Here is a 70,546-nt window from a genome sequence, read left to right as displayed (position 1 = left end):
CAGATGTCAGTGTAGAGCTTATCCTGACTCTGCTTACATAGGGCCAGCTGAGGTTTGATTGGGGCGTGGCCCAGCTGCAACTGCTTCCCCAATCAGTCTAGTAGCTGCTTTCCCCTGCAACAGCCCTCTCCCAGGGCTGTCGTTAAACCCCTCAGGGCAGGAGCCACGCCGCTACACCCCTCTATTCAGCACTGGTAAGGCCACACCTGGAGTTTTGCATCCAGTTTCAGTGTCCCCACTACAGAAGGGATGTGGAAAAATTGGAGAGAGTCCAGTGGAGAGCAACAGAAATGATTAGCGGGCTGGGACACATGACTTATGAGGAGAGGCTGTGGGAACTGGGATTGTTTAGTCTGCAGAAGAGAAGAGTGTGGGGGTGGGGGGAATTTGATAGCAGCCTTCAACTACCTGAATAGGGGTTGCAAAGATGATGGAGCTAAGCTGGTCTAAGTGGTGGCAGACGACAGAACAAGAAGCAATGGTCTCAAGTTGCAGTGGGCGAGGTTTAGGTTGGATATTAGGAAACACTATTCCACTAGGACGGTGGTGAAGCAATGGAATGGGTTACTTAGGGAGGTGGTGGAATCTCCATCCTTAGAGGTTTTTAAGGTCAGGCTTGACAAAGCCCTGGCTGGGATGATTTAGTTGGTGTTGATCCTGCTTTGAGCAGGGGGTTGAACTAGATGACCTCCTGAGGTCTCTTCCAACTTTAATATTCTATGATTCTATGATTCTTGTGGTTCCAGAGCAGAGGTGGAAACATTAACGATTACAAACCCCTGAAGTCAGGTCAAGTCAGTATTTTTAACAATCTCTGGATTTTTAAGTCGGTTTGTGATTCTGGGCAGCCCGGCTCAGAATTTTTGACCATTTGAGGCTGATGGACTCGTCCACACCAGATGTCAACTAGCGAATAATTTCAAACCACCTGCCTCTCGGCTCCAGCCTGAATCAGTTCCTGGCCAGTTCATCCCCACTTGTTCTTGGGCCAATGCCATCCTCAGCTTCAAGACCTTTCCGGAGTCCTCCCCCATTCTCCCTCACGATGTGTCTAGAGCCCCCCATGTCCTCTCCCAGGCTGTGTTAGGCCAAACAAGCTCCTTCTGTCCCCTCCTCCAGGGTGGGTTCTCCGTCCCCCAGGCATCCTACCAGCCCTTCCCCACCCTGCTCCAGTCTGCATACCTCTGTCTGGCACATGGAGTGAGGTCCCTGCTGGAAGCTGGGGAAGGCAGCTCCCAAAAAGGGACGGGAGGAGCTCACCAAGGTCTCAGCCCTCATCTCACAGGCTGGGCAGGCAGAGGGCGGCATCCCATGTCCCCAGGAGGCTTGACCGCAGGAGTGTGTGGGAGCCCCAAAGCTAGAGACAGCGGCTGGGCTTGGCCCCCACCTGGCTGGCTCAGAAGCATGTGAGGCCCAGCCTTTGGGTGTGCATGGGACAACCTGGCACCTACCAGTGGGTCTGGGTCAGGTAGAACCAGGCCAGGGCTGCTGCCTGCAGAGACCCAGCCGGGGGTAGAAAATGGAGAGATCGAGCCCTGCAGAAAGCCCAGGGGAGCACATAGGGGCCTGGGGAGAGGGAATGTGGTGTCCAGCCAGGACCCTCAGACACTTCTCACACAGCTGAATAGGGACTGCTTGTGTCTCACCTTCAGCATGTGGAGAGAAGGCTGCCCATGGGGTGAGGCCTGGCCCACAGCTGGGGTAACAGGAAGCCTGATGAGGTATCCTCTGAAAACGTAGAATTTGCCCCCAGTGGCAGCCAGCAGGAGGGCACCCAGCAGCGGAGCAGATCCCCTACCTGGGTTGTGGGCAGCAGGGACATGCTTACGCCATCCAGCTGCTGCAGAGACTGTTCGTCCATCTGCTCTTGCTGGCACGAACTCCTCAGTGTAATAGCTGAGCTCTGTAATCTGGGGGCTTGAAGAAGATCTCAAGTCCGGGTGAAAATTCCTCTCCCCAGCTGCCGCCCTCTTCCCCCACTACTGTCACCTGCCGGGCTGGTGTCCTCTGGGATCCAGATCGGCTTCATGAAATATCATCTCCAGGTATCTTTAATTTTCTCCTGGCCTGTGACCCAGACAGGGGAGCCTCAGCCGCTCAGCTGTTAAACACTTCTGTCCCAGCTAGGTCAGGAAGGGGGAAAAATAAGTCACTGGGACCCAGCTGCTCCATATTCACCTGCCTTTGCTGGCAGTAGGGTTGGGGAATGGGGCACAGGGCCTTTCCCCTCTGGTGGGTGCAGGCCCTGATCTGGCCCCAGACTGGGCGGCTGGCTGGCTCAGGGAATTTATATAGAGGCAATATGATATTTCTCTCTTATTATCTATCCCTTTCTTAATGGTTCTCAACCTTCAGTTATCTGGGACCTGGTTGGCATCACTGCAGAGCTGCCCAAAGAAGTTGGGGGTGAGAGGTACCCGCTATGGGTCGAGGGAACATCTGCTCCTATAGGGCAGGGTCACTCAGCCACCATGACAAACACATCGACCCCTAGCATGTGAGATGCCTTGAAGATCCATCGCCATACACACGCCATCTGACCGTCATATAGACACACAGACAGGTGCGTATTTATCCATCCCAAAGACACCCATCTGTCTGTCTGTGTGTCTGTCTCTCTCTCTCACTTGCTCTATCTATCACAGACTATAACCTTATGTCCACTATTATAGTAATCTCTGTACGCAGCATACCTTGTGAGGTATCATCTGAAAACACATAATTTGCTGCTCGTTATTGTCCTAGTTAAATATGTGTGGTAACATTAAAATGAAGTTATAAGATTCCTCTCTCTCTCTTGCTCTATCTATCTATCTATCTATCTATCTATCTATCTATCTATCTATCTATCTATCTATCTATCTATCTAAAATATAACCCTGTGTCCACTATTGTAGTAATATCTGTACACAGCATGTCTTGTGAGGTATCATCTGAAAACACATAATTTGCTGTTCATTATTGTCCTAGTTAAATATGTGTGGTAACACTGAAGTGAAGTTATAAGATTCCTCTCTCTGGTGTTACTAAAACACATGGCCAAACTAGAGATAAACACAGGTGTAAACAAAGCTGATGGGCCTTCCGCTGCTAAGTGGCCGTTCTTTGGCAGGAAAGTGGCAGGGGCAAAAAAATCTACATCTTAGCAAAGAAACAGCCTGAAGTTCCTGTGCACAGAGACAGCCTGTCACCTTGTTCCCAGCTCCCTTCTCTCTGTCCCTCCATTGACTGCGTGAGAAGGGACAAATAAAGCAGCCATTCAACCAAAGGGGTCCTGGCCTAAGCAGTAATAGTATTGAGAGCACATGATGGTGAGACAATCTTTGCTTGAATTTAACCTAGTTTGTTAAGGAGCAATTAAATACCACTTTATGTAGTGGTTGCTGGAAACAATAAAAGCCACTGCCGAAGTCCTTGGGCTGCACAGCAAGGCCTGAGAAGCACTAAATAAGGGAGAATAAGAGAGGGTTTCCCAGTGACTGATTGCAAACACGACAGCTGGGGGATTAATTTTTTTCCATTGCATTTCTTTGCTTTTTTGGTTGGTTGGGTGGTTGGTTGGTTTTTGCAAACTCTTGCAATCTGATCACAAATCTCTGATGAATTGTTTCTAAAGGATCCTGCTTCTGGAGTCACATGATTTTCATTTCAACTTTACAAATAAATTTCTAGCCCTTGTGGTTGAAAATGGGACCTCTGCAGGCTCAGAAAAAACAACAACAACAACCTGATGACTAAGAAAAAGAACTCAGCATTTATTTGTTTATTAAATATTTTTTGGATCTGACTCATGAATTTTGAACAATTGGGTTTGGCATGGCTAAAATTCTCTGTTATTATTTATTAGGTGTATTATGGTAGCACCTGAGAGCCCCAGTCTTGGCCCAGGACCCCACTGTGCCAGGCACTGTATGTTATTTATTAGGTGTATTATGGTAGCACCTAGAAGCCCTGGTCCTGGCCTCAGAGCCCATTAGGCCAGGTGGGCTCACTTGGCGACAGGAAGCCAGGAAACATGCGAGAACACACGTGGCCTATTTGACACTGAAAAGATGGAGGAAAAGGAAATTCCACTGTGCAGAGCTCCTGATCTGAAAGGATTCTGTCATTGCGAGCGCTTGTAAGAAATGATCACTGATCTCCACAGGGAGAGACAAGAACGTTCTCCTAGGAGTCAACACAGCATGAGATAGGCAGAGTTGGCACCCAGAATAAGGGAAAAGGCCCCAAGCCCCCTTCCCTAACCTCACTGCCAGCAAAAACAGGTGCATACAGAGCAACTGGAGCCCAGTGACTGATTTCACCCCTGCCTGGGCTAGGGGCAGCTGGGGCAGCAGCGTTTAACTCCTGAATGGCTGGAACTCCCCTGCCTTGATGACAAGGCCCAGATGGGAATTCAAGATGCCTGGGGATGGTATTTCATGGATCCCAGACCATGGAGCTCAGCTACTACAGTGAGAAGGTCACACCAGCGAAAGCAGATGGCCAGACACTCTGTGCAGCAGCGGGATGGTGCAGTCGTGTCCCTGCTACCCAAAGCCCAGGTGGGGGATCTGCCCCGCTGCTGGCTGGCATTGGGGGCTAATTCTGCGTTTTCAGAGGATACCTCGCCAGGCATCCTGCGTACAAGGATTATTACAATAGACTGGGAGGTGCGGACACCGGGGTCCATTCTGTCATAGCGGGTCTGGGGACTGACAATGCTGAGTCATATCAACCATGCTTTGAAGTCCCCTCAGAAGTGGCTGTTGTCTCCTCGGACCCACTCGACCAACACTAAAGCCATTGAGCCATCTTCTACGGGGTACAAGAGGATGAGAGGCATGAAAGTGATGGGGCCAAAGTCAGCTGGGGTGTAAACACCATCGAGGTTAGTGCAGGGTTTTGACCCCTGTGCTGCCTTCGTCCCCTGAGGCTGAGATGAGTCAGCCTTAGCCACATTCACCGCTAGCTGGGCGAGACGCCAGGGCAGCGGAGATGCCCCATTGTGCTCACAGACTGGCAAGATGCAGAGCACAAGCTTGCTCCAAGTCAGCTCCAGGCACGCACGTCTCCATGTGCACTTAGCCCTGGGGTTCACGGTTCCAGATGTGCAGGGCCACAGAGTTGCATGTGTCCAGCTGTGCATGTCTCTTGTGCCGCAGGGTTCCCAAGGAGGATGGCTCCAGATGTGGCTATCTTCAGGGGTGCACAGCTGCAGATGTGCACAGCTCCCACATGCACCATGAACAACGGGCCCCACCGCAGAGACAGGAGGACCCAGGAATGCTCAACACTGTGGGTGGGGAGGACTCTGAGCCTAGAGCTGCTCCCTGGTAGGTCCCACTAGCTGGCCAGGCCTGACTAGCACCTCCAATTTCATGCCAGTAGCAGTTGAGGTCCTAATCAGGGGCCCGTTCCCCAGACGCTGCCCAGGTTGCTCCTTTGCCTGCTGCTGGGACCTTTTTCCTGCCACCTGGGGCTCGGGCTGGGGTGCACGGGGGCGGGGAGGGAATCACAGCCCTTGGGGAGCGAAGTCCAGGCAGAGCCCAGCCAAGTGGGGGTCTTGGGCAGAAGGTGAAGGCCGTGCATCCCAGCAGCTCTCTCCTCCTTTGCCCCGGGAGATGGGAACCTGGTACTCTCTGCGGGGTTCCTGGGCAGCAGGATCTCGCCCTCACAGCAGCTCACTGTGAGCGAGGGTCAGAGTGGGACATGGAACTGGGACCCCCAGGTCCCTCCCATCTCTCCGAGCAGAGGGGGGCAGGCTGGGGGGTCCTCACAGGTCCCACGAAGGGCTGGAGATGGAGGGGGCACGCTCCCCCCACACTGCCCTACTAGCCAACCTGACCCCCAGCCCTTTGCAGGGAGATCACAGGCAGGGCGCCCCCAATGCCAGCCAGCAGGAGGGCACCCAGCTGCAGGGCAGATGAGATCCCCCACCTATACTGCGTGGAGCGAGGACATGTCTACACCATCCCGCTGCTGTAGAGACTGTCTGTCTGCTCTCACCGGCGTGAGCTGCTGAGTGTAACAGCTGAGCTCTGTGGTCCGGGGGCTTGACGAGGATCTCAGGTGCGGGCGGAGGTGCCTCTCCCCGCCTGCCCCCCTCTTCCCCTGTTACTGTCACCTGCCGGCTGGTGTCTTCTGAGATCCAAACCCGACTCCATTAAATACCATCCCCAGGCATCTTTAATTCCCCCCTGGACCTTGCCACATAGACAGGGGAGCCCCAGCCACTCAGGGGTTAAATGCTGCCATCCCAGCTGCCCTGAGCCCAGGCAGGGGAAAAATCGGTCACTGGATTCCAGCCGCTCTGTATGCACCTGCCTTTGCTGGCAGTCAGCCTGGGGTAGGGGAAACGCGGCTTTTCCCTTCTGGAGGGTGCACACTCAAAGGAGTGTGTGTGTGTGGGGGGGGTTGTTGGTTGGCACACACCAGATCTACTCACCACTCGGGTCCAGGAGATGATGGTCATCACAGCCAAGGGCCACTACTTACCACCAGCTCCCTACAGGGAGAATCCGACTCTGAGGTTTCCAGCCCCTCAGGCAGGTCTATAAATACCCCAGGTCTGCATCAGGAGCACCCTCCCTAACCCTAGACAGACGCTGCTGCTGCTGCTGCTCTTGTTTCCTGTGGCAGTTCTCCTGCTGGTGAGTCTGGGAGAGCATCAGCCCACCAGGGAGCAGTTTGAACCTACTGAGCCAGGCTGGGGTGGGGAAACGGGGCCCCCAGCCAACATTTTCCTCCTTCTGCATCAAGATGAAACTGTGTGGGGGGAGGTAGAGACCCCCCCCTTCTGTTATCTCAAGGGTTGGAGCAGTTCTCTGGGAGGTGGGAGACCTGTTTTAACGCCCCACCAAAATGGGAAAGAGGGACTCCAGCCCACAACTGGTACCTCCCTAGGGAGTGCTAGACCCACTGAGCTAGGAGGAGGATCAGCCTCCCTTGTTGAGGCTGCTTCACTGTGTACAAATAATTAGCTTGTCACTGGGCCAGAGCGAGCGCGAAGGACTCTGCTGCCCAGTGGTTAGCGCACCCACCTGGGAAGGGTAGATCCAGGGTCCAGCCCTCTGCTCCAGTGACCGGTGACCTTATCCACAGTGGAACGGCTTCAGCAGGAGAGATTCAGCGAGACCGCCACAGGCAGTCCCCTGGCTCTGTAATTGGGTGGGGTAGCCCTGCTCTGAATAACTGGGAACTACTGTCTCTCAAACACACACCAGGGGACAGATGTGGAGTCAGGTCTCTTAACGTCCTGCCAGAAGGCATCAGACACCATGTGGATGGGCGCGGCACAGGAACAGACAAAGGTGTGGTGTGCTTTACAGAGGCATAGAGCTGATAGGCATGGAAGGGAGGGAAGAGTGGGCGAGGGGAGGCAGACACACTAATCCACAGAGCATCATTCAACTGAGTGCACACCTGCCTAGATCAGTGCAGAGCCCTGGGCCAGCAGCCGAGAATGGGGCAGGTAGGGGACGGGTGAGGGGCAGGCAGCTGGGTGGAGAGAGGGTCTGGAATGGGCGCTGTACTCCTCCCCCATGTCACCACAATTAGCCTCTGCCCTTCAGCCACATCACCCCCCTGCTCAGCACCCGCAAGGATGACTGGTGGGACTGGAGCCGCCCACAGATCCAAGTGCATCTGAAGAGTCACCATCAGGTCTGCACCAATGGGCTACATGCCAAGGACCAGGACCTGCTGCTGCAGATACCCAGGGGCAGCGGGGGGAGGGGGGGTAGTGGGGAAGCAGCATTCACAGCAGATGGGAGCCAGAACTGGCCTAGACCCCACTACGGTCAGGGGTGACTCCAGAATGACCCCCCCAGGGAGCTGAGAGCAGCATCACAGCAAAAGGATGAAAAGATTATGAACTGCTAGATTCTGTCCCCGATCAGGAAGGGGAGTGAGATCTAGTAGATAGAGCAGGTGAGGCTGGGAGCCAGAACTCCTGGGTACTTATAATCACTTAAAATCTATCTTTATAGTTAATAAATCTGTTTATTCTACCTGAAGCAGTGCAGTGAAGCCCAGTTTGGTTTGAAGTGTGTCTGAGACCCCCCGTGGGAAAACAAGCCTGGTACATATCAATTTCTTTGTTAAATTGACGAACTCATATTAGCTTGCAAAGTACTTCACTGAGGAAGGAAAAATCAAAGCCACAATTACAATAATTTTCAAGGTGGTGACACTGCTGAAAAGGATCCAGGAGTATTGGGGATCACAAACTGAATAGGTGTCAACCCCATGGTGCAGTTCCAAAAAAGGCTAATATCATTGTGGGATGTATTAACAAGTGTGCTGTATGTAAGACATAGAAGGTAATTATCCGGCTCTATTCAGCACTAGGGAGGTCTTAGCTGGAGCACTGTGTCCAGTTCTGGGTGCCACACTTTAGGAAAGATGTGGATAAATTGAGGCTATTTCAGAGATGAGTAACACAAATGATGAAAGGTTTAGAAAACCTGCCCTCTGAGGAAAAGTTAAAAACTGGCAGGTTTAGTTTTGAGAAAAGAAGACAGAGTGGGGAGCCTGAGAACAGTCTTCTAATATGCTAAGGGCTGTTATGAAGAGGACGGGGATCAATTGTTCTCCTTGTCCACTGAAGGTAGGACAAGAAGTAATAGGCTTAGTCTGCAGCCAGGGAGATTCAGGTTAGATATGGGGAAAAAGTAAAAGGAGTAAAGCTCTGGAACAGGCTTCCAAGGGAGATTGTGGAATCCCCATCAAAGGAGGTTTCTAAGAACAATCAGGTTGGATAAAACCCTGTCCAGTACGATCTAGTTTTACTTGATCCTTGATGACCTCAAAAAATTCCTTCCAGCCCCATGTGTCTATGGTTCTGTACTCCACTCCCCTCCTAGAGGTGGGGTTAGAACCCAGAGAAGAGCCATGTAAAACACGTCAGCCTGGGAGCCCATGATATCAGCTGGCCTGAGCGAAGCGAGCAGTGAATGGACGTGTGTTGCAGCCATTGCCATCCACAGTTAGGGTCATCGAGTTGGGTCGGACATATTCCTGGAGGGTTCCTCCCATCACATGATCTTTCATTAAAGATTAATCTGTTGTTCTTGGTATCTCCAGGACAATCCCGGAGTGTTGGCAGCCCTGTCCCCAATAAGACAAGGCAATTAGAGCCCACGTCTCAGCCTGCTGCAGTTAGGTACCAGCCCTGCCCGGTGACTCCGTCTAGCCTCCTGGCCTGGACTGGCTTGAAGGGAGAGAGCGCAGCGTGTGTGACTCCCTCTGAAGCAGCAGCCAGCAGGAACGTAGGGAGGCGCTGCTGTCCCAGATGACTGGCTGCAGAGACACCTAGGAGGACGTGCTGAGTTTCTGCTCCAGGACAGTTGGGCCAGAGGGCAGAGCTGAACCTGCCTATGGAGCCTGTCCTCTGCCACAGGCTGGCAGTCCTGGGCAGCACCGCATGGGGGAGAGGTATCTGCTTAGCCATGCTCACCGGCATCCTGCAGGGTCGGGGGTCTGAAGGCGATGGTACGTATTGCCCTGTGGTGATGCTGCATGCAGGGAATCCCCAGAAGATGGCGATGTTACATCCCATCTGATAAGTGCTTGTCCCTTTCTTTTGCAGGGAAAAAGAGCCACTTGATTATTTTTTTTAAAAAGCTCCCTGATTTTTAAGCCCATCTATCATGGGGTGTGGGGGAGGGGGTTATGTACAGCTGGGATGATGCACAGCCTGGGGCTTCGCACAGATGAGACTGCAGTATTAACTAAGTTTTCAATCCCATGCTCTGATCTTGCTGTGCCAGCGGGGGTGGCTCCAGGCCCCAGCAAGCCAAGCGCGTGCTTGAGGTGGCATGCCGTGAGGGGCTCTCTGTTGGTCGCCGGGAGGGCAGCAGGCGGCTCCGGTGGACCTCCCGCAGGCGTGCCTGTGGAAGGTCCGCTGGTCTCGCGGCTTCGGTGGTTCACAGTTCCACATGGGGAATTATTAGTTAAATTGGAAAAGATAGGGATCAATATGAAAATTGAAAGGTGGATAAGGAACTGGTTAAAGGGGAGACTCCAACAGGTTGTACTGAAGGGTGAACTGTCAGGCTGGAAGGAGGTTACTAGTGGAGTTCCTCAAGGATCGGTTTTGGGACCAATCTTATTTAACTGACCTTTTTATTACTGACCTTGGCACAAAAAGCGGGAATGTGCTAATAAAGTTTGCGGATGACACAAAGCTGGGGGGGTATTGCTAACACAGAGAAGGACCGGGATACCATACAGGAAGATCTGGATGACCTTGTAAACTGGAGTAATAATAATAGGATGAAATTTAATAGTGAAAAGTGCAAGGTCATGCATTTAGGGATTAATAATAAGAATTTTAGATATGCATTGGGGACACATCAGTTGGAAGCAACATAGGAGAAGGACCTTGGAGTATTGATTGATCACAGGATGACTATGAGCCACCAATGTGATATGGCCGTTAAAAAAGCTAATGAAGTTTTAGGATGCATCAGGTGAGGTATTTCCAGCAAAGATAAGGAGGTGTTAGTACCGTTATATAAGGCACAGGTGAGACCTCATCTGGAATACTGTGTGCAGTTCTGGTCTCCCATGTTTAAGAAGGAGGAATTCAAACTGGAACAGGTTCAGAGATGGGCTACTAGGATGATCCGAGGAATGGAAAACCTGCCTTATGAAAGGAGACTGAAGGAGCTTGGCTTGTTTAGCCTAGCCAAAAGAAGGCTGAGGGCGGATATACTTGCTCTTTATAAATATATCAGAGGGATTAATATTAGGGAGGGAGAGGAATTATTTAAGCTTAGTACCAATGTAGACACAAGAACAAATGAGTATAAACTGGACACTAGGAAGCTTAGACTTGAAATTAGACGAAGGTTTCTAACCATTAGAGGAGTGAAGTTCTGGAACAGCCTTCCAAGGGGAGTGGTGGGGGCAAAAGACATATCTGGCTTTAAGACTAAGCTTGATAAGTTTATGGAAGGGATGGTATGATGGGATTGCTTAATTTTGGCAACTGATCTTTGATTATCAGCAGATAAGTATGCCCAGTGGTCTGTGATGGGATGTTAGATGGGATGGGATCTGAGTTACTGCAGAGAATTCTTTCCTGAGTGCTGGCTGATGAGTCTTGCCCACATGCTCAGGGTTTAGCTGATCGCCATATTTGGTGTTGGGAAAGAATTTTCCTTCAGGGCAGATTGGCAGAGGCCTTGGAGGTTTTTCACCTTCCTCTGCAGCGTGGGGCCTGGGTCACTTGCTGGTGGATTCTCTGCAGCTTGAGGTCTTCAAACCACAATTTGAAGACTTCAGTAACTCAGACATAGGTTAGGGGTTTGTTATAGAAGTGGATGGGAAGGGTTCTGTGGCCTGCTTTGTGCAGGAGGTAAGACTAGATGATCATATTGGTCCCTTCTGACCCTAAAGTCTATGAGTCTATTTAACCTGTAAGTGACAGGATCTCCCCTGCCCGGATGTTAAGGCCCAGATGGGAACTAGACACCCAGGAATGTATTTCATGGAGCCGTGTCTGGATCCCAGACCATGGAGCCCAGCTACTACAGTGAGAAGCTCGTGATGGTGAGAGCAGATGACTGGATGCTCTGTGCAGCAGTGGGATGGTGTAGACGTGTCCCCGCTGCCCGCAGCCCAGGTGGGGGATCCTGCCCTGCTACTGTGTGCCCTCCTGCTGGCTGGCATTGGGGGCTAATTCTGCGTTTTCAGAGGATACCTCGCCAGGCGTCCTGCATACAAGGATTATTACAATAGTGTGGGGGGTGCGGACACCGGGGTCTGTTCTGTCACAGCGGGTCTGGGGACTGACAATGCTGGTTCATATCAACCATGCTTTGAAGTCCCCCTAGAAGTGGCTGTTGTCTGATTGCACCCATTCGACCAACACTAAAGCCACTGAGTCATCTTCTACCAGGTATTAGAGGATGAGAGGCATGAAGATGATGGGGCTAAAGTCATCTGGGGTGTAAACACCACCAAGGTTAGTGCAGGGTTTTGGCCCTTGTGCCGCCTCCATCCCCTGAGGCTGAGATGAGTCAGCCTTAGCCACAATCACCACTAGGCGGCAAGATGCCAGGGCAGCAGAGACGCCCCATTGTGCTCATAGACTGGCAAGATGCAGAGCATGGGCTTGTTCCAAGTCAGCTCCAGGCACGAACGGCTGCAGATGTGCATAGCTTCAGGGGTGCAGAGGTGCACGACTGCTGTTGTGCACAGTTCCAGAGGTGCATAGCTCCCACATGCACCACAACCAACGGGCACTGCCTCAGAAACAAGAGAGCCCAGGAGTGCCCAGCACTGTGGGTGGAGAGAACTCCGAGCCTAGAGATACTCCCCAGCAGGTCACATCAGAGGACCTTCCAGCCAGCCAGACCCTGGCCTCTCCATGGGTGAATGTGGACGTGAGGTTGAGGTTTTAGAGCTGTTGTGGCACTTCCCATTTCTTGCCAGCAGCTGCTGAGGCGCTAACCCAGGGGCCTGTTCCTCAGACAGGTGTTGCCCCAATTGCTCCTTTCCCTGCTCCCAGGGCCTTTTTCCTGCCCCTGGGGGCTTGGGCTGGGGAGCACGGGAGTGGGAGGGGGGGGAATTGGGGCTCATGGGGAGCAGAGCCCATGCTCCACAGCCCTGGCACTAAAGGCTGCAGGGGGCTGGAGAGGGGACCAGCAGTGTGGAACCCATCCAAATGGGACCTGGGGCAGGAAGGGCAGAAGTGGCTCTAGGCACCAGCTAAGCAAGCACCTGCTTGGGGCAGCCCATTTGCAGAGGCGGCAGGGGTCCAGCATGGGAGCTGAGAACCAACAGGGGGCTCTGGGAGCTGTAGTTCCTTGGTTAGCTCTCTGCCTATAGAGCCAGCCCTGGAGCAGGGAAAGAACTACATTTCCCAGCATTCCCTTGGCCACTACCAACTGGAAAGGAAGGAGGGGGCCTCATGCAGCAGCGTGCTGTGATCGGGAGTTGCACTGTGGATGGTGGGGAGACCATATTTTAACATTCAAAAAACAGGACACTCCAGGGGGAGGGAGGGAAGCCCCACCCTGCCACCATCCACTCCCTCCAACTGCCCCCCACAGAAACCCCAACCCATCCAACCCCCCCCCACTCCCTGTCCTCTGATCGCTCCCTCCCGGGACCTCTGCCCCTAACTGCCCCCCAGGACCCCACCCCCTGTCTAAGCATCACTGGTCCTTGTCTCCTGATTGCCCCCTCCTGGAACCCCTGTCCCTAACTGATGCCAGACCTCACCCCCTATCTAAGTGCCACTGGTCCTTGTCCCCTGATTGCCCGCTCCCAGGACTCCTGCCCCTAACTGCCCCTTGGGACCCCAACCCCTATCTAAGCTTCCCTTCTCCTTGTCCCGAACTGCCCCCTCCTGAGACTCCCCCAACTTCCCCCCTAGGACCCCACCCCCTACCTGTCCCCTGACAAACCCCTGGGACTCCCATGCCTATCCAACCGCTGCCTGTCCCCTGACTGCCCCCCTGACTCCCTGACCCATCTAACCCCCCCTTCTCCCTGCCCCTGACAGCCCCCAAACCTCCATCCCATACAACCCCCCCTGCTCCCTGTCCCTTGATTGCCCCCCAGAACCCCCTACCCCTTCTCCAAAGCCCCAGCCCCCTTACCATGCCACTCAGACCAGCATGTCTGGCTCCACGCAGTGCCAGACACAATGCTGCATACGAGCTGCCATGCTCCCTCACGGAGCCCACAGCCCTCCCTCCCCCTCCAGCACCTGCCTTCCAGATTTGAACACCTCAAAATTCAGGAGTGCTCAAGCTCAGTTTGGGCAGCTGTTACTTAATTTCTCCCAAATCAAATATACCGATCCACTGTAACTTGCTGTACACAAAGTAGGATAAAATTGAGCAAGAAATGCTTCCCAGGGTTATTAGGACTGGAATTGCTATTTTCAACAGCCATTGCCTTTTTGTGTGTTCGTTTGTTTAAAAGGAAGACAGTGATATTGCATTGGCAAATTCCCCATAGAAAGAAAGAGTGGAACAAAAGAATAATAAAGGCACCTCAACTTTTCCTCATTTATGGAGGACAGTCTTGTAATATGCATCTAGATATCCTCCAATCACACAAGCTGAAAATTGTTCCACTTTACTGCAGCTCTGTAACCATATGGGAACCAATCCTCTCTGTGTTTTGTGCACATCCAAAATTCCTGCTGAATGACCCGCCCTGGGAGCGAGTTACCAGTGACCCAGGGCTGCAGTGGAAGAAGGGTGCAGGTGTGTGTGTGTGTGGGGGGAGAGCCCAGGGCTGGGGCAGCAGGAGGTGTGTGTAGGGGGCACTGGTGGGGGGGAAAGGGAGAAGCCCAGCGCTGGGGAAGCAGGGGGGTGCGGTGGCGAGCCCAGGGCTGGGATGGGAGGCAGCCAAAATTTTTTTTGCTTGGGGCGGCAAAAAACCTAGAGCCAGCCCTGAGGAAGTGAAGGCCGTGCACCCCAGCAGCTCTCCCTCCCTCTGCACCCTGGGGATGGGAGCCCGGTCCTCTCCAGGCCATCGGGACACAGACGGGTCTTCTTGCTCTGTGCGAGATTCCTGGGCAGCAGGATCTTGCCCTGACAGCAGCTCAGAGTCAGCGAGTGAGGGTCAAAGTGGGACACGGAGCTGGGGTCCCCAGGTCCCTCCCATCTCCCAGAGCAGAGGGGGACAAGTTGTGAAGGGCTGGAGATGGAGTGGGGTACACTCCCCCCACACTGCCCTGCTGGCCAAACTGATCCCCAGCCCTTTGCAGGGAGATCATGGGCAGAGCATCCCCAATGCCAGCCAGCAGAAGGGCACCCAGCCCCGTGGAGGGTACCCATCTGAACTGTGGGTAGTGGGAACACGTCTACGCCATCCAGCTGCTGCAGAGACTGTCCATCCATCTGTTCTCACTGTAATAGATTAGCTCTGTGGTCTGGGGACTTGAAGAGGATCTCCCTGCCTGCCACCCTCTTCCCCTCTTAATATCACCTTCTGGCTGGTGTTTTCTGGGATCCATACCCAGCTCCATTAAATACCTTCCCTCCTGGGCCTTTGTCACCCAGGCAGGGGAGCTGCAGCCACTCAGGGGTAAACGCTGCCATCCAGGCAGGAGGAAATCAGTCACTGGGCTCCAGCCACTCTGTGTGCACCTGTCTTTGCTGGCAGCAGGGTTGGGGAATGGGAGCCGGGGCCTTTTCCTTCGGGTGGGCACAGGCCCAGATCCAGCCCCATGTGGGGGACTGGCTGTTTGGGGGGGAGGGGAATGTGGCACAAGGCCTGTCCCTTATTTGGGGCACTAGTTCCGACCATCCCAGTCCCTCCTCCCACACTCTGGTGACCCCTAGGACATCTGAGTTCCCTTTCTGGTCTCTCCCTATGGAGATCAGTGAGTATTTCTTACGAGCCGTCGCAATGACAAAGTCCTCCCAGATCAGGAGCTCTGCACAATGGATGTTCCTTTTCCTCCATCTTTTCAGTGTCAAATAGACCACGTATGTTCTTGCATGTTTCCTGGCTTCCTGTCACCCAGTGAGCCCACCTGGCCCAATGGACTTTGGAGCCAGGACCAGGGCTCCCAGATGCAACCATAATACACCTAATAAATAACATACAGTGCCTGGCACAATGGGGTCCTGGCCATGACTGGGGCTCCTCTGCATGACCATAATACACCTAATAAATAATAATGGAGAATTTTAGCAGGGCCAAACCCAATTGTTCAAAACTCATGAGTCAGATCCAAGAAAATAATGAGATTTTTAATAAACAAATAAATGTTGTGTTCTTTTTCTTAGCTTTCAGTCTTTTCTCTGAGCCTGCAGGGGTCCCATTTTCAACCACAAGAGCTAGAAACTTATTTGTAAAATGAGAATGAAAATCACATGACTCCAGAAACAGGATCATTTAGAAACAACTCACCAGAGATTTGTGATCAAATTGCAAGTGTTTGCAACTCACAACCAAGCTACCAAAAAAGCAAGGTAATTCAATGTAAAAAACTTCCTGAGTGACAACAGTGGATTTTTGAACCACTTGCTAGAATTTAACATTTTCCACAATCCCATGGGATAAAGTAAAATCTTTACAGCCCAGAGATCATTCTCTAAGCTATTCTATGGGCTTCATGAGTAATTTCTATATTGTCCCATATTGCCCCATTGCTGTCAGCCCTAGTACATTGTAGAGAACTTTCTCATAAGGGACGGCATTGCTCGTTCTTGTGGTTTTATGGTGAGTTTCATGCTATTTGGTGTTCTTAAAGCCCCGGCTTCTCAAGTCATGTGATTCTAAGAAAATATCTTTGATCTCCAAAACAGAAGTTTACAGGCCTCGTGTTTGCAGAGAAAATCTGGAAAACGTGATCCCTGAAAGGTTATATAAATAATTGTCCTGTAAAAAGAAATCTGCTGTGTTTTAAACCAATTTCATGGTTTTTAGGGGGGTTGGCTCCTGCTTGGGGTTCACAATATTTAGAGCTCAGTGATATTTCAGGTGATTTTGCCTGGGGTAACAGTCCCAAATCAGGTTATTACCAGCCCCTTTGGCCGGAACAGTTAAGCAATATTTGCGGCCTTTCCCAGCTGCCATGAGGAGAGGGAGGGATGATATGAATCAGTTCTGTTCTTTTGTTCAATCCTCTTTAATTACCAAGAACGTCCACACGGCCCTGAACACATTAGGAACAAACAGCAGCTGACAGTTGCTTTACTCCTGCCTTTCCTACCCTCCTCTGCCTGACGGAGCTCTGTCTCTCTTGGTTTTCTCTCAGGCTCACGCTCACCATGACTCCTCTGGCTGCCTTCTGCTTTCTGCCTGTCATACATACAGCTGCAACCAATCAATCCCCCAGCTCTTGTGTTTGCAGTCAGTCACTGGGAAACCCCCTCTTATTCTCCCTGATTTAGTGCTTCTCAGGCCTTGCTGTGCAGCCCAAGGTCTTCGGCAGTGGCTTCTGTTGTTTCCAGCAATCACTACACACACAGGCATTTCATTGCTCCTTCCACTGAGGCTGAAAGAAGACTGCTTTGCGCATCCATTAACTTCAATCAGGCCTGTGATTGTCCACAGGTAGGCTTGGCAAAATGCAATTTGTATTTGTTTAGTGTTTCAGCAGATAATAACTATGTTTATTTTAAGGATTTTTTCCCCATTTTTTTATTGATTTACATTTTAACAGTTGCAGGAAATTGTGGGGCTGACAGACAATGGGGAGCTGCCAGACAATAACGATTGCATGACAATAGATGTTTAGATTCACAAAGTCAACGCTTTATAACGGTTAAAACACAAACGGTCAAGATCACATGTCAAAATATACAAAGTCCATATCCTGAAATCAAACTGAGCCGTTTTCAAGCAGCATTTTCCTTACTTTGCCTAGCTATACATTTTGATTACTTTCAATGGAAGTATTTTTCCATCGGTTTCTGTGTGAGCAGTGAAATTGATGTTTACCAACATTTGCCAATAAAAATCAAATCTTTCCATGCCTATCAATATATCAGAGACCTTCCTGAAGGCAGCCACTGCCACTTTCCAGTTTAACATTAATAATATAGTGCCTAGGTACTATAGTGATGAGCAGCAGTCTAAAACCTTAAGAAAGACTATTTGGACAACTCTGTTTCAAACAGGGATGTGAGGTCCATGGGCAATGTACTTCTCTCTTGGTGTGTGTCTTAGTTACTGCTTGAACAATCGCATCTGTCGCCTAATCCAGGGGACGAATTTAGTAAGCCGTGTGTATATCGCAGGTGGAGAACCGTTCACTCGTCCATAGGAGACAATGCCCTGGGGTACCCCGTTACACACCAGTGGACCCCCGGAATCCCCCTTCAAACACAAGAGAGAAACGAGGAGTATTAGAGGATAAATCAGCCCCCAAAATACTTGTGGTAATCTGACAGGAAGGAAAAGTCTGAGACTGACCAGAAGGAGGAATGGGACATGGGGCCTGGCCCCTCTAGGGTGTGCTATCTCTGATCCAGACCCAGGGCAGGGCACTGGCTGGCTCAGGGGTGGGGAAGGGGACACAAGGCCTTTCCTCTCTAGGGGGCCTGGCTCCCATCTGGCCCAAGGGCAGGGACTGGCAGAACTCAAGGGGGTGAAGAATGGGACACAGGTTCAGTCTTCTCTAGGGGCACCTGGTTCCAATCCAGCTCCAGGGCGGTTGCTGGCTGGCTCAGGAGGGCTGGGAATGGGACACTGGTCCTGTCCCCTCTAGTGGGTTCTGACTCCTATCTGTCTCCAGGGCAAGGACTGGCTGGCTCAGGGGGTGGGGAATGGGACACGGGGCTTTTCCCTTCTAGGGAGCCCTGGCTCCCCTCTGGCCCCAGGGCAGGGACTGGCAGGCTCAGGAGGGTGGGATGGCTATTTACCATGTAAGCCGATCCCCTCTGGAAGGGGCTCCCTGCACACAGCATGCTGGCGTGCTCATAGCCAGGATAAAACATGGTGCACGTGTTCTCATCCAGCACCTGCACCTCCACTTTGTGCAGAGTACTAGGGGGCACAATGGCATTCAGGCTAGTGAGCCCCCATCCGGCTACCACACACTTCTCATCCACTTTCAGGGTGGAATGAACTGAGGGCAACCTGAGCGGCTTCACCTCCTCCGTCACCTCCACCTTCTTCTCCAGCTACAATGGGGGGAGAGAAAGGGTTTGGGATCAGCCCAGCTGCTTGGCTGGGACATCAGTATGAAAACCTCCCCTTAGGACCCACTCTGGGACACTCAGGAAGGAGTTAGTCTGGGAACCAGCTGCCCCTCCAGCTCAAGCAGAGAAGGCTGTGAGGGGCCCGAGAGGGTGCAGGAGGAGCTAGGACTGAAGAGGGAAGAGCAGCGTGGAGGGGATGCAGCAGGGGATGGTAGGAGCAGCCCAGGGGATAGCGGGGACTGGAAGTGACTCCTGTGAGGGACTGAACCGGAAAGGTCGGCTGGTAGGAAGCTACACACCAGGACTAGCGGCACATAGAAGGAGCTAGACTGGATGAACACCCAGCCCGTACGATCTCTTTGAGCTAACGCAGGGGTAGGCAACCTATGGCACGTGTGCCAAAGGCAGCACGCGAGCTGATTTTCAGTGGCACTCACACTGCCCGGGTCCTGGCCACCAGTCCAGGGGGTTCTGCATTTTAATATAATTAATTTTAAATGAAGCTTCTTAAACATTTTTAAAACCTTATTTACTTTACATACAACAATAGTTTAGTTATATATTGTAGACTTATAGAAAGAGCCCTTCTAAAAAAGTTAAAATGTATCACTGGCATGCGAAACCTTAAATTAGAGTGAATAAATGAAGACTCGGAACACCAATTCTGATAGTTTGCTGACCTCTGAGCTAAGGTGAGGCTAATAGAAAGAGACGTCCCACCTCAGCGTAAAGACTCCAAGGGATGGAGAATCCATCACATCTCTAGCTCAATTGTTCCCATGGTTATTTCCCTCCCGTTACAAACCCGAGCCAGATTTCTAGCACAAATTCGTCTGGCATCAGCCCCTGGTCAGCCGGTCTAGTCCTGCCTAGGAAAGCGAGGTTGAAGAGCCTCCTATCCCCAGAAAGTCCTCCCCGTGGAGAGTCCTACAGCCTGGGGTCAAGTTCTCTTCTCCTCTACCGTACCCTCAGGAGATCGATCTCCTTGGTGCTCTATCTGCCAGGCCGCTTCTCCAGATCTTGGACTGTTCTTGGAGCTCGTTCCAATTTGCCAATGTGCTGTGTAAGGTGAGGATGCCAGAGCTGGCCACAGCTCCAGTCATGGTCTCCCCACGGCTGTATCCTGAGGGGACCCCACCTCCCTGCTTCTACTCGCTATCCCAAGGACGGCGTCTGCCCGCTTAGCTCCAGCCTTGTGCTGGGCTGGTTTCCACCATGACCCCGAAGTCCCTTCCAGAATCGCTGCTGTGCAGGATATATCCCTCATCCTGTCAGTGTGGGCGACACTTAGCGTCCCCAGAGAGGCACCCTCACATTGCAGCTGTCTGCATCAAACCCAGGGTGGGGCTCTTGGTACCTGTAGAAGCATGAGGTCGTTGGTGAAGGGGTCCTTGGTGAATTCTGGGTGGGAGACGATGCGTCATACACGCAGGCGCTGCTGGGTTTCCTCCAGCTCGTGGACATTGTGGGCTCCGAGGATGACTGTGATGTTGCTGATAAATGGGGAATAAATTGCCACTAAGGAGGAAGGAGACTGACCCGGCTGGGAGCTGTGGGGACACCTGGGTTCCTTTCCCTGTCCCAGTCTCTCCCAGCTTGGCAGCTCAGAGCTGTGGGGCCCCCTAGGGGTGAGGGGCCTACCCTGCCGTCCTGGATGCCTGGGTTCCAGTCCCTGTCCAAGCCTCTTCCCACTTGAGCTGGGAGTTGTGGGGCCCCCTAGGGGTGAGGGCCCTTTATTGCTGTCCTAGGTGCCTGGGTCCCATTCCCTGTCCCCACTGAGACTGGGAGCCGTGGGGCCTCCTAGGGGTGAGGGCCCTGCACTGCCACCCTGTTCCTAGTCCGTATCCTGATCTCTCCTTCCTGAAATCTGGGAACTGAGAGCTCTAGGGCCATCTGGGGTGCCACCCCATAGGCCTGGGTCTGATTCCCTGTTCCCGCTTACCCTGCAATACAGCTGCAGTGAGCAGCCGTCAGGACAAAGTCATTCTTCACCAACAGCCCTCCGCACGTCTCTGTGTTCACCAGGCCCATGCTCACCTCCAGGTAGGCCATTAGGGTCTGGAGTGTGGCAAGGATACATTCCCACCGATGATCTGCCCTGGAAGAGCAACCCCCACCCCAGCAAGAGTTAGTGGAGAAGGGGGGTTGGCTTGCCATGACCAGGCTGGTGTCTGAGTCCCCGCTGCGCTCTTCTGGACACAATCAGACCTGCTGAGCCGTGTGTCATACACCCTTTACTGCATGCCAGCGAGGGAGATGAAGCCAGGTGTGGGGGGAGTGTGACATACCCTGTGTGCAATGCAGACGAATGAGTAGCTGTGCCACCCCTGCCCTCTAAGTGGGGTGCCTTTTGCAATGCCTTGCTTCTGACAGCCTCCAGTCTGGGCTCTTCACAAACAGCCTTCAGGTTTAAGTCACTCCCAGCTGTGTCTGTGTGCTGCTGCCAGCCAGCCAGCCACACCTTATCTCTTCTCAGCCATGGGTATGCTGCAAAGTGACCCCAACACTGCCCCAGTCTGAGATTTCCCTGCAGAAATGTCCTGTACCACCCAGCCCCCTCCGGGCAGTACCAATTATATAAAGTCTGTTGGTTTATTAATAGAAGTGACATGCACAAATCCCATTGCCCCAAGTGGAGTTTCCCAGACACTTCAATTCCAAACACTGGATCAGATAAAACAATAAACCAAGTTCATTAACTACCCAGAGAGAGATTTCAAGGGAGTCCGAGTCATGAAGCATAAAGGTCAGGAACGGTTACAAGAACAGCAAAGCTCAAACGCAATTGGTGCCTAACTTAACAAACTAGGTTAAATTCAAAGCCAAGGTTTTCTCACCATGTGCTCTCAATAGTCTTACTGGCCAAACTTCTTAGGTCAGGACCATGAAGTCAATGGAGGGACAGAAAGAGGGGAGCTGGGAGCAGTGTGACAGGCTGTCTCTGTGCACAGGAACTCCAGGCTGTTTCTTTGCTAAGATGTAGATTTCCCCCCCTCCCCCGCCACTTTCCTGCAAAAGAATGGCCACTTAGCAGCTGATGGCCCATCAGTCTTGTGTACACCTGGTTTCTTTCTAGTTTGGCCATGTGTTTTAGTAACACCAGAGAGAGTAATCTTGTAATTTTAATGTTACCACCACACATATTTAACTAGGACAATAATAAGCAGCAAATTATGCGTTTTCAGATGATACCTCACAAGGCATGCTGCGTACAGAGATTACTACAATAGTGGACACAGGGTTATATTCTGTGATAGAGCAAGCGAGAGAGAGAGACAGACAGACAGACACACAGACAGACAGACAGATGGGTGTCTTTGGGATGGATAAGTATGCACCTGTCTGTGTTACTATATGACAGACAGATGGGGTGCGTATGGGGATGGATCTTCAGGGCATCTCACATGCTAGGGGCCGATATGTTTGTCATGGTGGCTGAGTGACCCTGCCCTATAGGAGCAGATGTGCCCTCGGCGGGCACCCCTCGCCCACAGCTTCTTTCGGCAGCTCTGCACTGATGCCAACCAGGTCCCAGATAATTGAATGTTGGGAACCATTAAGAAAAGGATAGACAATAAGAGAGAAATATCATATTTCCTCTATATAAATTCATGATACGCCCACATCTTAAATATCGCATGCAGAGCTAGTCGCACCATCACAAAAAAGATATATTGGAATTGGAAAAGGTTCAGAAAAGGGCAAGAAAAATGATCAGGGGTATGGAACAGCTTCCCTATGAGGAGAGATTAATAAGACTGGGACTTTTCAGCTTGGAAAAGAGACGACTAAGGGGGAATATGATAGAGGTCTATAAAATCATGACTGGTGTGGAGAAAGTAAATAGGGAAGTGTTATTTACTCCTTCTCATAACACAAGAACTAGGGGTCGTCAAATGAAATTAATGGACAGCAGGTTTAAAACAAACAAAAGGAAGTATTTTTTCACACACTGCACAGTCAGCCTGCGGAACTCATTGCCAGTTGTGAAGGCAAAGACTGGAACAGGGTTCAAAAAAGAACTAGATAAGTTCCTGGATGATATGTCCATCAATGAGTATTAGCAAGGATGAGCAGGGATGGTGTCCCCAGCTTCTGTTTGCCACAAACTGGGAATGGGCGACAGGGGATGGATTACTTGATGATTCCCTGTTCTGTTCATTCCCTCTGGGGCACCTGGCATTGGCCACTGTCAGAACACAGGATACTGGGCTGGACAGACCTTTGATTTGATTCAGTTTGGCCATTCTTATATCCCCCTGCTGGCCCCAGATAAAGGATCCCCCTCCCCCCTTCCCCAGCTGCCCCCAGTCCTCCTGCACCCCACATGGATGGCCCGTCTGCACCCCACCCCAGGGCCATGTGGTGCCCTGGATGTCCTGTGGAGCTCCCGTGTTTTGAGTGCCAGGGAAGAGGCCTAACCTCAGGGGACCTCACCCTTCTGGGGAACAGCTGTGCCCTGATGAGCTCCCCATATAGCTGGGGTCACCATTCCCTCGCCCCCAGCAATCACCAGCTTGAGCCCTGAGTGGCAAGAGGACGGCTGCAGGGAGCAGGAGCAGGAGCAGCAACATTGTCAGCAGTGGATCAGGGAAGGGGAGTCTGATGCAGCCCCTGGGGTCTTATAGCCACAGCTGGGGTGGGGACAGGAAACCTCAGGGTCAGACAGCTGCTGGATAGGTCTCTGGAGGCACTGCTGAGCGGGCGGGGGAAAGGGCCGGGCCTGGCTCAGTCACGTCCTCACCACAGCTGGGCAACATCCGGGGATGCTCAGCACCTGGAGCCCTGCAGCCTCTGGCAACAGGCACATCTGGGCACATGTGGAGACACATCCGGAACTGGGCTGGGGGAGGAGAGTTACCTGCTAATACTAGAGTCTCAGCTGTCCCCCACCCCTCCCCAGCTAGGTACTGTGGTGGTGGAGGCTGTGGTTAACCCTGTCTCATCTCAGCTGCTGATGGGAACTTGGCCCTTTGATCTTTTGCAGATGACTAAGATCAAAGACACCCCTGCATTGCAGGGTCTGTGAGAGCAATGTTTCTGAGAATGCACTTGATAAGGCTGGGAGACTGATGTTTGTGATTCTCAGCCACCCCCTGAACCAGCCAGTCCCCCGCCTGTGGCTGGATCAGAGCAGCGCACCCTAGAGGGGAAAAGCCCTGGGCCCCATCCCCCTCCCCCCAAGCCAGTGGGCCAGATCCCCAGCTGGAGTCAAGCAGCTAGAGCTCTGCTGGAGTCAATGTGGCCAGGGCTCCAGCTGGGGTCCATCGACTTAGCAGTGCAATAACATGCAGTATAACTGACAGCGCTTAGGGCTCTTGCCTCCCAGATAGTGAGCAAACCTCAGGGCATTTGTTCCACATTAGGAGGCAGACTCTGTTTAACAGCAGTGCCCTGGAGAAAGAGAAGGAAACGCTGTGAAGGGGAAAAGGTGTTTATCTCGCTGCTGCAGAGATGTTCGTGGAACCGGAGGAATAACATCCAGACAGGACTGATCATTTCTTCTGCCCCCACTCTAGTCTGCAGCACACTTTAGGAAAGCTGTGGATAAAATGGAAAGAGTCTAGAGGAGAGGAACAAAAATTATCAAAGGGTTAGAAAACCTGACCTGTGCTCTGAGGGAAGGTTAAAAAAAATGGGCGTGTTTAAGTCTTGAGAAAAGACACTGGAGCGGGATCCAATTGTCATGGAGTATGGGGGAATCAGGCCCTGCACCCCTCTTCCTGGGACTCACAGTGACTCTCAGCCAGCCAGTAAAACAGAAGCTTTATTGGACAACAGGAATGCAGGTTACAGCAGAGCTTGTAGGCACAACCAGGACCCCTCAATCTGGTCCTTCTGGGGGTTCAGGGTGCTTGGATCCCAGCTTGGGATTCCCTGAGTTCCCCCACTCAGCCCCAAAACCGAAACTGCCCAAACCCTCTCTAGCAGGCTCCCTCCTTTGTCCAGCTTCCCGGGCAAAAGTGTTGATCTCCCCTCTCCCTTGCCTGGCTCAGGTTACAAACTCAAGTCCTGTCCCTCACCTAAAGTCACCCCCTACTCTCCCATCCCCCACACAGACAGTTCCTACTCCATCACACCGATACTAATCTGCAAATCTGTTAAGGGCTGTTCTAAAGAGGACGGGGCAGAACAAGAAGCAATGGGCTTAATCTGCAGCAAGGGAGATTTAGGTGAGATATTAGGAAAGTCTTTCTAACTCTTGAGGTAGTTAAGCTCTGGAACAAGCTCCGAAGGGAGGTTGCAGAATCCTCATCATTGGAGGTTTTTAAGGACAAGTTGGACAAAGAGCTGGCAGGGATGATGTAGCTTTGCTTTGTCCTGCCTCAGTGCAGGGGCTGGACTTCATGATTTCTGGAGGCCCTTTCCCGCCATGTTTCTATGTCCCACTGAACATGCTGGGGAGAAAGCCACTCCTGGGGCAAGGCACGGCCCACAGCTGGTGCTATGGTATGCACAGCTGGGGCCATGCACACCTGCCGCCAGGCCTGTCTAGAGCCGAGCTCCCTCCCCCACGCTGGCTTGCTGCTTAATGTGGCTAAAACCTCCAGCCCACCTGAGTCATCAGCCCTTTGGCTCCCTGACAAGAGGGGAAGGGGGTGGGGGCTGGAGATGCAGACAGAGGTTTACGGAGAGTGATTGAGCAGGGGGCTGAGTGCACGGATTCCAGGCCTCAGCTGAGACGCTGCAGCATAAACTGAGCTTTTGTTCTCATGGTCTGATCTCTCTGAGCTGGCCAGCCTCCTGCCCTGGGGCAGATTGGAGCTGATGCTTCCTAGAGGGGAAAAGTCCTGTGCCCCATCCCTAGACCCCTGAGCCAGCCGCCCAGTCTGGGGCCAGATCAGGGCCTGCACCCACAGAGGGGAAAAGCCCTGTGCCCCGTTCTCCAACCCTGCTGCCGGCAAAGGCAGGTGAATACAGAGCGGCTGGGACCCAGTGAGTTATTTTTCCCCCTGCCTGAGCTAGGGGCAGCTGGGATGGTAGCGTTTAGCCTCGGAACGGCTAGGCTCCCCTGTCTGGGTGACAAGAGGAAGGGAGGGAATTAAAGACACCTGGGGCGATATTTCATGGAGCTGGTCTGGACCCCAGAGGACACCGGCTGGCAGGTGACAGTAACGAGGGAAGAGGGCGGCAGGCAGGGAGAGGAATGTCCGCCCCGTCTCAAGATCTTCTTCAAGCCCCCGGACCACAGAGCTCAGCTGTTACACTCAGGAGCTCATGCTGGCAAGAGCAGATGGACAGATAGTATCTGCAGCAGCGGGATGGTGTAGACGTGTCCCTGCTGCCCACAGCCAAGGCGGGGAATCCTGCTGGCCGGCATTGGGGCTAATTCTGCGTTTTCAGAGGATACCTCACCAGGCGTCCTGCATACAAGGATTATTACAATAGTGTGGGGGGTGCAGACACTGGGGTCCGTTCTGTCACAGCGGGTCTGGGGATTGACAACGCTGGGTCATATCAACCATGTTTTGAAGTCCCCTCATATGTGGCTGTTGTCTCCTCAGATCCATTCAACCAGCACTAATGCCATTGAGCTATCTTCTACCTGGAACCAGAGGATGAGAGACACGAAGGCAATGGGGCCAAAATCAGCTGGGGTGTAAACACCATCAGGGTTAGTGCAGGGTTTTGGCCACTGTGGTGCCTCCGTTTCCTAGGTCTGAAATAAGTCAGCCTTGGTCACGTTCACTGCCACACAGGTGAGACGCCAGGGCTGCGGAGATGCCCCATTGCACTCACGGACTGGCAAGATGCAGAGCACAGGCTTGCTCCAAGTCAGCTCAAGGCATGCCACACTGCAGATGTGCACAGCTCCAGGGGTGCACAGTTCCAGATGTGCAGAGCCACAAAGTTGATGTTTCCAGCTGTGCATGTCTCTGTGTGTGGGGAGGATATAGTCCAGAACTGCTCCCAGAGCTCAGCTTTAGACAGACCTGGCTGCAGGTGTCCATGGCTCCAGCTGTGCATTGCACCAGCTGGGCATCATCCTCTAGTGGGCGGTGGCCAAAGAATGGCTACTTAACCAGGCCACTTGATTTTGTTGGCACCTGACTGAGGTGTGGATTTTCCTTTTGTCTCTGAGGAACTGGTTTGTGGCTGTTGTTCCCCAGAGTTGGAACATGTCTTAGTAACCCTATGCACAGGAATCTTATAACTTTGCATGCAATGTAGCCACACATATATAACTAGGACCATAATGATCAGGAAATTATGAGTTTACAAATGATATCTCGCCAGGCATACTTTGTATGAAATGTATCATAGTCCTGTAAACGGGGTGAATCTAGAGGTACAGATTGTCACAAACTCTGACTGAGCCTGATTATCTGCTGCCCGGGGAACCCCACAGTAACTGGGTCTAATCAGAAACCTGCACATCAAACAGCTTACTTTTGGGAACTATGGTTTAGTTAAAGTTGCTATTTTCACCATCCCTACCAAGTTTTAGCTCAAGACATAATATTTTCCTAAACTTTTCTAATTTTCCTCTAGTTCAATGAGGCGTGAATTCAGGGCACTCTCATGACCTGTGTTATACAGGAGATCAGAGGAGATGATCACAGGGGCCCCTTCACACTTTCATATCTATAAAGAACACGTGAATCTCACCTTTCTTTGTTTTTTAAAGTGGAAGGTTTAGTTCTTGTGGTTGCACAGCAGAGGTGGAAACATTAACAATTACAAACCCCTGAAGTCAGGTCAAAAGTCCCCCATGTTCAGTGCTATTAACAATCTCTGGATTTTTGAGTCAGTCTGTGACTTTGGAAGGCCCAGCTCAGAATATCTGACCGTTTGAGGCCAATGGACTCGTCCACTTCAGGTATCGACCAGCAAATGATTTCAGATCACCTGCCTCTCTGCTCCAGCCTGGGTCAGTTCAAGGCTGGTTCATCTCCACTTGTTCTTGGGCCAACGCCGGCCTTCAGCTTCAATAGCTTTCTAGAGCTTCCCCCTCATACCCCTCCGGATGTGTCTAGAGCTTCCCAGATCCTCTCCCAACCTGCCTGTTAGGTCAGACAAGTCCATCTCCCTCTGTCCCCTCTTCCAGGGGCTTTACAGAGAGCAACTCAGTACAGGGCTGCGCACGCGGACTCCAGGCCTAGCTGAGACGCTGCAGCATAAACAGAGCTTTTGTTTCTGTCACGGCTGAGTCCTCACTCTGGCACTTTGAGTGCAGATGGTGGAGGCCCAGAAGGATTCTAAAATTTAATACTCGCTACTCCAGGCTTCTATTAAGCTCCCAAGGTTACAGCTTCTCTCTGACCTTGGATTGGTAGATGCTGCCACCACCCAAGTGCAGAACCCCTTTGAAAGCCCAGGAAGGAGCACTTGGGAATTCCTTCCTGTGGGGTACCCTCAAGCCCTTTCACACATACGCCCACCAACTCCGCTGGGGGAGAGCTGAGAAAGAAAAAAAAGGAAATCAGTCACCAGCTAATTAAACAACAAACATCCAATTCTGTTCCTAAAAAAGTAAATATTATTTAAAAAGAAAGAAAGAAAGAAAATACATGTGGGGACTTAGGCATTAGCTAGATTAAAAAAAAAACACCAAAAAACTACAAGGTTAAGCACCGAGAATAGCTTTCTTGAGGTCCAGCTTAAAGGTTACAAGAAAAACAAAAAGCACCTGGGGTTAGCACAGAGGAATCCACCAGCCATAAAGAAATAAATGAGATAAACCTAATCACGTCTTCCTGAACATTTCCTGTTCTACTTAAATATCTGGGATTTTAAACGAGTAGTTTGTAGGTAAGATACTAGGCATCACCCTATCTGTGGACCATGCCTCGCCCCATGGCCAGCCTTCTCCCTGGCGTATTGAGTGGGGGATAGAATCATAGAAAGTAGGGCTCGAAGGAACCTTGAGAGGTCATCAAGCCTAGTCCTGGTGCTGAGGCAGGACCAAGTAATGCTAGACCACACCTGTCAAACCTGTTCTTAAAAACTTCCAACAATGGGGATTCCACCACTTCCCTTGGGAGCCTGTTCCAGATCTTAACTACCCTGAGAGTTAGAAAGTTTCCCCTAATATCTCACCTAAATCTCCCTTGCTGCAGATTAAGCCCATTGCGTCTTGGCCTGTCTTCAGTGGACATGGAGAACAATTGGTCACTGTTGTCTTTAGAACAGCCCTTCACAGATTTACAGTCTTGTATCAGGTCCCCCCTAAGTCATCTTTTCTCAAGATTAACCAGTCCAGGTTTTTTAACCTTCCCTCACAGGTCAGGTTTTCTAACTCTTTGATCGTTTTTGTTGCTCTCCTCTGGACTCTGATTTACCCACAGCTTTCCTAAAGTGTGCTGCAGAGGAGGGCAGAAGAAATGATCCACCAGTCCTGTCTGGCCATTATCTCTACAAACATCTCTGCAGCAGCGAGATAAACACCTTTCCACCTTCACAGCATTTCCTTCTCTTTCTTCAGGGCAATGCTGTTAAACAGAGTCTGCCTCCTAATGTGCCGTGAGGTTTGCTCACTTTTTGGGAGGCAGGACCCCTATGTGCTGTCAGTTATACTGCGTGTTATTGCATTGCTAGGTCCAATGGACCCCAGCTGGAGCCCTGGCCCCATTGACTCCAGCAGAGCTCGAGCCGATTGACTCCAACTGGGATCTGGCCCACTGGCTTGGGGGGAGGGGTGGAGACTAGGACCTGGGGCCTAGCATTTTGTCCCTTGTTCATGGCTGTTCCCCAGATTTGGGACATAAGAAGATAAGAATGGCCCTACTGGGTCAGACCAAAGGTCCATCTAGCCCAGTATCCTGTCTTCTGACAGTGGCCAATGGCAGATGCCCCAGAGGGAATGAACTGAACAGGTGATCATCAAAGGGACATGTCTTAGTAACCCCATACAGAGGAATCCTATAACTTTACATACAATATGGCCACACATATTTTACAAGGACCATAATGATCAGCAAAGTATGAGTATTCAAATAAAACCTCACCAGGCATACTTTGTATGAATCTATCATCGTCCTGTAAAAGGGGTGAATCCAGGGGTACAGACCGTCACAAGCCCTGACTGAGCCTGATTCTCCATTGCCTGGGGAATCCCACAGTAACCAGGTCTGATCAGAAACCTTCACATCAAACAATTTTATTTTGGGAACTGTGGCTTATTTTGTATGAGTTAGTGTCGAATTTGACAAAGTTTTTTGACTTTAAGTCAAAATGTTGCTTTGAAACGCAACCCTCTGAGACTTCCCCAAGAGCTTGTCACAAACAGTTTGACAAGGGTTATGTTGAATTCTCCATCCCTGCCAAGTTTTAAATCAAGACTGGATATTTTCCTAAAAGCTGTGCTCTGGTTCAACCAGAGGTGAATTCAAGGCACTCTCATGACTTGAGTTATGCAGGAGATCAGACAAGATGATAACATGACTTGGAATCTATAAATAATATGAGAATCTCACCTTTCTTTCTTTCTTTTGAAAGAGGAAGGTTTAGGCCTTGCGGTTGCAGAGAAGAAGTTGAAAGATTAATGATTACAAACTCCTGAAGTCAAGTCAAAATAGCCCTGTGTTTATAATTTTTAATAATCTTTGGATTTTTATACCAGCCTGTGATTCTGACCTCAGGGTGGGGAGCTGGCTGGCTCAGGGGAGTGGTAATGGGTTACATGGGTCTTTTCCCCTAGAGAAAGTGTCAGCTCCGATCCACTCCAGGGCGGGGGGCTTGCTGGTTTAGCGAGATCACACTATGGGAACAAAAGCTTCGTGTATGCTGCAGCATCTCAGCTGAGGCTTGGAATCCATGCACCCAGCCCTGTGCTCAGTCGTCCCCCACCCCGCCCACTGTCTGCATCTCCAGCTGCCTCCCTCTTCTCCTCACCTCAAGATGTCAAGGGCTGGAGGTATTGGCCACACTCAGCAGCAAGCCATTGTGGGGGTGGAAGAGTCCCATGAGCTGCAGAGCTCGGCTCTAGATAGGCCTGGCTGCCGGTGTGCATCGCCCTGCTGTGCCTTGCCCCAAACTGTGCATGGCATGGCCCTAGCCAGTGTTTTCTCCAGGTATTGAAATTAAGGGGGGTGTTCGAATTTACAGGGGTGGGTGTCACCGTGAGGGTGAAGGTGGGCTCTATGGCACCATAGTAAAAGCAGAAAAATGTTTCATGACCATTTTATTAGATCTAACTCACGTTTTAAAATCATCACACAAATTAAAGTTGGCTACTCAAGCCTTCTATGAAGCACTACGTCTACATGCTACTTGGTTTCTTGTTATAATTTTGCACAACTCTGTTAATGATCTTCTTGAATGGAACATGTTCATCTTTGGTGGCTTCTCCTGTGTCCGGTATTTCCGTTCCTTCAACTGATATGCTCATTAGTTCATTCACATGGTCAGGCGGAAGGCGACTTCTTTCAGAACACAAAATTCTATTCAGTGGTGAAAAACAACACTCAACTGTAGCTGTTGTGACTGGGAGTAGCAAGAGATGAATTCCTACTTCTTTCATCCCAGGAAACATAGCATAAAGATTGCGCTGAGCCACTAGTGATGATAAAAAAGAAGTTGAAGTCAAATCTTCATTCATTCATCGTATGATATTCCACTGTGTTCTAATTCTCTAGTCTATCCTGAGCAGATGGCAACCCCATTGCTGGTAGTGCCTCTCACAGGGGGAAGGGATAGCTCAGTGGTTTGAGCATTGGCCTCCTAAACCCAGGGCTCTGAGTTCAGTCCTTAAGAGGGCTGCTTAAGGGTGTGGGGCAAAAATCAGTACTCAGTCTTACTAGTGAGGAAAGGGGGTTGGACTAACCAGCCTTTCAAGGTCCCTTCCAGTTCTAAAAGATAAGTATAACTCCTATTATTAACTGTTGGTGTTTTATAGGACAGGGATTTGTAAAAGCTGCATAGAGATTGAGTAGAATCTAGAAGTTGCTGTTGTAAATTTTTAAGAATCAAGTCTGTGTACATTTTCAGTTGTCTTAACAAACACTTCTTGTCATCTTCACTTGAAGATCAGTATAAATGCCTTCATTGGTCAACTTCCGGACTGAAGTCTTTGCTTCTTCCAGTACTTTTTCAGTTGAGAGCTCTCTGATTGATCCAAATGTAGCTTCTATTGCTGGACAAAGATCTACTATTGTTGTAGCAGATGCCTGGATGGCATTGTTTAATGACTCAAGTGGTTTCAACAGTAGACTTACAAGAGAGAGAATGGCAATAGTCTTCTCTGAAGTACTAGCAAAAGTAATCCACCAACCTCACTACTTAGATCCATCCCATCTTGGTAGATAGTTTCCAAAGCCAGTAATAGGAGTAATTTTAAGACAACAGTCAAGGATCACTCGTGAGAAAGCCAGAGGGTTTTCCCAGGTTGCACTAATTTGAACTTCGGTTGCAATGTATCTTCTATATTTTCCAAGATATTCAGTCTTTTTTGACTTTGCTGGAAAAAGAATATAATGAAGACATTAAATTTATAGCTTTTAAAATGTCTTTTGAAGAGTCTGCAGCTTGTACTAGCGCTAGTTGGAGCACATGACCTCTGCAGTGTGTATAGGAGAGACTAGGGTTACACTTTTCTCTGGGCACAGCTTGTACTCCACCATGTCTTCCAGAGAAGTTTGCAGTTCCATCAAATGCACAAGCAGCCATCTGTTTGGGGTCCAATTGACAAGCATTTAACTCTTCTAAGACGTGGATTGTCACAAATGCAGCCGATGTGTCTTCTATAACTTGAACATCTAGAAGTGCATCTACTGGCCTACCACTGACATCAAGATAACATACGCAATGACTTAATATTGGATGCCTATTTGCATCGGGGCATTCATCAGCCATATATGCTATTTTTTTGAATGTGGTGAGACAGTTCTTCACTTTTTCAGCTGTTGAGTTTTTCACTGTTGCACCACATGCTTCTTGCCAGTCAGTTGAGTTTCTTGTAGAAAGATAGTGAGCATTTGCTGGGCTTGTTCGGAACCAGTGTTCAACTTCAGGATGAACAAGAGACAATGCACTTAACGTTGGCCTCCAGTTTGTAGTGTGTGGGATCTCTTGCTTAAATAGAAAGTAGGATGCCACAGTCATGTTTGTTTGCATGAAGTGTGTTGTGTCTCCAGCATTCTTAACAGCCTCATTAACACTCATCGGTGTTGTCCTTGGTTAGTGGAGACTCAGAGTTCAGAGGTGCTTTCATATGAGTTCACCTCCAAGGTGGGGAGTAAGAAGACTCCTTGCTCGTTCCTCCAGCTGCTCACTCCTCTCTCTCTCTGGCCATGGCTGTTCCTTGTGCCACCGTTCACTCCATCGCTCTATTGCCAATGGCCCTGCGCCGTCATCTTCAGCTGCCACCTGCCACTGTGACCGCTGCGAGTTGGTCTCTTGAGGTTCCACCAGCTCTCAGTGATTTCAGCTGAGCTCTCAGTGGGGGAACTCGCTGCTAGTACAGGCTCGGCTGTCTCTTCCACAGAAACATTGTCCCACAGCAGGACTAAGCACTTAGGCCTGATTGCCAGTGATTTTAGCTGTAGTGGTCACTTAACAGAACAAAAGACTCTCTATGGCGCCTAATCAGCTTTGTCTTTAAACAGTGGAGAGGGGCAGGTACAAATAGTGCTTGGGACTCAGGTAGACCATCAAACAAAACACCTGTCCCCACCCTCTCTCAATGCCCTCAATCAGCACAGGCTAAGTACAGTTCTGCTGCCCTTTACTCATACAATAAAAATAACAACATTTCATTCCCCGCCCCACCGCTTCCCATGCATTCAAGTAATTTGTAACCCAACCGCAGCCAAAGTCTATCACTTGGGCAGCACAGCTCTGTTTGCTGGATACCTAGGTAGATTAGGTGTGACTGTAAATACAATCTGGCCCTGAAGTCTTTCCCTGCAGCCCCAGCTCATCACTAGCTGTCAGGGAGAGTTCATTTAGACTTTGCTTACAAATCATCATTTGAAATTATTCGGTTTATAAATTCATAGATTCATAGACTTAAGGTCAGAAGGGACCATTATGGTCATCTAGTCTGACCTGCTGCACAACGCAGGCCATGGAATCTCACCCACCCACTCCTGGAACATACCCCTGACCTATGTCTGAGTTATTGAAGTCCTCAAATCGTGGTTTAAAGACCTCAAGGTGCAGAGAATCCTCCAGCAAGTGACCCATGCCCCAGGCTGCAGAGGAAGGCGAAAAACCTCCAGGGCCTCTGCCAATCTGCCCTGGAGGAAAATTCCTTCCTGACCCCAAATATGGCTATCAGCTAAACCCTGAGCATGTGGGCAAGACTCACCAGCCAGCACCCAGGAAAGAATTCTCTGTAGTAACTCAGATCCCACCCCATCTAACATCCCATCACAGACCATTGGGTATATTTATCTGCTAATAATCAAAGGTCAATTAATTGCCAAAATTAGGCTACCCCATTATACCATTCCCTCCATAACCAACATCACCGAAATGAATGCACTGACGTTGTTATAAAAAACAACAGCTGTATAAGGAAGTTAGTCTATGTTCATACTTTTCAAATCTATTATACATTTTCAGATACACATATTTTATCATATGCTTTATATGCTTTTAAAGTGTGTATTAATGTTTCAGTTTCAATTCACATGGCCAAACAATCACTAAATTGGCAACACTGCATGTAAATAGTTCACAAAATTGGGGAGAGGGGAGGTGTTGGGGAAATTCAGGGGGGATGTACACCCCCATAGGGGGGGTGTAGGGAAATCCCTAGCCCCAGCTTTGCATTGCCACAGCTGTGTGTCGTTCCAGCTGTGCAGCATTCCAGCTGTGCATGTTGTCACCCTAGATGTGGGCCAGTCCTTGCCCCATGGGCAGCCTTCTCCCCACATGCTGCAGGTGAGACACAAGCAGCCCCTATTCTCCTGTCTCAGAAGTGTCTGAGGGACCTCGCTGGACACCACATTCCCTCCCCACAGGCCTCTATGTGCTCTACCAGGCTTTCTGCGGGGCTCAGTCTCTCCATTTGCTACTACCAGGCAGGGTCTGTGCAGGCGGCGGCCCCAGCCTGGTTCCACTGGACCCAGCCCCACTAGTAGGTGCCAGGCTGTCCCATGCAGACCCAAAGGCTGGGTCTCACGTGCTTCTGAGCCAGCTGGGTGGAGGCAAAGCCCAGCCACTGACTTCTAGCTTTGGGGCGCCCACACACTCCTGGGGTCAGGCCTCCTGAGGACATAGGATGCCACCCTCCACCTGCCCAGCCTGTGAGACCAGTGCTGAGACCTCAGTGAGCACCTCCCGTCCCTTTTTGGGAGCTGCCTTCCCCAGCTTCCAGCAGGGGCCTTGCCCCATGTGCCAGATAGAGGGATTCAGACTGGAGCAGGGTGGGGAAGGGCTGGTAGGATGCCCAGTGGTGGAGACCCCATCCTGGAGGAGGAGACGAAAGGAGCTGGGCTTGTTTGGCCTAACACGTATCCTAGGAGGGGATCTGGAAGGCTCTAGACACATTGGGGTGGGGGGATAGGGAAGACTCCGGAAAGCAATTGAAGCTGAGGATGGCGTTGCCCCAAGAACAAGTGGGGATGGACTTGCCAGGAATCGACCCAGGCTGGAGCTGAGAGGCGGGTGATCTGAAATCATTTGCTGTTCAACATTTGGGGTGGATGAGTCCATTGGCCTCAAATGGTCAAAAATCCTGAGCTGGCCCCCCCAGAGTCTCAGACTGGCTTAAAAATCTACAGATTGTTAAAAATACTGAACATGGAGGTCTTTTGACCTGACTTCAAGGGTTTGTAATGCTTAATGTTTCCGCCTCTGCTCTGCAACCACAAGAACTAAACCTTCCTCTTTAAAAAATAAAGGTGAAATTCACACATTATTTATTGATATGAAGGTGTGAAGGGGCCCTTGTGATCATCTCCACTGATCTCCTGTATAACCCAGGTCATAAGAGTGCCTCGAATTCACTCCTGGTTGAACCAGAGTAGAGCTTTTAGGAAAATATCCAGTCTTAAGTTAAACTTGACAGGGACAATGAATCCACCAGGACACTTGGTAAGTTTTCCCAGTGGTTAATTACCCTCAGTGCTAAAAATTTACACCTGATCATGCGACTTCAGGATCTGGTGTTTTCAGGGGAAAAAAGCAGCTACACCACCCCTCCTTTGCTGAAATATTGACGAGAGGGTCGGACACAGAGATAATGTACCTGCCTGGGCATCTCAACATCACAGAAATGTCAAACTATCTGTGACAAGTTGTCAGGGGCTGGGTTTCAAAGCAACATTTTGACTTAAAATCGAAAAACTTTGTCAAAATCAACATTAGCACATTGAAAATTTTAGTTTAGTCAAAGTCACTGTTTCCAAAAGGAAGTTGTTCTATGTGAACTTTTCTGATCAGACCGGTTACTGTGGAGTCCCTGGACAGTTCTTGTCTGGGCTTGTGACAGTCTGTAACCCTATGTTCACCCTTTCTACAGATCTATGATAAATTATGTACAAAGTGTGCCTTGTGAGGTATCATTTGAAAAACAATAATTTGCTGATCATTATGGTCCAGGTAAAATAAGGGTGGCAATGTTGTATGTAAAGTTATAAGATTCACCTGTATGGTGTTATTAAGGCTTTGTGTATACAGTTTTGTCAACAAAAGGCAGCTTTTCCCAATGAAACAGTGGAGGTGTGCACACTATAATGCTACTTTTGCAGACAAAAATCTCCTGTTTTGGTGACAAAATAAAACCACTTTGATGAGAAATGTAGAGATTTCTGAGCCAAATGTTATCGACAAAGTGTCAGTGTAGACACTATGCTTGGTTTGTCACTGTAAATAGCCTCCAGGAGTTATCCAACAATGGCCATCCTCATAGGCGGCGAGTTCTATGGCCTGTGGTGCCTGGGCACCAGGAATATTCCTGGCCTGGGGCCCAGCTCCCCTTGTGCGTCCCCTATGCAATTTAAAATGGCCTGGGGCGCCCACCTACCACAAGCAGTGCAGCAGAGGTGAGCAGCTTTCTGCCTGCTCGGTCCATGTGGCCCCTGGGCGAGGTGGGTCTGTCTCCCATCCCAAGCACCCATGCAGCCAATAGGAAGCTGCGTGGGTGGTGCCTGGGGGTAGTGGCATATGAAGGCCCCCCCCCAGCCCATCCTGCCTAGGAGTCCTAGGTAAGCGCCGCACCCCCTTACCCCCTCCCAGAGCTTGCACCCCCACTCCTTTCCCATGCACCCCCTACCGCCCCCAAACTCACTCCCAGAGCCTGGACCCCCTCCCTCCGCACCTCCTCCTGTCCCCAAACTCCCTCACAGAGCATGCATCCCCATCCTAGCCTAGAGCTTGCACCCCTCACTCCCTCCTGCACCCCCACCCCCTACCCCAGCCTGCACTCAGCACCCAAACTCCCTCCCAGAGCCTGCACCCTTCCTGCATCCCAATTCCCTGCCCCAACTCATGGTCTGCACCCTAAACTTCCTCCCCCCACCAAAACTCCCTCCCAGAGCCGTAGGCGGGTGGGAGGGTGGAGTTTGGGGGGTTGGGTTCTGGGCATCACCAAAATTTCTATAAACCTGCAGCTCCTGCTCATCCTGACTGCTCTGGTCAGCAGTTTGGACTCTGCTGTCTTGCTGCCAGGTAAGCAAGGATCCACTCCCTTCCCTCTTTAAAACCCCATGAATTCCTGTTTGCGCGGTGTAGAAACCTCACATGACATTTTCCCAGCTGACCGTGGCAACTCTACGTGGCAAATGCTCTCCCACTTGGACCACTGCGGAGCTGTTGCATATGCTGAGTATATGGGGAGAGGAGGCTGTGCAGTCCCAGCTGTGCTCCAGCCTTAGGAACTTCAATACCTACGGGCAGATTTCTCATGGCTTGTATGATAAGGGCTACTAATGGGACATGGTGCAGTGCCGAGCGAAGATAAAGGAGCTGAGGCAGGCACAGCAGAAGGCAAGAGAAGCAAATTTTCACTCCTGCACTTCACTGATGACCTGTGACCATTCTTGGTGGCGATCCCACCTCCACCACTAAGAGTCTTGTGGACATTTGGGCAGGGCTGAGTGCAGTTGACAGTGGACCTAACCCCAAGGACAAAGTTGTGGACAAGGAGGTGGAGTTGGACGATGACATGGAGCCCCTGGCAGGATCGTCCGGTGTGGCAGTGAGTCGGAAACTGTTGTCCAGTCCAGAGGTGTCTAGTCAGTCCCAGCAGCCCCACTCCAGTGAGCAAGAATCAGGAGAGGAGACCCCTAGGAAGTTATCTTTTTTTAGTTGATCCTGCCCAGTTATATGACATCCAGCTTTCCTTTCCTCTGTATAGTCTAGAAGGGATAGAAATGTACAAGACTAGCTGTGTTTACATGTGCTCCAAATTACCCTGTGCAGCAAAGCAGTGTGACAGCACAGTGTGCTGATGCACACCAAGATTTCATGGGAAGCCTCCAAAGAGATTTCTAGGAAACTTTCCTGCAGGTACTTGGCAATCCCCTGCTAAAGGTTCTCTTGGCAGGGCTGCTTTGTGCCTTCCTCCATTGTAGGAAACTTTCCCTCACCCCTCAGTAATCACTTGTGCATGGACCAAAGGGGCACACAGGAGAGCAGCATAGGTCCTGGGTCTGAAGCCTTACGTATGCAGTAGATTCATAGATTCATAGACTCTAGGACTGGAAGGGACCTCGAGAGGTCTTCGAGTCCAGTCCCCTGCCCTCATAGCAGGACCAAATACTGTCTAGACCATCCCTGATAGACATTTATCTAACCTACTCTTAAATATCTCCTGAGATGGAGATTCCACAACTTCCCTAGGCAATTTATTCCAGTGTTTAACTACCCTGACAGTTAGGAACTTTTTCCCAATGTCCAACCTAAATCTCCCTTGCTGCAGTTTAAGCCCATTGCTTCTTGTTCTATCCTTAGAGGCTAAGGTGAATAAGTTTTCTCCCTCCTCCTGATGACATCCTTTTAGATACCTGAAAACTGCTATCATGTCCCCTCTCAGTCTTCTCTTTTCCAAACTAAACAAACCCAATTCTTTCAGCCTTCCTTCATAGGTCATGTTCTGAAGACCTTTAATCATTCTTGTTGCTGTTCTCTGGACCCTCTCCAATTTCTCCAATTTCTCCACATCTCCTCATGCACCCTTGCAACCTTGCTTACCCTCAGTAGTGAGATATTGGCTTCCATAACTCCTGCCTGTGGAAAATGGTGGCAGAACTTACAATATTGTCTCTAGTTGCCTGCACTGACCCCCTTGAAACATTACTTATACTCTGCCTGAACTAGAATGCCATGTTTAGGGAGTTCTCCGAGATGTGTGCTGTATTTTACTTTAATGATTCAGTGTTGTTCATGTATGCTTCTGTGTATTGTTTCTTGTGTTTCGGCAGATGTGGCCTTCAGGGGAAACCCCTACACACTGGTGGAACACCTCTGCCAAATAAGGAAGAATAGCAAGGAGGACATGTTCTGAGAAGTGCTCGAATCCTCTGAGGCAGAAAAAAAAGAGAATGCAGGGAGTGGAAAGAAATGGAAAGGTGGGAGAAAAAGGAGTCAAGAGTCAGTTCAAATGACCCATGAGCAGATGATGAAAGTCATGGAGGAGCAAAGAGATGCTGAAGTGTATAATCACATAACAGTCAGAACAGATGTGTGCCCGTCCACTTTCCCCCTGCAGCTGATACAGAACTGCTTTCCCGGCCCTCCCCAAACTTCTTCCACATTCCTTTTAACTTTCTGGAAGATGTCGGTATCCCATTCACTCCACCTCTTCAGACAGCTTCCAAAATGAGAGCTGGACTGAAGCGCACCGGTGATAGCCTCCAATGCTCAGCACTGCTACCTCTGTTCCCACCAAGACTTTTGTGTGTGTTAATTGGTGTGTAATAAAAATAAACTCTCTGAAAGTTAATCAATCTTTATTTGTGTCCTACACATAATGATTGCAGCTGGTAGTAAAACATATACATGCAGTTTAATCATTTGCATACTGCTAATCCCACTCAGGAATCACCACAAGTGTTAGGAAAACAAACAAAATTCAGATCAATGAAGCATGGCAGATTGCTGCTTAGAAATACTCATTGCAGGTTCTCATTCTCAAAATGTTGCCTCAAAGCCTCCCAGATTCAAATTGTCCCCCATAATAGTCCTGGTATCTGGTTGCTCAAAATCAGCAGCCAGGCAATCTGCCTCAGCACTCTACCCTGGGCAAACTTTTCACCCTTAGTCTCACAAAGATTATGGAGAGTGCAGCAGGCAGCTTTGACCATTGGAATGTTTTCCTCATTTAACTCAACCTGCCATAAAGGCAGCACCAGCGCACTTCCCAAATACACATTCAACAGTAATTCTGCACCTACTCAGCCTGTTGTTGAAGTGCTCCTTACTTCTATCCAGGTTCCCCATGTAAGGCTTCATGAGCCATTGGAGTAAGGGGTGCACTGGGCCTCCAAGGATCACTGTGGGAATTTCAATATCCCCCACTGGAATCTTCTGGTCTGGTTAGAAAGTCCCTGCTTGCAGCATTCTGTACAGGCCAATGTTCCTGAAGATGTGTACATCATGCACCTTCCCGGACCACCCCACGTTGATGTCAGTGAAATGACCAGGGTGATCCAAAAGCTGCCTGCAATACTATAGAGAAGTATCCTTTTCTATTGATGTACTCCATTACAGGATGGTCCGGGGCCAAAACTGGAGTATGTGTGCCATCTATTGCCCCTCCGCAGTTAGGGAATCCCATTTCTTCAAAGTCATCCACTATTTCACGCACACTGCCAAAAGTCATAGACCTTCGTAGCAGGATGTGATTAATGGTCCTGCACACTTGCATTAACGCTGCCCCTATGGTCAACTTCCCAACTGCAAACTAATTAATGACTGAGTGGTAGTAGTCTGGAGTCACCAGCTTCCACATTCTGATTGCCACATGCTTCTCCACCAAGAGGACAGCTCTTGTTTTGATGTCCTTGTGCCACAGGGTTGGGGTGATCTCCGCACACAGTTCCAGGAAAGTGACTTTCTGCATCCAAAAGTTCTACAGCCACTGCTCATCATCCCAGACCTGCATAACGATGTGATCCCACCACACAGAGCTTGTTTCCTAAGCTCAAAAATGAGTTCATCGTGTGCAGCTGCTCCATGAATGCTAAAAGTCATCTGGTGTTGTTTTTTTCCATGGCACACAGCAGGTCAGGAAACACTGATTCCTGTTCAGATTGGGCACTTATGATATACTTCATGACCACCATGTGTTAATGACAGTGACCACAACAGTAGAGAGCAGTGTGACATCCATCCATCCATCCATCCATCCATCCATCCACAGATGGCAGGTGCATGATAAACTGGGGCTGTTAAAAAACGCCACAAAAAGCATCTAGAAAACCATGGAATGCTGGGACAGAAAATAATGCATCATGGGATGTTGAGTGTGCAACCATGATGCACTGTGATCCACTCCACCTTCCTACAAATCCCGCTTGCAGAAGATGGCCAGTAACATAGTGGGATAGCTACCCATAGTGAACTGCTCTCACTGCTGATGCTAGAGCACCAAGTGTGGATGCGCTCTGCTGACAGAGAGAGTGTAGTGTGAAGATGCAATAGTGATGTAATTATAGTGCTTTTTCACTGTTGACATGAGTTTTGTTGACAAAAATCTGTACTTTAGAAAAGGCCTAAGACATGTTCCAAGTCTGGGGAACAGCTACAAACCAGTTCCCCTGAGAGGAAAGGAAAACTGACACCTCAGCATAGTGCCAACAAAGTCAAGAGGACCATCATCTGGTTAAGTGGCCATTTTTGGTGTGTAAGGGGGAAATCTACAACTTGACAATGAAACAGCTTAGAGTTCCCATCCACAAAGGCTTTCTGTCTTCTGAATCTCAGCTGCAGATCATAGAATATCAGACTTGGAAGGGACCTCATCTAGTCCAATGATCTGCATGAAGCAGGGCCAATCCCCAGACAGATTTTTTACCCCAGTTCCCTAAATGGCCCCTTCAAGGACTGAGCTTATAACCCTAGGTTTAGCAGGCCATTGCTCAAACCACTGAGCTATCCTTCCCCCCTCCAAAGATGAGAATAAACCATAAGAAGGGAGAGCAGACACCCATATTATCTCTACTGTTCTTTACCTACAGCATTGACAAAACCTGAAGAACAAAGAAAGTAGCATTGGACTGAGGAGAGATCTTGACTGATACAAATTCAGCCAATAAGACAGCAGTAATGTGTGGTGAGAGAGACCTTTGCTTTGAATTCACTTAGCTTATTAAGTTAGGCATTAGTTGTGTTTTGCCTTTATTTTCTTGTAACCAATTCTGACTTTTATGCATCATCACAGAATCATAGGATTGGAAGGGACCTCAAGAGTTCATTTAGTCCAGTCCCCTGCACTCATGGCAGGACTAAATATTATATAGACCATCCCTGATGAGTGTTTCTTTAACCTGCTCTTAAAAATCTCCAATTACAGAGTTTCCACAACCTCCCTAGGTAATTTATTCCAGTACTTAACCACCCTGTCAAGAAGTTTTTCCTCTAATATGCAACCTACACCTCCCTTACTGCAATTTAAGCCCATTGCTTCTTGTCCTGTCCTCAGAGATTAATGATAATCAATCATAATAGAATATCAGGGTTGGAAGAGACCTCAGGAGGTCATCTAGTCCCATCCCCTGCTCAAAGCAAGACCAATCTCCTAGCAGATTTTTACCTCATTTCCCTAAATGAGCCCCTCAAGGATTAAACTCATAGCCCTAGGTTTAACAAGCCAATGCACAAACTACTGAGCTATCCCTCCCCAATTTTTCTACCTCTTCCTTATAACAACCATTTATGTACTTGAAAACTGTTATGCTCCCCCTCCATCAATCTTCTACTCTCTAGACTAAACAAACCCAATTCTTTCAATTTTCCCTTATAGGTCATGTTTTCTAGACCTTTAATCATTTTTGTTACTCTTCTCTGGACTTTCTCCAATTTGTCCACATCTTTCCTGACATGTGGCAACTAGAACTGGACAGCATTTTCCAGTTGAGGCCTAATCAGCACAGAGTAGAGCAGAATTACTTTTTGTGTCTTGCTTACAACACTCCTGCTAACACATCCCAGAATAATGTTTGCTTTTTTCTCCAAACGGTGTTACATTGTTGACTCATATTTAGCTTGTGATCCACTATGACTCCCAAATTCCTTTTCGTAGTACTCCTTCCTAGGCAGTCATTTCCCATTTGCTATGTGTGCAATTGATTGTTCTTTCCTAAGTGGAATACTTTGCATTTGTCCTTATTGAATTTCATCCTATTTATTTCAGACTATTTCTCCAGTTTGTCCAGATCATTTTGAATTTTAATACTATCCTCCAAAGCACTTGCAACCCCTCTCAGCTTGGTATTGTCCGCAAACTTTATAAGTGTACTCTTTAGACAATTATTTATATTGTTTATGAAGATTTTGAACAGCACCAGACCCAGGACTGATTGATATGCCTTTCCAACTTGTCTGTGAACCACGGATAACTACTCTCTGGGAACAGTTTTCCAACCAGTTATGCACCCACCTTATAGTAGCTCCATCTAGATTGTATTTCCCTAGTTTGTTTATGAGAAGGTCATGCAAGGGAGTATCGAAAGCCTTACTAAAATCAAGATATACCACATCTACCTTTTCCCTCCATCCACAAGGCTTGTTACCCTGTGAAAAAAGCTATCAGGTTGATGTAACACAATTTGTTCTTGACAAATCCATGTTGACTGTTATTTATCACCTTATTATCTTCTAGCTGTTTGCAAATTGCTTAACTATTTGCTCTATTATCTTTCCGGGTACAGGAGTTAAGCTGACTGATCTGTAATTCCCCAGGTTGTCCTTATTTTCCATTTTATAGATGGGCACTATATTTGCCTTTTTCCAGTCTTCTGGAATCTCTCTTGTCTTCCATGACTTTTCAGAGATGATTACGTATGGCTCAGATAACTCCTCAGTCAGCTCCTTGAGTATTCTAGGCTGTGTTTCATCAGACCCTGTTGACTTGAAGACATCTAACTTCTCTAAGTAATTTTTAACTTGCTCTTTCCCTAAAAATCTTTCCCCACTTACAATCTATGATTTTATTGTAAATAAATTGTGTTTTATTGTTTTAACTAAACCAGTGTGTTCGTATTGAAGTGTTTGGAGAACTCCATTTGGAGTAACAGGGTTTGTTCATATCATTTTCTATTACTAAAATGATGACTTGCTCTGAGCTTGTACTGTCAAGTGGGTGCTGGGCAGTAAAAGACACACATTTCTGGGGGAAAGTCTGGGACTGGGAGTTTCCTGTGTTTCCCTGCAGTGTAATTCATGGCTGGCTGGCTATAGCACTCATGCAATTTAGCTGGGAGTGATTTACATGCTGTGTGTGGGCAGACCAGGAACAGTTGCTCTCACAGCAAAGCAGTTTAAAAGGCATCCCAGGCTGGAGAATTGAGCGGGGCAATGTCACAGGGCTCTGCTGACCCAGGAGTTAGTTTGTGTCCTGAGGAATTACCCAAATGCCCCCGGCTTAGATTCTTGTTCCTTGCTAACCCCTCCTTCCTACCCCTGCTGGTTAATTTCACTCCCTGCTTTGTAACCCTGCAATGAATAAAACCGAAGGTACAAAAATCTAAAGCGTCCCCTTGCTGGGAATCGACCGATGGCCGCCCTCTGACTGAGGCCACAGCAGGACCCAGTCCCCTTATCTACAACAACAGTGAGGTGAGAGGAGGAGGAGGCAGTGAGCAGAGTGGTTAGAGAGCTGGGTCTGTGAAGACTCAGTGTTAGCCACACTCACCCCCACCCATGCTGATGGAGAGGGGGAGGGGTCCGTGCAAGCTCCCGCCAGAGCTCAGCTCCGCTTCAGGTGTGCTGGCCCAAGAGGGGGGGGGGCAGCTCCCAGCTGTTCTGCAGCCCCAGCTGTGCACATCTGCAGAGGGGACACCTTGCCTTATAGGGACCTTGTCCTCTGTATGTTGGTCGGAGGAGTTGGGGGAGGGGATTGGTTTGCAGACACCAGAGCCTCTCGCCATAGGTCCAGGACATCCAAGGGCCCCTGCTTGACACCGGCTCCCCACAGGAAGGTTCTGACACTGAGGTTTCCTACCCACCAGCCAGATCTATAAATACCCTGGGGCTCTACCAGAAGCACCATCCCTGTTCCTCGACAGATGCTAAGGATGCTTCTGCTGCTCCTGCTCCCCCTAGCCATTCTCCTGCCCCTCGGGGCTACTGCTGGTGAGTCGGGGGAGGGGGGGGCCATCAGCCCACTGGGGAGCAGTTTGAACCCACCGAGCCAGGCTGGGCAGCTGTCACACTGGAGGGGACCCTTTCTAAAGGCAGGAGGCTCAGATAAAGCACCAGTGGCTCCCCAGGGCCAGGAAAATCTGGGGGCAGCTGGTCCCAGGAGAAATCACCCAGAACAGATACAGCAAGGGATGGTTCCCTCAGCCACAGGTCAGTGGGTCTCATCACAGCCTTGGGGGCCTTGGGGTTACAGAGGCTGCAGCTGGTATCACCAGGGGAAGCTAACCTTGCCCTCTGCAAGACCCCTGACTCTCTTGGGAGGGGGATGTCTGCCAGAGGAGACCATTGGGGGATGGGAAGCACAGCCCCACAACAACCCCTGTGTGACCCTTCCAGACACGCAGGATGGAATGGACCAGGGGGTCCTGATCCCAGAGGACTTTGTGCTGCCAGTCGCCCACTCTGACTCTGGGTAAGTCCCTCCCCCTGGAGCCCTGCAGCCGTGTGTGTGTGGGGGGGGGGGGAATATATGCCCTGGGAAGGGAAAGGGGGTTCCCAGCCCAAAAACTTCTTCAGGATTTCCAACATTTGCCCCTTCTGTGACAAGAAGAAACCACATGTGTGGGGTAGAGACACACACCCCCGTTACCCCAAGGATTGGAGCAGTCCTCTGGGAGGTGGGAGACGTGTTTTAACCCTCCCACCCCATATAGGGAACAAGGACTGGAACCCATAACCGGTGTCTCCTAAGTGAGGGCCAGATCCAATGAGCTATGGTGGGAGGGGGATTCAGACTCCCCTGTTGAAGCTGCTCCACTGTGTACAAATAATTAGCTTGTCACTGGGCCACAGCGAGAGCGAATGACTCTGCAGCCTAGTGGTTAGCACATCTGCCTGGGAGAGGGAGACCCAGGGTCCAGCCCCCTGCTCCAGTGACCCGTGACTTTATCCACAGTGGAACAGCTTCAGCAGGAGAGATTCAACGAGACCACCGCAGGCTGTCCCCTGGCTCCGTGATTGGGTGGGGGGAGCCCAGCTCTGAATAACCAGGAACTAGGGTCTCCCAAACACACACTAGGGGACAGATGTGGATCCAGGTCCCTTAACGCCTGGACAGAAGGCATCAGACACCATGGGGATGGGCATGGCGCAGGAACAGACCAGGGTGCGGTGTGACGCCCAGAGACAGAGAGAGGATGGGCATGGAGGGGAGGGAGGAGTGGGCAAATGAGACCAACGCACCGATTCACACAGAGCATCATGCAGCTGAGTGTACACCTGCCTGGATCAGCGCAGAGCCCTGGGCCAGCAGCTGAGAATGGAACAGGTAGGGGCAGGTGGGAGGCAGGCAGCCGGGTGGGGAGATGGTCTGGAATGGGGGCTGTACTCCCCTCCATGTCACCACAATCAGCCTCTACCCTTCAGCCACATCGTCCCCCTGCTCAGTGCCCACAAGGCCGATCGACGGGACCGGAGCCGCCCACAGATCCAAGTGCATCCGAAGAGTCACCATCAGGTCTACACCAATGGGCTATGTGCCAAGGCCCAGGACCTGCTGCTGCAGGTAACGGGGGGCAGTGGGGAATCTGCATTCACAGCAGATGGGAGCCAGAACTGACCCTGACCCACTGCAGTCAGAGGTGACTGTGGATTGACCTCGGGGAGTTGGGAGCAGAATTTCAGTAAAAAAGTGAAAGGAAGTTTAAGTGAGATCTGCACGCTGGAGTCCCATGTTCTATCCCTGGCTCTGGGTGGGCAGTGGGGTCTAGTGGTTAGAGCAGGGGGGTTGGCAGCCAGACCATAGTTGCCAAACTAGTCAAATTGACATTATGAGCAAGCTGGGGTTGTGGCCAAGGCTCTCCACAGGAGTTTAGGGGACCTGAGTTTCATTCTCTGTCTCTTAGGATGGAATTTTCAACCCCCCTACAAGAACCTCGAGATCAAACCCTGCTGTATTCCCATGGGATTCGAGCATTGCAGTGGGAGTTGAAAAGCTGAGGGTGAATCTCTGTGCCTTGGTTTCCCCAACTGTAACATGGGGATAAGAACTCTTTCTCAGTCTGCTTTGCCCATTTCAAGCGTAAGGGTTCCCCGCTGGATCTATGCAGTGCCCCGCACAATGTGGCCCTTAGCTCGTTGGGGGTAATGAGAGAGGCAGGGCTTTAGGGGTAGAATGGCTAGCAGGGGGAGGGGTTCAGGCCCAGGAGGTGTTATGGAGGAGGAAAATCCCCACCCCACGCTGTCTCCATCCATCTCCCCCCTCTCCGCGCTGCAGGTTGATCCAGTGACAGACACAGCCATGGCCCTGAGAGGACCCCACCCTGCGCTCCTGCTACCGCTCGACCTGCTGTCTGGTTCCTTGGGCTTGACTGGGGAATGTGACAAGTATGAGCAGTTCATGAAGAGGCACTTTGATTGCCCTAAGACCAGTAACATCCACGAGACCTATTGCAACTACATGATGAAGGAACGCAACATGACCTGCAAACGCATCAACACCTTCATCCACGCCCCTGAAGAAGACATCAAAGCCATTTGCAAAAAGAAAGGGATACTCGACAAAGACAGCATCTACAAGAGTAATACAACCTTCAATCTCACCGTATGTAAGCTGAAGACTCAAAATGGCCAGTCCTGTACATATGAGGAAGAAGAAAAGACTTCCAAGATTTGCGTGGCTTGTAACAAAGAGCACCTGCCTGTGCACTTCGAAAACACGACACCAGCAGCACCTATGTCTCTAGAGAAGATCCAAATCCATCTGGGTCGCACCTCGACTGGGCTGTCCCATACCCACATGGAGCGCAAGCAGAAAGTGGCTCTGAAACCTCAGGTGGGACAGAGAGCTGAGCACAAGGAGGGACAAACAACCGAATCGAACCTGTATGGCTCCAGCCAGCACAAGCAACCTGCCTAAATGGGGAACCTCCCTGCTACCCGTAGCACCCATTACACAGTATAGCTAACCCTTCCCCACCCCCACCCTCTGCTGCCCCTAGTGCCCATTATACAATAAAGCCACCCCTTCCCCGCCCCCACCCTCTGCTGCCCCTAGTGCCCATTATACAGTATAGCCGCCCCTTCCCAGACCCCACCCTCTGCTGCCCCTAGTGCCCATTATACAATATAAACCCCCCCTCTCTGTCCCCACCCTGTGCTGCTCCTGGTGCCCATTATACAGTACAGCTGTCCCTTCCCCACCCTCACCCTCTGGTGCCCATTATGTAACACTGTCATCCTCATCTATGAGCAGGGCCCTGAGATGCTAGGGGGATGCCATCAATAAATAATCAGTCCAGCACTGTCTGGGTTGGTAAGGGAGGGTGGAATAAAGCTTGTACCGGGCTGAGCCCTGGATGCTGTTACTGGGCTGGTTTCTCTTGCTGTTCCCTGCAATAAAAAGCATGATTGCAAATGCAGTACGGCTGGGTCGGCTTTTGTGTGGAACTCGATGCAGAGAAATTAGACTTCTCTCTCTCTCTCTCTCTCTCTCTCTCCCAGCCGCTCCCTACCACGACCACTGCTGAAGGGAGCATGGCTAGGAGGTATTGGGAAATGATTTCCAAGTGCCTTCTCCAGTCCTCAGAGATGTCCTCACTTTGATGTGGCTCCCATGTAGGGCACCGGGCTGGCTTAGTTTGGCAGCACCTGAGTCTGTCCCCCGGCCGGGGTTCTGCTTCTGATCTGGCCCCACATTTGGGGGACTAGGGAACAAGTATTTGTTAAAGGGCTAGTCAATTCAGCAGGGAAAGGTCTAACACCACCCAGTGGCTGGAAGATGAAGCTAGACAATTTCAAATTGGAAGTAAAGCGTAAACTTTTACCAGAGAAGTAATTACCCATTGGCACCAGTTACCAAGGGTGCTGGTGGATTCTCTATCACTGGTTACTTTTTAAGTGGAGGCTGGAAGTTTTTCTGAAAGCTCTGCTCTAGAGTAAGGGGATCACATTTCCTGAAGTAAAAGCAGGATGGACTGGGATTCGCTTGAGCCCCCTGTGCAGGGCTCACTGGGGTCGCCACCTCTCCCCCTCTCCCGCCACCCAGACCTGAGCAGCCCAGCCCATGCCTTGGTATAGATGCTGCAGTGGATAGATGCTACAGGTAGGGTAGATGTTGCCCTCTGGGGAAGGTATGCCAGCATTTCTGGAGCAGGCCCCGCTGCATTGTGGGCAATTCTTATGCCGTAGTGCGAGGGCTGATGCCAGGGAATAGAAGGGGTTTCAAAGACCCTTAAAGTCCCTGGGCCGTTCCCCAGATCCAGCCCCTTCTTTCAGCTGAACTCCACTCTGCTTTGGCAGGAGGAATCAGCGACAGGGGATCCAGGTGTTTTCTTAGTGGAACTTCCTAATTTACACTGGACACTCAAGTCCTGGAGCAGAGGGGTCACAACAGCAGGCAGGAAATGCCCCCGGGCCAGAAATCCCAGCTCTGCCCTAAGAACTGAGTCTGGTTAAACAGATTCAGGCAGACAGCAAACTCCCGGGGTGGGGGGTGGGAGGTGGTGAAAGTTTCTCCGTTCCAGCTTTTTTCATGCATTGAAAAAAAAGTGTCAGCTCATTAAAATTGCAAGGGGGGAGAACATGTCTGCATTTCCTCCAATAAATTCACTTTTAATCGGAAAATAGAAAGTTTCCAGACTGACCCACTGAGCTAGAGGGGGAGGGGTAGGCTTAGTCTCCTCTGTTGACACTGCTCCATTGTGTCTAAATAATTACACAGTAACAGAGCGAATGACTGTAACTCAGAGGTTAGTGCACCCACCTGGGAGAGGGGACCCAGAGTCCAGTGCCTCCTGCTCTAGTGTCCATTTTCCTGTTTGAAGCTGTGGATAAGGAGAGATTCAGCGAGACCCATACAGGCTGTTCCCTGGCTCTGTGTTTGCCAGGTAGAGGAGAAGCTCTGCTCTGAATAACCGGGAACTGCCATCTCCCAAACACACACCATGGGAGAAACGTGGAGTCAGGTCCTTTAATGCCTGGCCAGAAGGCATCAGACACCATGGGGATGGGCGTGATGCAGGAACAGGAGAGGTTGCGGTGTGAGGTCCAGGCAGAGAGCGGAGGGAGGTCACAGAGGGGAGGGAGGAGTGGACAGACACACCATTTCGTACATCATCCGTGCACAGAGCGTCCTGTACCTGAGCGTACATCTGCCTGGATCAGCGCAGAGCTCCGGGCCGAGAATGGGACTGTGACAGGTTTCACTTGCATGAATGGTGTGGGGAAAGTAAATAATGAAGTGTTATTACTCCTTCTCATGGCACAAGAACTAGGGGTCACCAAATGAAACTAACAGGCAACAGGTATAAAACAAACAAAAGGAAGTATTTCTTCACTCAACGGATATTCAACCTGTGGAACTCATTGCCAGTGGATGTTGTTAAGGTGAAAAGTATAACTGGGTTAAAAAATAATCAGATAAATTCCTGGAGGATATGTCCATCTATGACTATTAGCCAGGATAGGCAGGTTTGGTGCCCCCAGCCTCTGTTTGCCAGAAGCTGGGAATAGGCAACAGGGGATGGATCACTTGATGATGACCTGTTCTGTTCATTCCCTCTGGGGCACCTGGCACTGGCTGCTGTCAGCAACAGGATATTGCACTAGATAGACCTTTGGTCTGACCCGTATGGCCATTCTTATGTTCTATGGTAAAAGTGGGTACAATAGTCTCTGTCACAGCTCTCATTTTGGAACAATGAGGCTGGCATGGTTAAAGTGGAAAAACATAATCTGAAAAAACCTTTCCCTTGCAGACAGGCCCTAAAACAGAGAGTGGGCTGTGTGTTGTGTGTCCTTTTTCTCTAGTGTTGTGTTCCTATGGCTAAATAAACCATACTGTGGCTTCCAGGAGACTGTTTTGGGTCACTGAATTCCACTGGCTACACAGAAGAACGGCAAGTGCTGAGACCAGGCTACAAATGGTTAATAGCCCTGGGCCTGGTCTGATAGTGGGAACATTGTGAAGTTCCCATGGTACCAGGCCTGGCACCTGACCTGCTGTGCTCACAGAGAGAGCAGGGGTGCTACTGACTCTGGAACTGTGATGCCAACTAACAGCTTCAGGGCACCTTGATTCCCATCCCAAATCTCCAAATCCTCCCTATGCTTCATCTGGCATCAGAACAGCAGATCTAGCTGTCAGCCACCATGGGGGCCCTGTTACACAGAGCCAGCATGGCCTGAGGGGAGCGAGTGGAAGGGATGCTGTAGCTCCCATGGGCAGTGTGACGATGTATCTCATAAGGCTTTATGGAAATATGCTTATGAATATAGATGACATAACTGGAATATGTTCTGTGCTACATATGCCATGTAACATATCTATGTAAAGGTTATGATCTGCTGACTCTATTAATCCTATTTGTATGCATGGATCATTTTTGAATTCGAAGTTATGAATATTGGCCAAGTACTGGCTTGATTTCTAAACAATCTTAGAGCATTTGGTCAGTTCCTAGAAAAAAGAATTTGCAAAGTTAAGTGTCCAGTCAGGAAGCACTTAAGGAACAATGCATCTTGGAATGCTCCAATCCACATAAGAAGTCTTCCTGGGGACATTCAAGATACCATGTGAGCAATGGCTTCTGCCTGTAAAAACTGTGAGTCATGCATGGACATGTGACTTGCCCAGGTGACTCCAGAACTCCATCTTGCAGCTGGACTTTGCATAGGAGTAAGGAGGGGGTCTCCACCCACAAGAGAAAGTCTACTTAAGCCCATGGGAGACCTCTTTGTTTTGTAGTTAGCTGGCTAAAGAGAAAGCATCTCCACCCCCAAAGATACCTGAAAGAAACTGGAATAAAGGACAGTGATTGCAAGGGATGTGAGTGATTACTGGACCTAGATTTAAAGGAGATTAGTCTGTAAAAGGAAGCATTCTGGAACTGGTAAGGATTTTATCTGTATTCAGTTGGATTAGACATAGACTGGTGTGTTTTATTGTATTTTAGTTGGTAACTCACTTTGTATGTCTGTTACTACTTGGAACCACTTAAATCCTACTTTCTGTATTTAATAAAATCACTTTTTACTTATTAATTAACCCAGAATATATATTAATACTTGGAGGGGGAAAACAGCTGTTCATATCTCTCTGTCAGTGTTAAAGAGGGCAAACAATTCATGAGTTTAGCCTGTATAAGCTTTATACAGGGTAAAATGGATTTATTTGGATTAGACCCCATTGGGAGTTGGGCATCTGAGTGTTAAAGACAAGAACACTTCTGTAAGTTGCTTTCAGTTAAGTTTGCAGCTTGGGGCAAGAAATTCAGACCCTGTGTCTGTGTTGGAGCAGATGGGTGTGTCTGGCTCAGCAAGACAGGGTGCTGGGATTCCCAAGTTTCCAAGGCAGAAAAGCAGGGGCAGAAGTAGTCTTGGCACATCAGGTGGCAGCTCCCAAGTGGGGGGTTCTGTGATCTATCCCGTCACAGTGGCATAGTCGGCAGGATCTATGCACAGCTGATTGCTCTGAGATACTAGTAGTGATTTTAAGTGGAGAACAGACAAAGTGGTTACTGATTTGTTGTTTTCTGTTTGCTTATTTCAGGTAAGGGAAGTAGGGGTAGAAAAGAAAGCAAAATAAATAATATTGAAAATCAGAAGAAGCTAGAACTATACAAGTTACAAATTGCCCAGAAAGGCTGAACACTGGGAACGTCTCTGTTAACTAAGCCCCTGAGCTGAGTGCATCTCAGTTTCAGTGAACTGCAGATGTGTGTGGCCCAGCCTCTGTGTCTGTGCGGAAGCTGACTGGAATGTCTAACTTAGTAAGACAGGAGAGGAGGGGGGTGCCTGTTCTAGCAGGAGGGGGTTCTCTGTGGTATCCCAGCTCATCGAGTGACAGTCTCAAGGGAAGACAATTGGAAATTGATGTGCAGTTTGCCCGGGAAAAGGCTGCCCACCAGCAAATCCTGGACTTAAAAGACAAAGCAATTAAGACCCAGAAGCAGGAACTGGCTGTAATGGAGTGGAAGAGGTGCACAGATCCATGTATCCTGAAGCTGGAAGCTGGTGAAAGAAGGTGACTGCTGCGGTGGGAACAAACCCCAAGGACTCTAGCTGGAAGCAAACCCAACCTGAGTGAAGCAAGGGTGGGATTTTGCTGGCCAGTGAGAAGTCTTTCATAGCTGGTAGCTCTGAGCCTACAGCTCGATCAGGGTCTCTTTCTCTTTTCAGGGACACAGGAGTGTCCGCACCAGAGGGGAGCCCCAAAATGAATTTTAGGTATACTGCCTCCGCCATGGTCAGTTGTCCAGGTCTCTTTATGCAAAAGATCTCTTGTAAGGTATCATTACAAAGCTTATAATCTACTGAGTGTGGTTATCCTATGTGTATAAATGTACCACTCTTGTATCTGAAACTAGAAATATGAAATAAAACTCTGAGGGCCAATTGTCGTTATGCAAAGTGTGGGCCATTATTGGTGGTTTGGAATCTTGATGATTCCCATTAACTAGGACAATTGTCTGCAGATGGGTGTGTTTTATCTGTAAGTCTTCCTGTAGGCGTGTGTGCTGGCAAGTGGGTAATGAAGTCTTGCAGTGACATGCGATCATCTTTAACCTGATGTCTTTCCATGGAAAAAGAGGGGGCGGGAACCCAGAGGGACAAAGGATTCCCACCTTATGCAAAAGATATATAAATAGGTGGAACAGAACAAAGAGGAGAGCCATCATGAGGAATCCCCTAGCTACCACCTCAGCTGGAACAAGGGCTGTACCCAGGGCCGGTGCAAGGATGTTTCACGCCCTAGGCGAAACTTCCACCTTGCACCCTCCCTCCCTCCACCCGCACCATGAGGCCCCCCCTGCGGCAGCTCCCCCCCTCCACCCGGAGGCATCCCCCCCTTTGTGGCAGCTCCCCACCCTCTGCCCTGAGGCACCCCCCCGCCCCAGCTCACCCTGGCTCCGCACACGAGCACCCCGAGCACGCCATCGCTGCTTCACTTCTCCAGCCTCCCCACCCTGCGTGCCGCCCCCCACCCTTACTTGTTGCAGGCAGCCCTCTCTGTGCTCCCCAGTCCCAGCTCCCTCTGCCTAAATGTCGGCAGTGACCGGGGCGGCCCAAGATCCGGCTGTCACGGTAGGAAATGAGCCCCTCAAATGCCAGCGCCCTAGGTGACTGCCTAGGTCGCCTAAATGGTTACACTGGCCCTGGCTGTACCAGGGGAAAGGATTGTGCCCAGACTAGGAAGGCATCCAGTGTGTGAAAGAAATATTATCGGTACTCAATTGTAATACTGTATTAGGCTTAAATTTCCGTGTTTTACTTTATTTTGCTTGGTAACTCACTTTGTTCCGTCTGTTACTACTTAGAACCACTTAAATCCTACTTTCTGTATTTAATAAAATCACTTTTTACTTATTAATTAACCCAGAGTAAATGATTAATACTGGTGGGGGGGGAGGGAACAGCTGTGCATCTCTCTCTATCAGTGTTATAGAGGGTGAACAATTTATGAGTTTACCCTGTATAAGCTTTATACAGGGTAAAACGGATTTATTTGGGTTAGACCCCATTGGGAGTTGGGCATCTGAGTGTTAAAGACAAGAACACTTCTGTAAGCTGCTTTCAGTCAAGTCTGCAGGGTCTTTAGAGCAAGTATGTAAACTACGAACTGGGGTGGGATTTGCAAACAATCTAGGGGATTTAAGTGCCCATTTCTCAAGAACAGTAATTGTTCCAGTCCCGTCAGCAACGCGCACACGCACACACAGAGCCGGGCTTCTCCACTCCAGCAAGGGGACACACCCTTTGGGGTTCCCATCACTGCACATAAAATGTTTGAAGGCCGGCATAACCTGTATAATCTCCCCGATGCAGTTCCCAGGGCTGGTCTCTAGGAGGCGACCTACCTGATTGGGACAAAGAGGCAGCGCTTTGCCAGAGCCTGCAGCACAATCCCGAGATGTTGCAGCAGCTGCAGAAGCACAGCAAGGCGGACAAGGGGGCACTAACACCCGCTAGCGCGCGGAAGGGCAGAGCATGTGATCCAGAAGATTACAAACACTTCTGGGTCCATGCCCCTCGTGGTCCAGCACAAAAGAAACCGTCACAAAAGTCAAGGATGGACAACTCTGAGATGTTCAGAGACTATCACATGTAAATATCCTGCTTCTAAATAATAGCAATTTCCTGGCTCAACTGTGAGGGAGGTGGCCCATATCATTCAACACCCCCCCCCCTTGCAACAGCAGACAAACAAGGGCCAAATAACCACCTGGTGTAAAGAAACAGCCACACCCACTGGAGAGCTGACCCAGTGACATTAATGGAGCAGCACTGATTGACACCAGCTGGGATCTGGTCCTTATTGTCTGTTATGGCCACTTGTCTGCCTTATAAATCAGCTCTGAATCTCTGTGTGTGAATATTCTGTGTGGTTGCTTCAATGTCACGCCTCGTTTATTGTAACCCTGAAGGCTGTTCAGTGACTGGATCTAATCCGACAGCACAGGGACGGTGGTCCCACAGGAATGGGAACTATAATGTTCTGTGTTTGTTTCCCTTTTACGTGATTGTCGCCCTCCACTTACGGTTTGAATTTGCATGGCAGGGGAAAGAAGAACAAATATCAAAGGTATAAACCATTGGAAGAGCACTGAAGAGTTAGGACCCCGGGGTTCTGTTCCTGACTGGGTGACCTAGGATCAGTCACGTCCCCTGTCTCTGCCTCAATTTCCCCATCTGGAAATTGGTTATGACGATGCTTCCTTAATAAAGCTTTTTGTGATCCACTGATGTGAAGTGTTAAGGAAGAGCTGGGGATTGTTAATCTATTAATGTGACTAGCTTTGAAATAGTAAAAGAAAGTGCTTGAAAGGAAGACTCTTAATCAGTACCCTGGGTCAACAGAGAAATAAAAGTCACTGAAATGACTACAACAAACTAAGCCCACTAAGGAAAGGTTAAAACGTAACGTGTTCTGCACCATTGCCATCTCCTGGCTATCGGTGGAAGTAGCAGGGAAGCAGAGGGAGCAGGTATCTGAGAGTCCATTGGCAAGTGTCGAGTAGGGTAATTGGTGGGGTTCCCCCTCCACCGGCCCCTGCACACGGGGTGTAGATCTGAGGCTGCCGTGTGGCTCCTCCCAGTTTACTGAGTCCATCTAATAAGCTGCAGAACTGGCAAAGTGCATCCGGGCCCTTGGACCAGCCTCTCCCTCTCCAGGCCTTCCAAGTAGTGGGGAGGCTTCATAGCAGAGTGTGCGTGTCCCTTTGGTTTGATTTGATCTGAGTGGTCCCTTGCTGAGTCTGCAGGCTTCCTAGGGAGACCTGGGGGGACCAGATTGAGCAATCCAGGGTGCAAGTATCTCCTCTGTCAGCCCAAGTGCCCTGGACCAAGAGAACTTCAGCAAATGACTTTTAAGCAATTTCTTCTGATGTGTTAAACTAGTGGCTTTCAAAGCAAACACTAGCAATATTGGCTTGCCTTGTGAGAGGCCCTCAGACACAGCGCAGTGTCACTGCTTGGGGAGTGGCCGGCATGTGAGAACGGGGTTAGGGATACAGGACTGGTGACCAATGATTATAATAAACGGAATGAGAAATTGTGGAGATCTGTTGCTCTGAGGTGTAACTACTTGGTGTAAGTTGATTGCTGGCCATTGTCTGTGTCCAGTTCATGCCTAGAACCTTTGGTGCCCACAAACTTGATCTGCAAATCTTTTGATCCTCACATGTTGTGACTCTTGATCACTCCGTGTCCCAGCCTGAGCTGTGGTGAAAGGGCCCAGATTGACTCACCCTCAACTCTATCCCAGCCAGGGCTGCCTCTTGCACCTCCAAACCCATCTCCTGAGGTCTTTGCTGCACCAGGAACCCTTTCCACATTCCCCCCAACCCGCGACACCTCCTTCTTCTCTCCTGTACCCCCACCATCTCCCATCACTCTCTTCTGCCTTCCCTCGATTCCCCCCTTTCTTTGGCATCATCCAACTGGCGTCCTGAGCCCCCAGGTATGTTCCCAACTCCCCTGGGAGACGGGGAGGTGACTAGAGGGTGGGGGGAGCCATGAGGGGCTGACAGGGGAGGAGGTTTCCTTGCTGAAATTCAAGATTTCCCTGCAAATCCCCACAGTCCAATTTTTTTCTTTATCCACCCAACCCACCTTCTACAAAGTACATTTTACCCACTCCTGCTATTATGGCAAGGGGTCCTGGGGAGCACATGGGATCCCAGTCCCACTGCAGGGCTCTCCATTGAGCTCCCACCTCCAGCTCTCAAGGCCCCAGCTCCCCTGAGTTAGGCTATTATAAGGGGCTTAGGAGGCTGCAAGGATTGGAAGGGGCTGGCTGGTGCTTGCAGGGGGGCTGGGCTAGAGGGGAAAGCAGGACAGGGGAGCCATCAGGCACTGAGATGGTGGGAGGATTTGGGGCATAGCAGAGAACAGAGACAAAGAACTGAGGAGACTGACTGTCCCCCGGACTGTGTGGGGATGGGGCTGAGGGAGTTTGGATCTCAGCTCTAGGATCCCCAATCTATTTGGAAAACAAGGGGTTGCCCCAGTCACTCCAGGAGAAATGATGCTGGCAGCGAGGCAGGCTGTGAAGTAGCTCCTGTTCCATAGGATTAGCAGTGAACTGGTCCCCGACGGAGCACTCGGAGGAAGTGATTGGCTAGCTCAGCAGCTGACCCACTGGCCTAACATGCCATTCAGGGCTGGAAGCTCACTAGAACCTTGTGATTTTTAATGGTGAGGAGAGACCCAGCTAATTCTTCTGCCCGCCATCTCCCCGAACACACCCAGCTGGGCTGCATGGGCAAGAAGTGATTTATTGCAAGAAACAGCAAGAGAATCCAGCCCAGTAACAGCACCTAGGGCTTAGCCTGAGACACACTTCTCCCAACTTCAATCCCACCACCGCATGGGTAAAGGATGGGACGGAGCAGCTACACCATATAATGGGCACTAGGGGCAGCAGAAGGTGGGGGCAGGGAAGGGGCAGCTATACTGTAAAATGGGCACTAAGTGCAGCAGAGGGTGAAGGCAAGGAAGGGGCGGCTATACTGTATAATGGGCACTAGGGGCAGCGGAGAGTGGGGGTGGGGAAGGGGCGGCTATACTGTATAATGGGCACTAGGGGCAGCGGAGAGTGGGGGTGGGGAAGGGGCGGCTATACTGTATAATGGGCACTAGGGGCAGCAGAGGGTGGGGGTGGGGAAAGGGCGGCTATACTGTATAATGGGCACTAGGAGCAGCAGAGGGTGAAGGCGGGGAAGGGGCGGCTATACTGTATAGTGGGCACTAGGGGCAGCAGAAGGTGGGGGTGGGGAAGGAGTGGCTATACTGTATAATGGGCACTGGGGGCAGCAGAGGTTGGGGGTGGGGAAGGGGCGGCTATACTGTATACTGGGCACTAGGGGCAGCAGAGAGTGAGGGTGAGGTGACTACTCTGAGCAGCTGCAGAAGGATCAATGGGGATTACAATAAATCGTGGGGCACTAGACATCCAGGAGTCTGGTTTATTCCATAATGCAGACTCAGTGGAAGCTGCGTTAGCTGAGTGCTTGCCATGGTCAGTCACTCTGATGTCGGGGTCCTCACCATGGACTCGGATGCCTGGCTTGAGTCCCCCCAGTTCCTGGATCTCCTTCTGGGTGCCTTGAGCTGAGGGTGGATCCAGGAGGGGTCAGGGACGGAGCCGGGGAGCCCCCAGCCATGGAAATGTCTGTGGAGAGCGAAAGCAGCTGGATGCCCTGGTTCCTGCCCCAGGCCTGGCCACCCAGCTCTAGAGATTCCTGTCGTAGTGCACGGGCAGGCCCCTGACACACGCCACGCGGATCCGCCGGGTGCTGCTGCCCCCACGGTAGTTGCAGGGCGGGCGGGTCGACCCACTAGCCAGCCGGCAGATGGTGATGCGGTAGCGGTTGTTGCTGTTGCGCAGGTTGCGGCCGGCGGGCCGGCCTGCCCGGCCACAGATGTCTCGAAGCTGGCTGGCGGGAGCGTGGACGAAGGTGTTGGTGTGTTTGCAGGGGCGGGCCATGCCCCGGCGCTGCATCATCAAGTTGCAGTAGCTCCGGTCATTCCGAGCCCTGGTCTTGGGGTAGTCGACATGCTGCCTCACGAACTGCGGGTAGCTGGCTCCTTGGCCCAGCCGGGCCAGCCAGCCAGCCAGCAACACCAGGACCAGTAGCAGCATGGGGTGGGGTCTCTTCAGAGCCATTGCTGCACCTGGCCTGGCATCTACCTGCAGTGGGGAGGGAGAGGGACATAGGAAGGTGAGACTGGAAGGGATAGCCGGGGTCTCTGTCACAGGCCACCCACTGTACCAATCCTCATCGTAAGGGAGCCATCTCCCTCCAAGAGCCATCTCCAAGCTGGTTAGGTTGTTCACCCCCCCCTGCCCCCCGACTGTTCCCTAAAATCCCTCCTTGCTGCTTAGAACGTGCCTTATTTCCAGCCCATTGGTGCATCATGGCCAGTTTCTACCCATTTGCTCTTGTGCCAGCATTGTCCTTTAGCTGCAATAGCTCCTCTCCCTACCTGGTATTCCCCCCACCCCCTGCACCTCCTAATGTACTCTAGCTTCCTCTCAGAAGATCGACCCTCTGCTCCCCTGAGCATCCTAGCAGCCCTGCACCTGCTCCAGTCTGAAGTCATCTCTCTTGAACAAGGGTGACCAGAATTGCTTGCGAGATTCCAGACAAGGTCTCGCCAGTGCCGTGTACAATGGCATTAATACTTCCCTACCTCTCCTGGAAATGCCTCACCGGATACATCCTGGGATCACATTTGCCTTGCTCGCAGCTGCATCACACTGGTGGCTCATAGTCCTGTTGTGATCAACCCCTGCACCCGAGTCTTTCTCCTCCTCTCTCATTTCCAACTGATGAATCCTCAGCTTATGGCAGAAATTCTTATTAGTCCCTATGTACATGACCGTGCACTCTGTACCATTGAACTTCATCTCCTATTCCTCTAGGTCATCCAGGTCTTCCTGTAGGATATTCCAGTCTCCTCTTCACTGACTTTGTGTCATCAGCCAATTTCAGTAGCACACCCCTGCTTTTTGTGCCAATGAAAATATTAACTAAGACTGGTCCCAAGGCCAATCCTTGAGGAGCTCCTCCAACCCAATCATTCCCCTTTCAGCACAGCCCTTGTCATTTCCCCTGCAGCCTGTTCCTTACCCACCCTATAGTTTTGTACTAAGCCCCAACTTTGCTAGTTTAGTTAATAATTTCTCAGATGACACCATGTCAAATGCTTTACTGACGTCCAGACAGATTGGATCTGCCACATTTTCCTGGATCTGCCACATTTTCCTGGTCAAGTGAATCAGTTTTCTTCTCAAAGAAAGACAAGTTAGTCTGGCCAGAGCTGCATTTGGTAAACCCATGTTGTGTTACATCTTTTCCTTTGAGTGCCGTGTCTTTAATGATTGTTTCCTTCAAAACTTATTCTAAAGCCTTCCATACTCCTGAGGTAAGACTAATGGGCCAGGAGCTGCCTGGATCACTTTTCTCCCTTTCTTAAATATGGGTGGCACATTTACTGATCTCCAGTCATACGGCATCACCCCAGATTTGCTAGATTTATTAAAAATCCTTGCTACTGGGCTTGCAATCTCATGTGCCAGTGTTCTGGGATGGAGATTACCCACTTCCCCAAACCTGAGTGTATTAAATGTTATTAGTTTTTCTTCCACAGGATATACATTCATACACTCATTCCCATCAGCCATCCTGGCTGCGTCCTCATCATTATCTTATTGAAAACTGAGGCAAAGTATTCCTTTGGTTTGGGGCCATCCCTGGATTGTTCCGAACCTTGACATCCTCATCTTCATCCATCCTCCCTGCAAAGCAGTCCCACATCTTCTCTTCTCATGGATGTGGCTCAAGAACTGGCTACCAGCTGTTTTCATTGCAAGTGTAACTCATCCAGTCTTTTGGCAATTCTCTCTATCCCTGCACTTTCTGACCTCCAAGAGGAGTTTTCTTTACCAATCAATCCCTTCTTCCATTCCTTGCCGACTCTCTTCTTACTCCCAATATCCTTCTTGAGCTGGCTAGTCATCCAGTTAGGGCTGGAGCTTTTCCCTACAAGTTTGTTCCCCTTGCTTGGGATGCAAATTACAGATACTTTTTGCACCTTTGAGATTCCAACTCTCCTCCACAATTAAGTCCCTGAGCTCTTCAGTCCAGCTGACTTCGCTAACTAGCTCCCTGCATCTAGCAAAGTCTGCCCCTTTTCAATAGAAGCCCATAGTTGCCCATCTTTTATGATTATCCCTCCACTTAATTTAAACAGAACCAACTTGTGCTCACTTGACACACGGTTATTTCCAGCTCTTCTCTGATACCCTCGCTACTTACCAGAACCAAGTCTAACCCAGCATCTCCTCTGCTTGGTTCGGTGGCTAGTTGATGAAGAAATCGGTCATCGATCCTGTCCAGGAATATGAATCAGTAACCATTATCAGTAGCAGATGTTCTGCCATCTATACCCCACAAGTTCAAGTCTCCCAGAATGACACTGTTCTCTGTAGTATTTCTCTCTCCATTAATATTACAGATCTATCACTCCTTATCCAAATCCAACCTGGGGTCTATACCGGCCCCCAACATCCCCTCAGTAAAACCTCTGTTACCGTCCTTCTCCAGAGTGATTTTGACCCAAGCAGATTCTATGTTGCTATTGCTTCTTATTGGTCTACCACATCACCGATGTATAATGGTACCTACCCTTTTACCTTTATTTCCCTTTCTCCTGAACTCACATCCCCTTACATACCAGCGTTCCAGCTATTCCACAGTGGTTCTGTTCCCCCTAGAATGTTCGGTCTCACCTCCTGCACCACTCGGTCCAGTGCTTCCCCCCAGACCCTTCCCCTTCACGTACAAATATTGCATCTGCTTCTCTCTACCCTCACCGGGTGTTCTAGCTGGATTGGGCACTGTCTTCGGTTGCTTATGTTCCTGCCCTCTGGGCTTCTTTAATAGTGCATCGTCTGCCAGATTTTCCTCTCCCTTTGTAATAAAACCGGGAGATACACGTCTCCATTTCCTAGTTTAGAACTTGCTGTCAATCAAGGCGCGAGCAGATGGAGACAATGAGAGCTGGGAACCTGCTTCCACCATTCATGGTACCAAAGCTGCTCCAGTTCCCATCACCCCTCACACACCCCTGTGCCCCTCTTTGGCCCCATCCCCAGTCCACCCCACTTGGCTCCATCCCCATCTCCCTGTCGTTCTGACCTTCTCAACAACTCTGCTCTCTTGGTGCCTTTGCCCCCAGCTGGAGAGATGGACCCAGCCACTGACAGAGTGGAGAGTCCCCTGAATCTCCTGCTGCTCCAGACTCCATTATATGGTCCCCAGCAGGGCAGGGCAGAGTGGGGTGGAGGGAGGGAGGGCAGCTGACCGCGCAGCACCTGTGTCTACATGGCAGCCAGGAGCAATCAGGAGGAGCAGGAGGGGTGCTAAACAATCCCCCGCCTTCACTGACTGGTCTTATTGTCCTGGCCCAGGAGCCAGAACGGGCTGCAAGGTCTCCAAGGTCTTGTGACCTGCCCCGAACACCTGGGTTCTCTCTGCGCAGCTTGGCAGCTCCAGGTGGGACTGGTGCCAGCTCGATCCATGCTGCCTGGCCCTGGACCAGAGGCTCAGGGTTTATGGGCAACAGGACTGGGTGAGTTGCACGGAGCAGGGAAGGTCTGGCTGGCTCAGAGGGGCCTTTGACGGGGAACATGAAAGCGACAGGGCCAGGGTGTTTATGGGGGCAGAGAGGGCTCGGCTGTTGGCTGAGCACCTGATAGGTGCGGGGGCATCCTGGACACTTGAAACCCAACTCCTGAGGATGGGCCATCCAGCCTTCCCCAGACAGAGAACATTCACAGTGTGGCTAATGTTAGCCCAGCTACAGTCAGCCTTGAAAGAGAGACCGTTGCCTAGCAGTGAAGGGAGTTCAATGCTGGGACAGCGTCCCCGGGGACACACCAGCGGGGGGAGTATTTAGCACATTGGATGATATCTTTCGAACAAATCCAGCTGCTGGGAGGAATTTGCCAGGGGTCAGGCTGGGTGGTTGTGAGGTTCCTTCTGGCTTTTAAATTTGAGAACCTCAGTCTCTCTGTTCAGCCCCTTCTGTCATGGGCCATGGGGAGGACAGCACCTCTGCATTGCCTGCAACAGCCTCATAACACTCACACTGCTGCTGTAGGATCGGGACTATCATCCAGTCTCAGGTTTCAGGGCTTCAACTTGCAAGGGTCAGGAAAGCTTGGTGTATTCTGGGAATTTGTGTGTGTGTGTTGGGGGTGGGGGGCATCTTCTTCTGAAGCATCAGGGATTGGCCACAGCTGGAAAAGAAACATTGGATGGGGTGGTATTGGCCACATGCACATGGTCCGACCGATGGCCAGCTTTGGGTTAGGGAAGGAATCTCCCCCCTGGGGGGGATGACATCTGGGCATGTCTCAGTTAATCAGTTCCCTGCTGTGAGGGGTTCCCTTGGTCTCCGCCTGGTTCACAACACTTCAGTCTCCCAAGCACTGTAATGTTTTGCTCTCAGTAAAGTCTTTAGCTTCAGTGCAAGGGTACCTGGCTGACGTTTAACAGCCTGTGCTGTACGGGAGGTCAGGCAGGGTGCTCTCATGGGCAACCCTGGATTTAAAGCCTGCAGAACTGAGAATCTCTGGCGGACTAACTCCCAGTGTGGGCGATTGTGTTCCCCAATGAGTCTGGCTTCTCAGGCCCCATCTGGGCTTGGACGAGCACAGAGGTGGAAGCGCACAGGAGCCTGAAGCAAAACAGCACCATACCGGGCGCGAGCTGCCAACCTGGGCTTTAGTGAGCCACGAGAAAACACAATTTTTATTTGTCTGTAATGCTGACAGATAACCTCAATGTTTCTTTCAAAGCAAATGTTCTATATTTATTTAAATGGTCACAGTTGCGTCAAATTATGGATTTTATTTTTATCGATTTCCATTTCCCCAGTTGCAGGAAATTAGGTGGGGTCAGACAATCAGTTCAGGGGAGAGGGGGAGGTCAGACAATAAGTGTTTAAGGCCAGAAGTCACTGCAATTCAAAAGCTCAAATTTATCACTATTAAAACACAAATTGGCAGAATCACATGTGGAAATGTTCAGAGTAAATCACTTTAATTCAAATGCCAACAAGGTCTCAAGCAGTATTTTTCTGACTTCTACTGGTCTGTATCTGTTGATTGTTGTCGATGGCTGGAAGTTGAAACTAGACAAATTCAGCATGGAACTCAGGGCTACATTTTTAGCGGGGAGGGTGATTAATCAATGGAACGATTTGCCCAGGGCCATGGAGGATTCTTCATCGCAGATGATTTTTAAATCAAGATGGGATGATTTTCTCAAAGCTTTGCTCTAGGGATTATGGTGGGGCAGGTCTCTGGCCTGGGCTATAGAGAGGGTCAGACTGGGAGATCACAATGGTCCCTTCTGACCTTGGGATCTACACCTGTCCCCAGCATCTATTCCATGGGGTAAGAGTCACTTTGCTCCTTGAGAAGTTCTGTCTCCAGTCCGTAGGGGTGGGATTAGACGCTCCCCACCCCAGAGAGATGAGTGTGTTAAATTACTGCCTTAGCCCACTCTGCCAGCTGCAGCAGGTTCTCGGGGCTCTCTCCTGATGGTCTCTCCTTCCCCAGCCCTCCTCCCCGGAACCTCTAGCTGCAACATCGACCCCGGAGGAGTTTGCTACTGGGGGAGCCCAGCTCCCGCTGTCCATTTCCCAGTGGCTCCCTGAGACAGCAGGGGGTGTAATGAGGGGCTCAGCAGAAAGTCTGGCCATGGTTATAAGGGGGGCGACAGGAGCTAAGGAGGGTACTTGCAACCCCTCCCAGCTCACAATATCGGGTTTACAATGGTGCCAAGGTGTCTGTGGCACCGGGCCAACACTCAAAAGGGCCCCAGTGCCTGGACCATGGTCCCACCCTCCTGCTCCACCCCAAGGCCCCGCTTCCACTGGGCTTCTTCCCCTGAGACCACACCCACTGCTTGCTCCTCTCTGCACTGGGGGCAGCAGGGGGCAGAGTCTGGGGGGATTGACCATGCTGTGCAATGGGCCCAGGCTATATTGACTTGTCGTAGTGCACAAGGAGCCCCCCCACCCACAGGCGACGCAGATGCGTTAGGTGCTGGTGTCTGCATTGTAGTTGCAGGGCGGTGTCTGTGATCCCTGCAGCTGGCAGGTGGTGAGGGTGAAGGAAGCTTTGCTGTCTCGCAGGATCCTACTCACTGGGGTCTCCCCAGAGCCACAGATGCTGGTGGCGCTGGCATGGACGAAGGTGTTGGTGAACTTGCAGACTGGCAAGGTCGTGCCCCAGCGCTGCATTATCTGGTCACATTAGGTCCTGGCGTCCGGGGCAGCAGTCCTTGGGTAATCGATATGCTGCCTCAGGAACTTCTCGTAGCGCGTCTCCCCCCTGGCCAGAGCCAGCTACGTGGCCAGCAAGACTAGCAGCAGTGTTGGGTGGGGTCCCCTCTGGGCCATGATACCTCTGCTGCTGACTCGCAGTGGGGAGGAAATGGAAGGATGGATAATGGGGAGGGGACCTGTTTGCACCATGGGACCTGCACCCACTCATCCCCTCCAGGCCCTTAATCTCCTGGGGAGCTCCTTGCAGATTGCAGGCTAAGGCTGCCAGGCAGGCAGTTGCTTCATGCCAGACTCCAAAACTTCATTGGCAAAGAGTTAAAGTTACCTGGAATTGCCTCCACTTCTGTCAGAACATCAAATGCTCCTGAAACCACTAATTAAAGAATTAAGTGGCGCACACCAGCTCCACCCCCCCACAACCATCACTCAAAGAGGGCAGAGTTAAGGGTACAGCACTAGGCTGAATTTACTAGGTTCTTACTTTCCCCATATCTATCTATCTATCTAATCTAAAAACACCCCTCCCAGCAACCTGGGTGTGTGATATTGCCCTTCTCCATGGATTAAGGCAGATCTCTCTTTTTGCCACGCAGATTCTGTTTGGTTAGTGGCCAGCAGAGGATAAGAGAAGAGGGATTTCCACATTAGACCAGCTTGAGGGTCCAGCTAGCTCGGTATCTCCTCCCAACCTGTGGCCAGTACCACCTGCTTCAGGGCAGGGAAGACCTCTGCCCTCTCTTTTCTTTTGTCCCCCACCTCTCATAGACTTTACGGCCAGAAGGGACCATCATGATCACCTAGTGGGACCTTCTGCACATTGGAGGCCACAGAAGCTCATCCATACGCCCCTGTGATAGATCACGAACCTTTGACTGAGTTACTGATGTCCTCAAATCATGGTTTAAAGACGTCAGGTTCCAGAGAATCCCCCATTTACACTCATTTAAACCCTCAAGTGACCCATGCCCCATCTCCCTGTGGTTCTTACCTTGTCATAGACTCTCTGACCTTCCCAGCTCCTGGTGCCTTTGCCCAAGCCTGAGAAATGGACCCATTCACCTGTGGAGCTGAGATTTTCCTGAGCCTGCAGCCACTCCAGGTTCTGTTATACCGACCAAGCCAAGTGAGTTTGGAGTGGCAGCACCTCTGGCTATGTGGCGGCATGGATCCCAAGGCAGATGGGAACAGCAGGAGGAACCAGCTGGGTGTCAAACAATCCCATTCTTCCTGGCTTGGTCTCCCTGCCCTGACCCATGAGCTGGAACCAGTTGTAACATCTACAAGGTTCATATGTGGATAGGGTTGTGGTCACAATGGACTCCCGGCTCCTCTGATCAACCCAAGACACCTGGGTTCGTTCCATCCAGCCTGGCAGCGCCAGGTGCAATTGGAGCCAGCTCAGGCCTTGCTATGCAGGGAGGAATGATTTGAGTATAAAAATATTTATATTAAACAGGGAATTAATTAAGTTATCTGGCAGCTCTCAAGCCAGTTCCTTAACAAATTCAGAAAGCCAGGAGGACCTCTCCAAAGATTGTTGAGAAAACCCCTTACATTTACAGCCTGTCCAAGTATCATTTAAGTTTTAAATGTCTTTAAAAAAAAGCTGAAATACTTTTAAATGGAAAAGAGAAGTATTCGGATACATTGGAAACTGAGTTTCAACTCCTATCAACCTCTGGTGGAAATAACATGGCAGCTCAGGTGATGAAATGAAAACAAGACAGAGTTACCACTTTCACTTGAAGGAAGTTCTGAAAATTTTCTGCTACAGAGACAAAAGCCCTATAGCCGTGAAATTGGAGATGATGTACTGTTGCTAATACATTAGCAGGTTTAATAGATTCATAGATGTCCATGTCAGAAGGGACCATTGTGATCATCTAGTCTGAGATGGGGTGTGCATGAGAGGGTTAATCCCACACTATGGGTGGACAAAGTCCCACCCCTCTGACCATGCTGGGCATGCTCCAACTTCTGTGCTAGTATAAAGGAGAGCAGCCCAGCTCAGTCTGGGCAGACCACCGAGGAAGAAGGATGCTTGGCAGAGGCTTCAGCCCAGGGGCCATTACAGCCCCTATGTGTGGGAGATGAAGCTCCTGAGATCTAGACCACAGACCTATTGCCTACAGATGATTGGTGGATGTCAGAATCCCAGGGAGTAACATGCACTGAGGAGCCCTTAGACCCTGACACCATTTGGACTACAGCTACAGGAAGCCTAGCAGGAAGTAGCCCAGGGAAGTGGAGTGAGTAGTATCTCCTACTCGTGGAAAGTCAGCGTCTTGCAGTTGAATTCCCCATTGACCCAGTGGCGGACTACTCTACCACTATTAGGGCCCTGGGTCATGACCAGGTGGAGTCAGGTGGGCCCGAGTATCCCTACCCCGGCTGCCACACCCACTTTGATGGAAGCCTCCCCAGATCTGGCCACTAGGCCACACAACCCTGCACACAAGGACCACTGTATTGACTCCAGCCACTAGGCCACTCTGCCCTGCACTCGAGGGCCACTGTATTGACCCCAGCCACTAGGCCACACTGCCCTGCACTCGAGGGCCACTATATTGTCTCTGGCCACTGGGTCGCACTGTTGTGAGGCCCAGGATAGTCTGGTAGACTGTTACCACAGTGTCACCGCACCCACGATACATCCCACAGGGGAATGGGGTGTGCCTACACAGCCACATAGTCTGACCTCTTGTAGAACATAGGCCAGAAAACTTCCCCAAATAATTCACAGAGCAGATCTTATATAAAAACATCCAAGCTTGATTTATAATTGTCAGTGATGGAGAATCCACCACGTCCCTTGGTGAAGTGTTCCAATGATTAAATACACCCCCTTTGCCCCTGCATCACCATCTCAGAACTGCCCCTGAGGATTCACAGGTCTGTAGCAGGAGCAGCGCCAGAGTTTTTGGTGCCCTAGGCGGGGGTCCTTCTGCACTCCTGGTCGTTGGTGGCAATTCTATGATGGGGGGATCCTTCCGCGCTCCCGGTCTTCAGGGCACTTTGGCGGCAGGTCCCGGAGTGAGTGAAGGACCCGCCGCAGAATTGCCACTGAAGACCAGGAGCGCGGAAGGATCCCCCCGCTGCCGAATTGCCACCCCTCCCCCCCAAATCCTGGTGCCCTAGGCGACCGCCTAGGTTGCCTAAATGGAAGCGCCGGCCCTGCTCTATAGGGAAATATCCAAATTTGGCCTCTGGATTCCCAGCCCTGAAGAGAGTGGAACCGAAATCCACACTCCCAGTTGCTGCAAAATCTCTTCGAATCCCCACTCCTCAGCCCCTCCCTCTCAATAGCAACACCAGCCCACACCAGCCGAGTTCTCCACTGGCTCAACCTCTCTGGCTCACGGTCCAGTTTTTTATCCCAAGTGGAAGGATCTGGGTTCAGCAGGGTGTGGGAGCATGTCCAGGACTGTGGGAGAGAGTCCAGCTCCCTGAGTCAGTGCGTCCCTCTGCTGATTTCTGAGTAGATCAGACGGATCCCGCTGCTCTTGGCACAGACAATATTTCCCCACATGCCAGGAGATGATAGCAAACAGCTGGCCCTGTAGCTTGGAGATTAGATTGCTAAACAAAGGGTTGTGGGTTGAAATCTCACCGCAGGATTTCCCCAAGGCATTTCACATTGAGTGCTCTTGTTACACTTCCTGACTTTCCCCAGGACACGCACAGATCCCCACAAACAGACCACAGCCCTTTCTAGCAAAGAGCTTTATTGGAGGAAGCAGCAAGAGACTGCGACTCAGGAAAAGAGATTCCAAGACTCAGCTCGATACATCTCTCTGATTATTTATTGACTGTACCGGGTTAGTGCCTAGGACACCCAGCCACTGACCATGGCCCAGGTGCTGAACAAACACAGAACAAAAAGATGCACCCGCGCCCAAACAACGGATACGATTTGACTGACAGTGCCACTTAGAGACCTCAACTGAAACGGAGGCATGTTTGTGTTCTAGCTACTGTACAGACACAAGATGAGAGCCAATCCGTGCCATAAGGAGCTTCCATGCTAAGGAGACTCGATGGGCAATGTATAGGGAAACTGAGGCACAGAAATGTCAAGTGATTTGTGCAGGGTCACAGAAGTGGGTCAGAGGAAGAATAAAAAATAGGACTCAGGTATCCTGAGTGCCAGGCCTGTCCTTAAGCCACTGTACCAGCAGCATGTAAAGGATGGGGAAGGGTCAACTCTATGCTATAATGGGCACTGGGGCAGTAGAGCATGAGGTTGAGAAGGGGCGACTCTACTGTATAATGGGCACTAGGGGCAGCTGATGGTGGGGATGGGGAAGGGGCAGCTATACTGTATAATGGGCACAAGGGGGCAGCAGAGGGCGGGGCGGGGAAGGGGCGGCTATGCTGTATAATGAGCACTAGGAGCAGCAGAGGGTGGGTGTGGGGAAGGGAAGGCTATACTGTATAATGGGCACTAGGGGGCAGCAGAGGACAGGTGGGGAAGGGGCAGCTATACTGTATAATGGGCACTAGGGGCAGCAGAGGGTGGGGGTGGGGAAGGGGTGGCTATGCTGTATAGTGGGCAGTGGGGCAGCAGAGGGCAGAGGATGGGGTAGGGATCTAAGGGATTTAGACTGCTGAACTCCCAATCATGCCAGTGAAGGACCAGGCCCCATTGGCTCCTAATTTCTTTAAGCTTGGATGAAATCACCAACCTCGCTGCCCCTCTCCCTGCTCGCCTCTTTTCCCCTAGAACTGTGTTTTATAGTGCACGGGCAGCCCTCCCATGCATGCCACCCGTATCTGCTGGGTGCTGGTTCTCCCGCGGTAGTTGCAGGGGGGTCTCTGAGCGCCCCCTGCCAGCCGGCAGATGGTGAGCTCAAAGGGCACCTTGCTGTCGTAATAATTCTCGGTTCTGAGGGTGCCCCCTGCGTGGCAGACGTCATCCACCTCGGCAGGCCCCGCATGGATGAAGGTGTTGGTGGGTTTGCAGGCGTCAGTTGTCAGGTTCCTCCGCGGCATCAGGAGGTTGCAGTAGCGCCGGGCGTCCGGGGCGCTGGTCTTCGGGAAGTCCACATGCTGCCGGTGGAATTTCTCATGGCGTGTCTCCCTCCGGCCCAGAGCCAGACAGGCGGGCAGCAAAACCAGCAGCAGCAGCAGCAACGCTGGGCAAGGTCCCTTCAGGGCCATGGCTATCTGGGGGGGGAAGCACAGGCAGAGGTGGAGATCTAATGGGTGAGAGCAGGGTGGGCTGGGAGCCATGACTCCTGGCTTCTCTCCCTAGCTCAGGGAATGGAGTGAGATCTAGTCAGATTGAAGGCAAAGCAGGGAGTCAGAGCCCTGGATGTGGGGTGGCTGCTCTCTTTCACCCCTAGCTTCCTCAGGTGTAAAATGGAGCTAAACCCATTGACCCC

The 70,546-nt window shown here is 50.6% G+C and overlaps 3 protein-coding genes and 1 pseudogene across 4 annotated transcripts in view; 1 reads left to right on the top strand and 3 right to left on the bottom strand.

Annotated features, from left to right (window-relative positions):
• Positions 1-17,631: 17,631 nt before the first annotated feature.
• On the bottom strand, positions 17,632-23,179 carry LOC115638262 (annotated as a pseudogene).
• Positions 23,180-44,646: 21,467 nt separating this feature from the next.
• On the top strand, positions 44,647-47,782 carry LOC115638260. Its single transcript, XM_030539845.1, has 4 exons — positions 44,647-44,789; positions 45,195-45,270; positions 46,224-46,362; positions 47,074-47,782. The coding sequence occupies exons 1-4, from the start codon at positions 44,723-44,725 to the stop codon at positions 47,713-47,715; spliced, it is 924 nt and encodes a 307-aa protein (XP_030395705.1). The 5' UTR covers positions 44,647-44,722; the 3' UTR covers positions 47,716-47,782.
• Positions 47,783-58,530: 10,748 nt separating this feature from the next.
• Positions 58,531-58,965, bottom strand: LOC115638266 (ribonuclease-like). Its single transcript, XM_030539849.1, has one exon. It carries the CDS (start codon positions 58,963-58,965, stop codon positions 58,531-58,533), a length of 435 nt encoding a protein of 144 aa, XP_030395709.1.
• A 10,705-nt stretch (positions 58,966-69,670) lies between these two features.
• Positions 69,671-70,546, bottom strand: part of LOC115638274 (ribonuclease-like) — a 1,181-nt gene continuing 305 nt past the window's right edge. The window contains exon 2 of one of the 2 annotated variants that reach the window (XM_030539858.1): positions 69,671-70,328. In XM_030539858.1, coding sequence (XP_030395718.1) covers positions 69,882-70,322 — 441 coding nt within the window. In that variant the 5' untranslated portion in view covers positions 70,323-70,328 and the 3' untranslated portion in view covers positions 69,671-69,881. The remainder of the gene's footprint in view (positions 70,329-70,546) is intronic. The other variant, XM_030539859.1, reaches the window with a different exon arrangement.

Source organism: Gopherus evgoodei, chromosome 21 (genome assembly GCF_007399415.2).
Source record: "Gopherus evgoodei ecotype Sinaloan lineage chromosome 21, rGopEvg1_v1.p, whole genome shotgun sequence".
Classification (NCBI taxonomy): domain Eukaryota; kingdom Metazoa; phylum Chordata; order Testudines; family Testudinidae; genus Gopherus; species Gopherus evgoodei.
Note: the sequence above shows the minus strand (reverse complement) of the source record. Positions and strands in the feature narration are given on the sequence as shown.

Bases quoted from the DNA above. Each gene is read 5' to 3' on its own strand.
- LOC115638260 (XM_030539845.1), top strand. From the start codon at position 44,723: ATGCTAAGGATGCTTCTGCTGCTCCTGCTCCCCCTAGCCATTCTCCTG. The intron at 44,790-45,194 runs GTGAGTCGGGGG...TGACCCTTCCAG, and splicing joins GCCCCTCGGGGCTACTGCTG to ACACGCAGGATGGAATGGAC. The intron at 45,271-46,223 runs GTAAGTCCCTCC...TCTACCCTTCAG, and splicing joins GTCGCCCACTCTGACTCTGG to CCACATCGTCCCCCTGCTCA.
- LOC115638266 (XM_030539849.1), bottom strand. From the start codon at position 58,965: ATGGCTCTGAAGAGACCCCACCCCATGCTGCTACTGGTCCTGGTGTTG.